The following is a 69321-nucleotide window of genomic DNA, read 5'->3' as shown; positions in this document are numbered from 1 at the left end:
TATAAAAAGTCATTTTTTAAACATCATCTTCATTAACTCTAATTCTATGATAGATATTTTATATATCAATCTTTGAGAACATCTTTGCTTCAGATAATCAATTAATTATCTTGTTAATTAATGATAATAAATAGTAATTCTTAATCATCATCTTATTGAGATCTCTGTAGTCTATACATAGATATAGTCTATTATTCTTCTTAGATATAAAGAGTATGAGTATCTCTGCTGAACTCTTTGATGAGTGTATTTAGTTCTTTAATTACACTTTCTCAAGATATTTACACAGAACATTCAATTTCTTTACAGACAAGTTGTAAAGAGATCTGTACAGTGTTATTACATCATCTTCAAGATGAATCTTATATTATATCTTGATATCAGAAAACTTCACTGCTTCTCTTTCTAAAAAGATATTCTTATAATCTATAAAGAGACATTATATATATCTGTCTTTAATAACAGATACTGCTGCTAATCTTGTAGTGAGAGTGATGACTTCTTCACCTGTTCTCAAGTCTCAGTCATCTACTATATAGTATATCAACTCTATCTTTTTCTCAAGATTCTTTTAATAAAACTCTTCAGATTTCTCTATCACTGTCTCTTCATTAGTGAGACAGTACTGTCATATCTGAATAACTCAGTTAATAAGAGAATTGTTTTCTCTCAATTATAGAAGATCTAGAATGATGTTCTCATCTATAATATTAACTGTGTGAAGAAGCAGACTGCTCTTCTTAAAGATTTCTTCTAAGTCTGTGATCATATACTTTGCTTGAATTATGCTAAAATAGTGATACTTTATTTCATCAGTAAAATTTATATGATCTGACAGATCTATCTTCTTTCAATTCTTTATCAAAGAAAAGAAATAGAATATGAAGTTGATATTCACTCTGAAGTTGAGTAGACATCTCACTGATATCTTCTCATTCAGAGTATTTATTGTGATTATAATATGAACTCAAAGATATGAGAATTATTAATTCTTTATTTCTTTCTCTTCTTTATCTTTCATGAATACATTTGTCAAAAGAGAAGTTAACTTTGAGAAGATATCTTCTCAGTTTCTTTTCTTCTTCAGCTTCTTATAATTACTAGTATAGTAATCATCAGCTTTACAGTTAAAATAGAGATCTTTGTCAAATCTTTTTTAATATTTCTTTACAGTGAGTGAAGAATCAGAATACTTGAAATTCTTCTTTACTTTCTTCATACTAGAGCTATCACAGTGCTATTTAGATTCTATTATTAATTACTTAGAAGAGATCTTATTAATCTTTTTCTCAGAGTATTAATTATTCAAATAGATCTGAAAAGTTAAGTTAACAAGCTCAGTGTAATTGATTGATAAACTCTGATACTGTGATATCATTATTCACATCTTGTGAGTTAGCTTTATGAGGTAAAGCTGTATCATTAATTGATTTAAATTATCAGTTAATTTCTCTTAATATTCTTCAAATCTTACATTGAAATCAGAAGAATTCTTATTATCTTATTAATATAATAAGTTGAACTACTATACTGCTGTGAAGCTGTAGTTGTAAGAATCTTCAATTTAATTCAGTAGAAAGTTCTTGAATTCTTTTCAAGTCATAATAGTATTAGTACACTTAAGCTCTCTCTTCTTAATGACTCAAGTAGTTGCAGAGATGTCTTCAAGAAGATTGACAGTATATATTACTTATATCTCATGAGTATTAAACTGGCTCAGATTAAGGTGGAATTTTCATTTAAGAGTACAGATAAAGCTGTGAAATTCAGATAATATATTTTTCTTATTCTTTAAAGAATCTTCAATCTTAATCTCTCTATCTTTATAATAGATATAGATGTGTAGAGGCTGCAGCAGTGATAGAACAGTTGAAGAACATATATTAAAGTATACAGTAAGTTCAGAAATCTCAGATTTCTGCTAAGATAGAGATATATACACTTTAGAGAATGATGTGAAGTTTCTCTCAGAGAGTGAGATCAGATTAGTCTCAGTATAAATACATGAGATCATATCAGTCTGTTAGAGCTTGACTGATTTAAACTTATAATCAGATTGAGTAATTTGAATTGTAATATAATAGAACTGGATTGATGACTAGTCAGTGATATTATATAGAGATAGTTATTTAAGAAGCTATATAAGTAAGCTTGACTATCTTGCTTAAATAGTGAGCTTATAGACTACAGAGTTATCATGAGAATATTACAGATACAGTACTTAGTATACTAAGAAGATTGTATGAGAAACACAGTAACTCTTATATATATTTCAGTATAAGAAAAATGAATTGCTGACTTCTTTGATGAGGAGTCAGTATCTAGCTATTTTATATAGATAATGAGTGCATACTCTTCTCTTATTTCATGAGTGAGAATAGCTGAAGTGATATCTCAGTGACATCTCATTATTAAGAAAGAGTAATCTGCTGACCTTGTATAGAAGTGAGGTTCTTATATTTATCAATCAGATCTTTCTATAATATATCTAAATGATGTCATAGAGTGGTTGAAAACCGGTTTGAACAGGATGAAATCATTCTCATAGAAGTGATGAGCCGTGTGGAACTGCAATGAGGCCTTGACGCGGCCGAGAGTGTGATAATAAGAATGAAATTATCTGCTTTAGAGCTTGTGAAGTGATTAGAGAATTTCTACAATAACAAGATATTTATTATAATAAGTTATATACAGCAATGATATCTGAATCTACATTACAGAGCTTATTTACTATATCAACAGTAAGAAATTGAAAAGTTGGATTGATTGACTATGTATCTGTGTTTTTAAATGAGGTATTGTTTCAGAACAAGATAATATTTATGTAACTACTCACAGAGATCAAGTACAGTTGTGATGAATTAGTAGAGCTTGTACATCAGAGCTTATACAGAATGAAACAGATAGTAAGAATATGATATTTTCTTATAACAGAACACTTGATAAATCTAGAATTCAAGATCTCATCTTACAACAGTGAATTTCTTTATCATTTAATTCACAAGTTATTCTTGACACTATATATCAATGACTGTCAAATCACAGGGTCTGAAGAGAGTGAAATTGAGTGAATTTTAATAGAAATCAGGAAAAGATTTAAGATAAAAGAAGTTAAACAGAATAAATCTTATCTGAGAATGAAGATTAAATACTGAGATGGAAATCTAGTGATTACACAGAGTCATTATATTGAAGAAATATTGAAAGATTTTGAAATGAATAAGGTCAACCCTGCGGGGATCTCAATGATAACAGGCATATAACTGAAATTTTCACCTGATGAGAATAATGAATTGAATAATGACTTTATAATTATGTGACGGGCTGCGCCCGATCATCATATAGACTATTCCCTTACACTTCATAGATTCCGCTGAAAGCTCCGATTCTCAGTCATTCTCAATCACTGATTCTCAGCTGAAAAACTTATGAAATTTCTATTTTTCTACTCTGAAGCTTCACCGCGTACACACTGCATACATGTATAAATATTCACTTCAATCACTGATTCTCACACTTTCTCTTTCTTTTCCTTCTTTAACATTTTTCACTTTGTTATATAAGACCTATATATTATACTGATCTATTCAGTGTAGGTCTCTTACACTTGAAAAATATTCTTTGTCTTCTTATTAGAAATGATTATTCACATATTATCTTCTTATTAGAAATGATTATTCATCAAGAAGATACCTGAACATGTAATAACATATAAGAAAGAGAAACACAGTTAAGCAGACACTGAGTTCTTAAATAGAAGCTTGCTCACCAGTCACTCTGACCCTGTAATAAGATCTTATAAAGAGAATGTCAGTAAAAGATCTGAGAGTTCTGACACTCAGATATATAAGATATTCATACAATTACACTTCTTCAGATATCACACATTCAATGATTGATATAATCATGTCTAATGATAGTATGAAAGAACTCTTAAATATAAGCATAAACACAGTGCTACAGTGACTCTGAGTAATGTTGAAATTACATCAACAATAAATAGCTGATATGCATGCAACTTAACAATGTCAATATGAAGAAATTCAATGATTATCTCAACAAGAAACCTCTATACAGACAATTTCAATACTGACAGAATCAAATACAAAAGCACTGAAAGAACACTTAGATACTCTTATATATTTCAATATCTTCAATCTCACTCTCTACTCATCATGAAGGATGAAAATGCTCATGAAACTGAGTGTGAATGAAGATGTTATCAGTTCACTAATTAATCAAGATTAGTATATTAATGAATGATTGAAGAATCGCATGAAACAGAAGTTTCATTCATAGATAAAAGCATGTAAACCAGTATTACAAACATCTGATAATATTATTAAACATCTTGATATTCTGTTCTAAGACACTGTCATATAATAGAAAGTGTTAGATTGATTACAGAGTATCTGATAGAGAAATACTTCTCTTACAACATTCATTTCTGACTTCAACATCAAGATTCTAGAAGCAGGTGATCAATCTTAAGAGAATTGAATAAAGATTAGTATACTCAAGAAGGCATTAACTTTCAAACTCTTATAGATTCTTGTAAGTGTAGATGAAGATCAGACTTATGAAGATTTCTGTGTATAACTTCAGATATTGAATGACTGTCTTATCAAGCTCAAGAGTATACAGAACAGTGATAGAAGATGTTATACTTATACATCTATGCTGAGAAATAACTCAGTCACTCATACACCTGTGCTGAAGAATAACAATGATATAGATGTCATGAATTGAGTAGACATAAATATCTATACATAAGCAAGAGTCTCTGCTGTCTGAACAGACTTCTGAGTTCCTGAAATCACTTCTGAAGAAGTTGTCAATCAATGTTAATAAGAAGTGTGCATTAACTGTAACTGATCAAAACATATTACTTTCAACTGCTGATTAATCTATATGCCTTCTCACTCAAAGAATAAATCAGTGTCTGTTTGTGTCAACCACATTACAGTGGAGAAAGATTTGAAAGATAATTATAAAAATGTCTTGATAAAACAGAGAAAAGATTAGCTTCTATTCAAATTCACAAACAGAAGCTTGAAGAGGTCAGATGACAATAATTTGAAGAGAAAATAACAATGAATGTAATTCTTGTATCTACTGTGATCAATAACATGTATAATATGAAAGTCATGATAGACAGCAGTCTATGTCATTATACAATGATTAAATCTTCAGTCATAAGATGTTACAATCTTCAGTGTATTCTCTTATCAAACCCTGACTTCTTGCGGAATTTGATAACTCAAAAGATATTTGTACCTGTTATATGATGAAGTTGATTATAGATGTGAGAGAACATCAATGTGAAGATATCTATATATATGAAGTTGATAATCTTGATTATAATCTTATGTTAGAACTTATCTGACTATCTGAATAAGACATCTTATTAAATGCTTGAAATAGAAGCTTGATATTCTCTAATAATGATAGAATTCATAAAGATGATATTCATAAGATTACAAACCTGACACAGATCTCTGTCAATATGTATGAAATACTCTGAAAAAGAAGTTGCTGATAGCAGAATTATGTAACAATCTATTTCATCAGTCTGACTGATATCAAAAAGACTCTAGAAAAGTTATCTCATATTACAATAACAGATTCTTATATGAAACTCTCTCAATAATATCATGAATATCTAGATGTCTTTCAATAAGATAATATTATAAACATACCTCTCTTACAAGGTTCTGAAGTAAATCACAGTATCAAGTTAGAGAAGAAGAATGATAAGAACTTCAAATCATTATAAGACTCTCTTTACAACATGTCTCAAGATGAACTTCTTCTTCTTCAAAAGACACTCAATGATCTATTGAATAAAGAATTCATATGCATTAGCAATTCTTTCATCACCGCCTCTATTCTCTTTGCAAAGAAATCAGATGAAGAACTCTGATTCTGTGTGAACTATTGAGAACTGAATAGAATAACAAAGAAAGATCACTATTCACTATCTCTTATCAATGAAACTCTAGCTCACATTGAACAAGCTCAATGATTTATAAAACTAGATGTCATCATCACATTTCATAAGATTTGCATCACTGAAGAAGATGAGTGACTTACAGCATTCTGAACATGGTATGATCTCTTTGAATGAGTAGTTACTCTCTTCAGACTAGCTAACACTCTCAGTATATTTCAGAAGTATATCAACTGACCACTTTGAGATTTTCTTGATAAATTCACATCTGTATATCTTAATGACATTCTCATCTTCACTGATGAGTTCAGGAAAGAATATCAAGAACATGTACAGAAGATATTACAATGACTATAAGAAGCAGAACTACTGATAGATATTAACAAGTGTGATTTTGAAGTCAAGAGTATTAAATATCTGAGTTTTATTATAGAAGCTGATAAGAGAATTTAAATGAATTCTGAGAAAGTCTCTGTCATTCCTGAATGAGAAGCTTTATATACTATGAAAGATGTATGAAGCTTCATTGAATTTGCTAACTTCTATCAGTGATTTATATGAAACTTCTCAGATATCATAAGACCACTTACAGAACTTATCAAGAGAGACTTAGTATTTCAGTGATCAGTGAATGCTGAAGCTGCATTCACACAGATGAAGAAGATGTTCATGAATATCTTTCTACTAATGATATTTAACTCTGATTGTGAAACAGTTGTTGAAGCAGATTTCTCTGACTATGTGATAGAAGAAGTGATATTATAATATAATGATGAAGATGTTCTATGATCATGTATCTTCATGTCTAAAAAACTAAGTTCTAGACTGACCGTGTGACTGTGTCTGAGACCAGGACCAGATTTTTTGATAGTCTCATTATCAATTCAACTGATCCCATTACACGGTTTTAGCATTAGATAGTAGTCTTATACTGTCTCAGTGAGACTTACTGTCTACTCTTGTCACATTTTTCAAATGAGATCATGATTTCTACTTCTCAATTTAAATTATTTTTATTGCTTTAAATGACTTTAAATCTTCTTTAAGTATTATCAAAAAGCATTACTTTTTAAAAAATTAAGAATAGTCTAAAAAAAACCTTAAAATGTATAAAAATAGTAACTTTATGTCAAGAATGGGACTAAATGGGACCAAATGAAACCACTTTCTCATTTTTTTCAAGTCATGGTTTCATTTTAAGATCTCATATATAGTCACTTTACATGTTTTTTTAATGAATAGTCCCAGTGGGATTCACATCAAGAAATGTATAAGACCAGATCAAATGAAATCAAATGTGAAATTCATGATCTCAGCGGCCAGTCTACTGAGTCCTGCTGAATGCAATTATGAGATCTATGATAAGAAACTTCTTATGATTATACACTATCTAGAAGAATAAGACTTCAAACTCTGAAGCATCTCTGAATTTGAGATAATCACAGATTATAAGAATCTCAAGTCCTTTATAATCATCTGTAAACTCACTGAATGATAAATATGATAATCTGAATTTCTAAGCTGCTTTCATTTTACAATACACTATCATCTCAGCAGTCAGAACTCAATGACAGACACTCTCTTATAATAAGAATAAGATATACTGTTCAATGTGACAGATACATACTGAATGAACTGAGAGCATCAGCTCTTAGATCTGAAGATATTGATTAATCAAGATAGAATAACTTATGATACTATATATACTTCTCTGATTAGAACATTCTCTCTTTAAACTGACACTGACATTGATATCTTCACTTTTTCTACACTGAATGAACTGTGGTATATAACAGCTCAGGCTGATGAACTTCTTCAGACTCTCACTGAAGTAGTATATCAAGAAGCACTCTGATTTCCTTCAGAACTATGTATATGAACTGATATCTCAGAATATTTAATTGATGATAATAATACTCTATAATTTCATGAATAATGCTGAGTCTCTCACTCTGAACTCTTATACACTCAGATAATGCAAGAGATGCATAATTTATATATAACTGATTATTCAGGCTGTGAATAACTGTATAGAATGATCTCTCAAGAGTTTTACTGATCTTAGATATTAAACAGTATCAGATACTTCATCTAAAACTGCAATCACTATTCTTTTATTATCTTACAAAAGAACTGTAGAAAAAATCTATTGAAATCACTTGATATCTCTGATAGAATCTGATGAGATGTAGTGATTGACTTCACTGTTAATTTATTTAAGAGTAAGAGTTATAGAAACATTCTGATTATTATGAATTAATTAAGTAAAGATATAATATTGAATCTTGTAATAAGATGAATGCTGAACAAGTCACTGAAACTTTTCTACAGAGTCTGTTTTATTAGATGCATAAATTACTGAGATCTATAGTATTGAATCAGAGTCATCAATTCATGAGTACTCTCTGAACAAGAATCTGTCAAGTTCTCAAGATTATATATCATCTATCAACTGTCTATCACTCTGAGACTGATAATATGTTAGAATAGATAATTCAGACTGTGAAGAATTATCTTTGTAAGTTCTGTAACTACTTATAAGATAATTGACATGATCTTCTTCTATATGCAGAGGTTGCTATCAATGATTAAGATGTTATTTTAACAGATATAAGCTCATTCTTTCTTACATATGAATATCATATGAAAGTGTTGAATTTTCTAGAGATTATACAGTTCATACTAAACTCTCACAGTCTAATTCAGATCACTGATAATATAGTAATAAAGCTCTGAGATATTTATAACTGAGCAGAGATCTTTATAACAACTATGAAACAAGATCAAGAGAACTAAACTAATATTTAATAAGATTTCACTGAGTAATATAAAATAAAAGACTTAATGTGATTGAATCTTAAGTAGACTGGCCGCCGGAACCATGAATTTCACATTTAATCTCATTTAATCTGGTCTCATACATTTCTTGATGTGAATCCCGCTGAGACTAGTCATTAAAAAAACATGCAAAGTGACTATATATCAGATCTTAAAATGAAACCATGACTTGAAAAAAATGAGAAAGTGATCTCATTTGATTTCATTTAGTCTCATTCTTAGCATAAAGTTACTATTTTTAGACATTTTAAGGTTTTTTTTAGACTATTTTTAATTTTTTAAAAAGTAATGCTTTTTGATAATACTTAAAGAAGATTTAAAGTTATTTAAAGCAATAAAAATAATTTAAATTGAGAAGTAGAAATCATGATCTCATTTGAAAAATGTGACAAGAGTAGACAGTAAGTCTCACTGAGACAGTATGAGACTACTATCTAATGTTAAAACTGTGTAATGGGATCCGTCGAATTGGTAATAAAACTATCAAAAAATCTGATCCTGGTCTCAGACACAGTCACACGGTCAGTCTAATCTCAAGAATATACAGATTATATATTCATTTTATACACTGAATTACTGTCATATTAAGTATAAAGTGATAGAAGTTCTAGATAGTTATAACTACTGTCTTAACATATTATCAGAGATTCACAATGTCTTTCATCTCACCGCTGGCACCTGTCAATTCTTACCCATGAAAGCTCTCATGTAATAGAGGCTGAGCCTAATTAGTAAGGCTTGGTGCGGGGTAGAACTTCCTACTGCAAGCCAAGTCACTAGTTAAGTGAGATCCTGCGAACACTCATCAGGGTCAGCATGATATGTCAATATCTCACTATTCTACTATGCATTCATCAAGGTTCTAATGATATAGAGCCAAGTCTAATGTAGTGATTATACACTACTTAAGCAAGTCTCTAACTAGAGCTGTCATCAGAGCCTAGCTTTCTCTCAAATACAGAGAATGATTTTGAAAATCACCTGACTAGCAGGCCTAGACGCGTATCTAGGCCCTAGGCAGGGCACTCTGATAGGCTAGAGCCTGCAAGCTCCCTGCCAAGCCCTAATACTGGCAGAGAGAACTGCAGTCATCAAGTCTATGATTAGTCTCTAACACAGAATGAGGTCACAACAGCTGATTGATAAGCCTATAAACATCTAATAGAGCCGAGATCAGCAACTGGAAGCTTGGTGTGTACATCATCAAGTGAGTGATAACAGTCACTAACTAACATCTCTGAAAATTAGTGACTGGTCTGAGAGAATGAATACAGTGATCAGTTAATTATAGAGAATTAAATGTAATTAGCTTAAGATGCATTCTGCAGATGACTAGCATCTGTAGATCAATTTTCTTCTTTAAATATTAAAAAAGTTAATTATGAGAAGTTATCTCTCTGAAGAGAAAAGCTTGAATCTCTTATAAACTTATAAATAAATGAACTATCTAAAGAGAAACAATATAAACAGCATTTAAAGAGAATTTCTACAATCAATATAAAAGACTCTATTCTGATTTATTCAGATGACTTAAAAAATGAGAATTTGAATAGATTAGACACAGACATTGCTTATACTGAAGATAATATTAATTTTATCTCAGATTTCTGAAATTTAGACTGTGAATCTGAAGTCTTTGATACTGAACTATTTATAATAGTGAAAGCTTTCAAACTCATTGAAATAAAATCTTATAAAAGAGAAAATAGTTTGAAAGAGATATAAGTATTCTCTGATAGTCAAGCTGCTTTAAAAAGACTTAGAAATAGTCAGATTTATAATGATCAAATAAATCTTGAACTGATCTTAAACTCTGTTTTAAAAATTCAAAAGAGAAGAATATTAAAGCTGATAATTCATCTATACTAAGTTTCTACTTATATGAATATTCATGATAATGAATTGACTGATTCAGCTGTAAAAAAGAGTGTAGAATTAAGTAAATCTATTTAAAAAATTATATTCTGATCTTTTATAAAGAGAAAAATAAGAGAATCTTATTTAGATAAGTAAAATGAAAACTGATAGAAATAAAAGAAGAGTATACATTATTCAAAATTTGAAATAAAATTCAAGTGAAAATCTTGTTTAATTAAATATAAAAAGAAAATATTCTCATCTATAATACAGCTGAAACTAGAATATGATTATTTCAAATCTTATATATAAAGATTTAATGATAGATTTAACTTAATAGAATGCTTATTCTGTAATATAAATAAGAATCCTGAGTATATTATAATATACTGTACATTATACAATAGTCTCAGAGCTGGATTGAAAGAGAAGTATAATTTAAATCAATTAAATATGAGATTCTTATTCTCAACTGAGACAGGAATTAAATACTTAATAGACTTTCTATCAGAAACTCAAGCAGCTATAAGAAAATGACTAAATTCAGAAATATCTGAATATGAAGAGGAGAAAATTAATCAGATATAGTCTGTTAAAACAGCTATATACTATCTCTTAATAATTTGTTTTATTACAGTCTCTCTTTACTTTATCTTTTTCTTTCAATTTCTTTCTATCTATCTATTTAATATGTCTATCTTTAAGACTGTGTTCTCTTTTCCTTTGTCATGATATTGTCAAATGATTTCAAAGTATCAGAAGATGTTAAAACACTGCAATTTGTAAACAGTTTTTATATTCTGAGCTGAAATTTTCTGATTTTGCATATCTGAAATTGATGAATGTATAATAGTTAACTTTACAGATATAGGAAAAACCCTGAGAACTAAAAGTTCTCAGATAGATGTCATAGTCTCTGACTGTATACATCTATAATTGAAGAATAATAATAATAATAATAATACAATGTCTTTTATACAAGCTTGCTTTATTACACTGTTACTGATTCATTCTCTTCTTAACTGATTTCTGACTGACAGCTGCCAGAGATCATAGAAGAAGATAATGAACTTGAATAAGAGATTGAAGATATTCTTGATAAGAGACTCTGCAGCTGTGACTGATAATATTTTATAAAATGAGTTAACTATAATTATCTGATCTGAACTCTGAGTTTTATACTATCTAAGATCATGACTCTTGACTGATGAGAACTATGTATAATCAGAGAAGAGAGAGACTAATGTAACAGACTGTATCTGATTATTATATAGACTATTCTCTTACACTTCATAGATTTCACTGAAAGCTCTAATTCTCAGTCATTCTCAATCGCTGATTCTCAGCTGAAAAACTCATGAAATTTCTATTCTTTCACACTGAAGCTTCACTGTGTATACACTGTGTATATGTATAAATATTCACTCTGATTACTGATTCTCACACTTTTTCTTTCTTTTCCTTCTTTAATGTTTTTCACTTTATTATATAAGATCTATATATTATACTGATCTATTTAGTGTAGACCTCTTACAAGTTATAAGATATTGTCAAGAATTGAAATTATTACAGTATTTAATCTCAAGTAGTCAGTCAGATCTGACATTCACAGTTAACTATCTCTTATGTTTTAACTTATGTTCATACAAAGTATGTTAAGCAGTGTTGAAGCATGTTCTATATTATGTCAAGAAGATGAAAAATCATAACATATTATACAGAAAGAAGATTAGTGATAAGAGTCTGAGTTCTGTAATATACTGTAATTCAGACTGAGCAGAGATAGATTCTTAATACAAATTCACTACTGACTATATTATATTAATTAATGAGTCACTGATCGTATAATAATCACAGAGACAGACATCTATTATTAAATCAATTATAGAAGCTGAATATATTACAGCTAGTAAGATAGCTTGTAAGATAATCTAATTAAATGATATATTATATAATACTGAGTTGATGAATAATAAAAAAGTGAAAATATGCTTGCATCTATAAGTTGATAATAAAAGAGCAATCAATCTAGTAAGGAGAGAATTCTTAATATAAAGATTATATTATATTAAGATCAGATATCATATTCTTCATAATTTGATTAAAAAAGAGAAAATCATGATAAAACATGTTGATTCTACAGCAAACATAGCTGACAGGCTCACTAAGTCACTGGTGAAGCCTGTGTTTGAAGATTTTATCAAAAGAATTGATTTGAAAGAGATCAGAAAGAAATAATTGAATGATAATAATAATACAGTGAATTAATGAATTTTGCATGTATTTCTTGATTTTTACAGTTATTATCATACAGACACCTTTCCTAATGAGGAAATCAGAGTCTGATTGATGTAATTAATTATTATTGCATTTTTGAAAGATTTGAGAATGAGAGAGGCCCCGGGTGGCGGCTTATTATAGGCCACGGTGTAGCAAGGAGGGGTGTTGATGATTACTACACCTACTGTTGAAGCTACTACACAAGCCCTAACCCATGTGACCCACACACATATATTTAGCTTTCACTAGCTACTAGTTAGACAACAACAACCAATCATGTTCAATCTCTCTCACAGGTTATGAAGCCCTTGCACTTCTATGAAGCATTATAATTATGCAATAATCATACAATAAGCTTTTCAAATAGCTGCTTCTTTCATTCAAATACCTCATATCAAATGCCTGTCAATACAAGATCAATCAATTGTGAAGAAATCTCAGAGAATTAAACTACTGCATCTGAATTCTTTTCAATCTCAATAACTGCGAGAAAATCACCACACAATAACAATAATCAAGATAATGATAATATGGCTGATGAAGCTGCTGCCTTGAGGTGATGTATTACTCAGATGAATGAAGAACTACATCAGATGAGAGCTTCTAGCAATTCTACTGCTACAGCTACTGTCAATGATAACAATAATCTAAGCTCTGATCTTGCTGCTTATCTTCAAAATCAAGATGACACCCCTGCACTGAGCAGAGTTCTTCAAGAATTTCATGAATGCATCAAATACCTTCAAAAACCAGGTCTTCTCAAATCAACATCTGATTATCTCATTTGAAAGGAAGAGATTCTGCTTGTTATCAAGCAATCTCACACAGAAGATCTCCTGAATGCAACTACAAAACCCTTGAAGAATGTCTCTAAGAATATGAAATGATTCTGAGAGGAACACAACTCCTGGCTATACAATTTTGTATGATCTTCTGTTTCTATTGAAGTCAAATCTCTTTTTACTATACCTCAAGATTCCCTAAGTTCTGCTGCTCTATGAAACATCATAGCAGCATTCTTTTCAGAACAGGTGAAAATCCACAGAGCTCACCTGTTCAAGGAATTCAATGATATCAGTGCAACTGCCACCTATGATGACTTCAACCACTTGTTCATAGAACATCTGCTTGCAATCCGTGTTGAGTATATTCACCTTGAATATGCTAATATTCCCAACTTCATATTCTTTGACAAGCTCCTCAACAGCCTCATCAAGAAGTGGTCAACCTTTATCAGAGATCACATGGACTATGCAGCAAAGGATGATAATGTCACATCACTAGAAGATGGTTTCCTTGATCTCTGCAGGGATATACTACTCCACCTGCTGTTGAATGACAAAAATGCCAGAGATGACACAAAGAATGCCAAAGACACCATCAAGAAGGATAAGGATAATAAGAAGAACAACAAGAAGTGCACCCACTGCAAGCAGGATGGCCATGAAGAGCCTTACTGCTGGTTCACACATCCTGAAAAGCATCCTGTCAATTGGAAGGATAGAACAAAGAATAATAATGAAAGCTCAGCGCCTACATATACCACTGTTGAGCATGTCTACTAAAATGATAACCATGATACTGATAACCATGATACCCGGGCTGTTGAATGCCCATATGATAACCCAGGATAAAGATGATACCCCATGATAACCATGATAACCCACGATAACCAGGCCACCGAGTGTGCCTATATGATAACCATGATAACCCACGATAACCAGGCCACCGAGTGCCTATATGATAACCATGATAACTCACGATAACCAGGCCACCGAGTGTGCCTATATGATAACCATGATAACCCACGATAACCAGGCCACCGAGTGTGCCTATATGATAACCACAATAACCCACGATAACCAGGCCACCGAGTGTGCCTATATGATAACCACGATAACAATAACAATAAAATGACAAAAATATGAGAAATGAGACCCTGCAGTGTTCAGATGACTGGGGGGATAATACAGATACAGAAAGGACAGATTTGAGTGTTTTTTCTTGCATATTCGCGTGTATTTGCATGTATGAAGCTAGTCCTTATGAGAAAACTAGACTCTACTTTGTGTAATTAATTATTATTGCAGATTTGAATGATTTGGGCGCTTTTGGCTGCGTGGGTTAACTGGCCTGCGTAGCATGGGGGGGTGTTGGAGCTACTACACAAGCCCTAACCCACGTGACCCACACACATATATTTAGCTTTCACTAGCTACTAGTTAGACAACAACAACCAACCACGTTCAACCTCTCTCACACCTACCCTAGTCACGTGCCACCCCAACCTATTTAGTGTAACTCACAACAACATTATCCTTAGGGTCAGGGTCCCCTGCAGATTCAGATTATTAATATCTTATTAATATCTTATTAATCACCACCACGAAGCGTTTGCTGGCTAAGGGCAGAGGCTGGAAAATGAGTCCCCACCGAACCGAACTGAACGCAACATCGAGCCGGCTGAATGGCAACTATGGGCTAGCTATCTTTCAACGAAGAAGGGTTCTTTTTGCCTCTGGTTATGGGTAGGTAACCTGGTATGATTTGACAAGCTCTTAGCCAGGGGGCTCAGGGGCAAATATATAAAGAGAGCAGCTCATAGCATAGTCTGTGAAAGGCTAAACTATATATAAACTATAACTATATAAGAACATACTAACTACATTAGGAGTAGTGCAATTGGTGCGTGCCTATATAATGGGTAACTATTGTGTGGAATTAAGCTTTTACACTCAAAAAAGCCTTTTGAAACCAAATGCTGCCAACGTTCAAATGTCCCCAGTTTCTGTATTTTTGTTTGCAGTCAGAACAACCGCAAAACTCGATCGCTTCTCTATTTCATTTTCCTTTTTACGTCTACTCGATGACCAGTTCCTGCATTTCTACGTATATCTATTGCATAGGAGAAGGGCACACTTCATATCGCTTGGCATACGAGCATGCTACAAATATATTGAGATACTGCGGTATCCATGTTTTTGCGCTTTCATCGTGGTGGCTATTTCGCTCCATTTCATGTATCATCATAGACTGGACAATTTCAACTTCGCATTTACCTTCTTCGTGTTATGCTTCTCTGACACCATGCCATACCCCTTCTATCCGGATGAATTGGCAAATAATCTAATTCTTCTCGACAGGCAACAGCCATTGGCCTCCTTACTCTCTCATCTATATCATACTCATTGGTGTCGCGCACATTTTTGTTGCTGTTCCCCCAACGCAACGGTCCCGTTGGCTTTCAGCATCATCATCTTTCTGGTTCTCTGGACTGTATCGCTGGGCGTGCTGAGCTGGAGGCTCTCCCGCACCATACTATACTGCTCAGCTGCAGCGCGAAACATTGGGGAAAACCAAGCGGAATTTCCTTCTGCCATCTATCTAAAACGCTCTTCTCCTTCACAGCCATCGACGTGGTTACCCCATGCTGCCTCCGTATTCCTCGACCACGCACGCATCATTCCCGGTACACGGAATTGTCATATGATGGGAATAACGAGGGTGCGGGGTGAGGAGGGGCGTTATTAAACCCGTGTAATATATACATGTATATATAGCGGTCGTTGTGCATGGGGACATGCTGATACTCTAGTATTTTGTTGTTCTTTTGGATGGATATACCTCCATTCTTAAGTGACATGGATTTCCTTCATGCATGTGCTTGCTTGTCTATGTATAAGTGCTAAGTGCCGAATGAACATTGATAAAATAGAAGAGATAAAGGGGTATATATAAAAGGGAAAATAAAATTACTCGTAACAAAACAACCTCCCGCTAACAGCTAACAAAATCCTGTAAAGGGAAAAAAAAAAAGAACCTGAATCCCTGGCTGCCACCAGTCAATCAATCTGCCGTGGATCACACTGTAATAGCCCTGGTCCCCTTGACAACTTGACAACCAACCACCCAGCCAAAAGCGCATGCAGCCACCTCCCAACCACCACACTCTCCAACATAACCAGTTTCCCTCCTTCCCCGCGGCGATAGGTAGGATGCCGAGGAGGAGGAGAGCGGAGGTACGCGTGCTTGGGATCGGGGAGTCGCACGGTGGAAGGAGAGGGGATGGGGAGGCGGTTAAGAGTAGAGAGCATCTTGACTCTCTGTTACCTTATGAAAGATGATATAGTAACTAGTTCTGCGCCTTCGGGTACGTTATGATTTGAAGTTGAGAAAGGATTTGTTGAACGGATAGTCATCAAAAACAATACAATGTAGCTTTTTCTTCGGCTTCCACTTCACACTGTTTACTGTTTATCAATGGCCATTTATATATACCCAAGCCTGTGAGACTGGCTGGGTGTTGTTGGGAGGTTTTATATACTTTACCTCAAATCGTTGGTCTGGAAGCCATATGATCCTCCTCCCGCATCATACTTTCTTGGAGGAGTCCGTTGGAGCATGAAGAATCGGCTAATTGACAGCGAATACGAATGGAAGCTCCGGGATGCCGATGCGCTAGGGAAGCCAATGCATAAATATCAGAATAATTATGCGCGACCAGGGACGTATGTTTACAGCGGACTTCAGATGATGAGTTTAAAATAAATAAATAAATTATAGCACTGATTAAGCAGAACAAAACAAAAAGAGGCATTTTCTCGCACATTTTCACGTTTGGACTGGAAAATATTTATCTAAAATGGGAGGGAGTATATGGAGGGCCATAACAAAAAGGGGGGCATAGATACAGCATAAGACACTGAATGGATGGGTTAGATCGCTTTACATGATGACTTCATTGGCGACGTCCTAAACATCGAGAAATAATTCGTTAGTTTCCTGTCTACTTTCAAAACAAATAGGGCAGTTTATGAGGCCTGGAATATCATATCATACCCTCTTTAACTCCTTGTACGGCAGGCAGACGCAATTCTGCACCCGCACCTCATCACCAACACCACACTCCTTGCCCAAAATCGTAATACTCTGCACCTTCACACCGTTCTTAACGATCGTTGTCGAATGGCTCCCGACAGGCGTTGGCGTGCCTTCTACTCGGGCCCATGCCCCCACCCGACTGCTCCATCCGATTATCGAGTACAGGACACACGCATCATGTTTAATCTCTACATCTTCGAGGACGATAGATTCTTTGATGCGAACACCAGCGCCAATGACAGCGCGGGCCCCAATGGAGACATTAGGTCCCAGTTTGGCGGTTGGATCCACGGTGGCGGTTGGGTGGATGTAGACGGGTGGTACAATGTTCGCCGAGGGCGTGGCGATTTCTTCGGATTGTGACTGGAACGCCTTTTGGAGGTATAGAGCGTTGGCAGGCACAGCGGAACCGGCGGTTTTGATCTGGCGCCAGAAGTCTTTGGTCTCGTGTACGAAGAAGCGGTTGCTATCTGCGAGGTCAGAGAGAATATCTTGTTCGAGTCGGAGGACTTCCGGTTTCTCGCCCTCTTCATCTTGGTTGACGACGTGGTAGGTTTCGAGGTTGTCGGAAGATGGGTAAGAGAGGAGGCGGGGCCGCGCGGTGCGTCGCTTGATTGCGCTGCGGATGGAGGGGAATATGCACTCTGTGGCGAAGAGGTAGACACCGCAGTTGATTAGGTTGGAGATATGGGATTCAGGCTTTTCGACGTAGTGTAGTACGCGTTTGGAATGGCTATCGGACACGATGCAGCCAAAGTTGGTGGCGGCATCATTGCTCACTCGAGTTCCTAATATAACCGCCTCTGCATCCTTCTCTTCGAACAGCTTGAGCATCTCCCCAAGCGGGAACGAGCAGCAGACATCTGCATTGAGGACAAAAAAGCGCTCTGGGCGGCCCTTCAAAATGGCATCTCGGAAGTGGTAGAGGCCTCCCGCGGTGCCCAAGGCCTGATATTCTCGAAGATATTGGATGCGGAATTGAGGGAATTCCTTGGTGGAATCCTTGATGAAATCCCGGAAAACAGTTTCGTCGTAGTAGCCTACAAGGATGACTTCTCGAATGCCAGGGACTTTGGCAACAGCTCTTAAGCAGTGCCAGATGATGGGGTGGCCAGCGACTTCAAATAACGGCTAGAAAGCATATCAAAATGGGGCCCCGTCAGTAAAATCTTCCTCGAATAAGTCTCACGTACGTATGTATATGAACTGGTGGTAGTGCGGATTTTGCTTCACCAGGGAGGGGTGGTGGTGGTGGTGAGGGGTATGGAGATGGTCTGACCTTCGGAACATCAAGGGACAAAGGCCTAAATCTGGTGCCTCTCGAAGGCCCGCCCACCTAAGAGACCATTTGTCAGCTTAAATTCCCGTATTGCATATATCGGACCATTGCATTGCGTACAAGGATGACGGCCTTTGTGGAAGCCATATCGGATTCCCTGATGGGGATTTGGAGCATGGATGGTAAGTTCTCGAGGCCGTAAATGGATTCTCGAGGGCGGGGGGGGGGGGGGGGGGGGGCTTTGTATGAAGATGTGCAAGGCTTTGGTTAGTCGGGGTTAAATAAGGCGCGATGGCGACAAGAGAAGCAGTTGAAGATAAAGTCCAGAGGAAGCTACACACACATACGGTGGAGGACACTTTGGAGGCGGGGGTTCGGAGTACACAACAAGAAGAATTCAGGCACAAGTTGTATAAACCAGAGGAAATCGCTAATAATGGTATTAAATATTGTATTTGAAGAGCTGGCACTGCTAGCTGTAATTCTCGTTTTCTTTGTACTGGTAAATAAATAGTTACACGAATCGATATTGGGCGGTGAGGTTTGAGAGTTGCCCATCTTTGGGATTTGTTGTTGTCTCCCCCGCTAGTTAAATAGTTAACTAAGTCAACTAGTTATTTAAGTTAACTATTTAACTCACTCGACTCCATAAATAACCAGAAAGAAATCCCGTGATCCAAACAGTCGCAGTTTGGCAACCTTTGGACCCTCAACCTCAACTTCCCCCTTTCTGATGTGTATACAATTGGGAGCTACATATCACAGATATTTCCAGCTCTTTTGATGCTTCGTTGTAGAGGAAGAAACCCACTCTATATACATGATCTGTAATTATGTCAAATATATTCTGGGATCTACTCTTCCCCAGGTACGGCTTGTTTGTGCCTGTAAAGGAGTCAGTCCCCTGCATAACAATGAGCTGTGAAGACATCCGCAAAGTGAGCCGCTCAACACAACACTTTGGGCTACCACTGTATTGTATTTCTTTACAGCTTTATTCAACAATAACACTGACCAATGGCGGTTGGCATCACTCTCTGTTACTGTCCTGTGAAGTGTTGCTATAAAGGAAAACCTTCTCCCTAACTTCCCCTCTCTTCTACTCATATCCTTTTCATCTCAAAGGAACCTTCTCTATCTCCTATTGACTATCTTATAGATTGGAGATAGGACAAGTAGAATCGCAGTATCAGAACCGTTCGTTCTTTTCCCTACTTTTACTTTGTCTCTTCTAGTTTGTCTTTCTACTTCGTTTCCTCGAAAATTCCTCCAAAACAAGCCAACCCAAGAGCTTCCCCGAACTAGCTTCGTGGCCTCGAGGTTCCCATTTCAAATCATTTTGTCTTGCGTGCTGGATATCTGCCGTTTCCTTCTCTTTTATTTACAACTCTGTGCACTACGCCAGCATGGTTCAGCACCGTATTTCTCTTGGGAGCCACCCTGTTTCGGATTCTCCTGGTACCCTCTTCCATATCTTCCTGTGTTGTATATATGATATTCTAACGACCTACATACGTATAGAGACAGTTGCTGAGAGTACTCCGCTGATCGTGGAGGAAAATGACTCCATTGATATGATTTCAAGGACGATGAAAGCTTTAGTCAAGAAAATCCAGGACTTGCGCCACTTGGGAATCGAAAATCATAAGCTACCCCTTCCAAAAATCTGTGTTGTGGGAGATCAGAGCACGGGTAAAAGTTCACTCATTGAAGGAATGAGTGAGATCAAGGTTCCCAGGAGTGCTGGCTGTTGTACTCGTTGTCCCCTAGAGATCAACCTCTCAGACTGTGAACCGGATGCACCATGGACTTGCAAAATCTTCCTAATGAAGAAGTACATCTATAGCACTCAGTTGGCTAACCGTGGTGGGAGAGGTAAAGGTTTAGGGCCCTGGGTTGACCAGGACCCCGAGATGATTCCCTTCGTGACAATAACGGACAAAGCTGGTGTGCAAGATGCCCTGAAATGGGCGCAATGCGCTACCCTTAATCCGTCAGCGTCTCATGAGGACTACATCCCAGGCAATAATTTGGGAACAGATGAAACCACTCAAGTCAAATTCTCCCCGAATGTTGTGCGTCTGGATATTTCTGCACCCCGCTTCCCTAACCTCTCTTTCTATGACTTACCAGGAGTCATCAATGTTGCAGAAATCGATACAGAGAAATACTTGGTGACCCTTGTTGAAAATCTTGTGAAGCAATATATCTCGACAAGTAGCTGCATTGTGCTCCTGACCCTCCCTATGACCGATGATGCCACCAATTCCAGCGCTGCAAGGATCATCAGAGAGGTTGGAGCAACATCTAGGACATTGGGTGTTCTTACAAAGCCAGATCGCATAGGCTATGGGGAAGGGTATGACCAATGGAAGGAGATCCTCCGTGGTGAAAAGTTCACCGTCGGTCATAGCTACTATGTTGTTCGCAACAACCCAAACCCGCAAGTCGAACACAGCCAAGCTCGTGAGGAGGAAGAAGAGTTTTTCAGCTCTGGACCGTGGAGAAATGAGCTGGTTGAGTATAGCGATAGATTCGGCACGCGGAACTTGCAAATGGCACTCTCAAAGCTTCTGAAACAGCAGATTGAGCTCAGTTTACCTGGGATTATGCAACAACTCCAAGCTCGAGCGCAAGAAGTCAAAAAGGAGCTGACGACTCTTCCTGATCCCCCTTCTGCCAATATTCAATTTATTTTGTCTGATAAATTGAACGAATTGAATAATGCCATGCATGCACATATGAATGGCACGTCGCTAGGCTCGGATTACTCCCTCCAGAAACAGTGGATGAAGATTGCTGCCGACTTCCAACATAGCTTGTTGGTCACTAGGCCGACAATGAGAACGTTTGCTGTGGTAGAAAACTTCACTACTAAGCAGCCAACCTCGAATCCAGTAGGCAGGGCGGCATGTGACGACGACGAGGGAGATTGTGAGATTACTGAAAGTCGTCCGTCTCCTAACAAACGTAAGGTAGGCACGGTGGAGCCTGATGGGGGTGTCAAGAGACAGATGAAATCGCCAATAACGCATAACACCCCAAGGCCAGTCAAAATCTGTATTCCACTGAACACTTCGGTAGATTTAAAGGTTAGCATTTATCTATGAAACCAACTTTAATAATTTTCATCTGTTAATCATACCATTGCTGATCTGAAATCATAGGCCCTGTGAAAGTATTCACCCTGGAAGAGATTCGGGAAATTAGCAGCGAGACCTATGCCTCTGGCGTTCCTGGGCTTGCCAATCCCTATGCTGTTGAAGAGATGAACAAGCTCAGCGTGATGCATTGGGAGCAGCCCATGAAAGAGTTCCTCACAGCGACCTATGAGTTGATGGAAGCCTTTCTCATGGGTAAACTGGACGTTGTGTTTTCCTCTTACCAGCGCACGGCACTCTATGGAAAGTTGAGGAAGATAATTCCAAATTTCCTGGAGTCTTTGAAAAACCCTCACCTCCGCGCCGCCAATGAATTTTATCAAGTTGAGCAGATGAAGCCTTTCACGATGGCCACTGCCGCCTTCCAAAGCGCCCAGAGGGAAGCGCTTGATATCCTCAAAACGAAACGGCAGGCGTCTCGTGTGATGCGTTTCTTGGAGAGTGGAGATACTTTGGATGGTGGAAGACGAGTCGGCCCGAGCGGAATCTCCGATGCCCAAATGGGGGAGGACGAGTATGCTAAGGAGATTGAAATCATGGCGGTATAACTGTCATCACTTATATGTGTAATCGTTCTGAACTAACGCCTTTTTACCTCTATGTAGGTATCCAGAGCCTACTACGAAATTGCTAGCTCCCGCTTTGTGGACACGCTCTGCCAGAGCGTCCACACGAAATTGTTCTTCAAATGCGATCGGGAACTTCATTCAGTGATCATAAAGGAACTTGGAATATTGGATAATAACGGTACGGTAAACTGACGTATATATCTAGATATCCAACCTATTACAGCTCCACTAGGAATGATAGGGCGATACGATACATCCTCTATGTCAACTAAGTTGCTAACCACTATACACATCTCTTACCTAGCTTCCGAACGCTGCATGGAGCTAATGGTCGAAGACCCCGAACGCCAAAAGCGCCGTCGCGATTTGAAGAAGGAGGAGGAAAAGCTTAGAAAGGCAATGGGTTCATTGAGTACTATTGAGGAGGATGCTGGCAGCGCTGATGCAGCTGGTCCAGCCGATTTTGATCTGTTGCATGCTGGGCAAGCATGAATGGCCACTGCTAGTGAGAATTACTGATGTCGGAGATTTGATGTTTTTAGGCACATGTTTGTAGCTGGAATGAAGTGGGGGTTTCTTGCTTTGGGTTTCGATTAGTTCATGTTGGGTTGAGTCATGTTGGAAAAAAAAAAAAAAAGCACTGAATGATATTTGATACTTGAGGAAGTCACTTTGCGACTGAGAGTTTCGTAGTAGATTTGTAATTTGTAATGACTGAACGGGGAGGGGTGTCTACTGTGCTCATACATTCCAATAATAATAGCAAAAAAGAAAAAAAAAATTAGAAGTCAATGACCGGAAATTTTCTTGACTCACCCCATGCAAATCATCCCCTCCAACAATCCGGAAACCCCACCAACACACTGTCACAAAAAAGTATTTCTCCAAACACCGCAATCAATTGAGTTCATAAACTTTGACCACATTCTAGGGTGTGTCGCAAATACCTACGTCCGGCTAAATATCGTGGACATATCTTGCAAAACAATAAACCATTTGTGATTCCCCGCTTCTTGCCCCTCCTTCGCCCCCCACGCATACACGATCCGATCACAACAACAATAAACAGCAATGGCTGGACCAGACCAAGGGCCGGACGCTGATGCCGCCGCCGACAACCTCGCCAACCTGCACCTTGACGAAGTCACCGGCGAGCGTGTGTCTAAGTCGGAATTGAAGAAGAGACAGAAGCATCGGGCTAAGGAGGCGGAAAAGGAGAAGAAGGCCGCTGCCGCACCGCCCAAGCCAGAGAAGAAGGCTAGTGCTGAGGAGGAGGAGAGCAATCTGACGCCCAACGTGAGTTTTCTATAGGAATCATGAATTTGTGTCAAGGAGTAGAATTAATTCATTAAGTACTAACCATTTCTTTTATATGTATTATATAGCAATACTTCGAGATCCGAAGTGGACGAGTGAATAAACTCCGACAGACGAAGAGCCCCAACCCATACCCACACAAGTTCCAGGTCACGGATGATGTACGAGAGGTCATTAAGCAGTACGAGTCACTGCAGAAGGGTGAGCAAGTCAAGGACAAAGAACTGCGCATCGCAGGACGGATCTATACCAAGCGGGCGGCAGGTGCCAAATTGATTTTCTACGACGTTCGTGCTGAAGGGGTCAAGATCCAAGTCGCATGCCAAGCGCAGAACGTGACGGGTGACGTATCCTTCGAGCACCAACATGAGCATCTGAGAAGAGGAGACATTATTGGCGTTGTTGGATTTCCAGGCCGCACTGCTCCGAAGAACCGCGCGGATGGGGAATTGTCGATATTCGCCACGGAGGTCGTGCTGCTCGCACCCTGTCTACATCAGATCCCCTCGGAGCATTACGGACTTCGAGATCAGGAACAGCGCTATAGACAACGGTATCTGGACTTGATTATGAACGACAAGTCGCGGAATGTCTTCATCACCCGATCTAAGATGATCACGTACATCCGCCGCTTTTTCGATGAGCGCGACTTCATCGAAGTGGAGACTCCCATGATGAACACTATTGCTGGCGGTGCCACCGCTAAGCCGTTTGTCACGCACCACAACGACCTCAACATGGACATGTTCATGCGTATCGCGCCGGAACTTTATCTCAAGATGTTGATTGTTGGTGGATTGGAGCGCGTTTATGAGCTGGGTCGCCAATTTCGGAACGAAGGCATTGATCTCACTCATAACCCAGAATTTACCACTTGTGAGTTTTACTGGGCATACGCGGATGTCTACGATATCATGAACGTGACCGAGGAGCTAGTTTCTGGGCTCGTGAAGCACATCACCGGTGGCTACGAGACTACCTTCCATACCCAGACGGGTGAGGAGTACAAGATCAACTGGAAAGCTCCCTGGAAGAGAATTGAAATGATCCCCGCCCTTGAAGAAGCCACGGGTGAGAAGTTCCCACCCGGAGATCAGCTGCATACCATGGAGACAAACGCGTTCCTCAAGAAGGTCCTGAAGAAGGTCAATGTCGAATGCACGCCGCCTGAAACAAACGCGCGCATGCTCGACAAGCTTGTCGGCGAGTTCATCGAAGAGACCTGCATCAACCCGACCTTCATCACGGGCCATCCGCAGATGATGTCCCCACTCGCGAAGTACCATCGCGACCACGTCGGGCTGTGCGAGCGCTTTGAAGCCTTCGTGTGCAAGAAGGAAATCGTCAATGCGTACACGGAGTTGAACGACCCCTTTGACCAGCGTCTGCGGTTTGAAGAACAAGCCTCCCAGAAGGCCCAGGGCGACGACGAGGCGCAGATGATCGATGAGAACTTCTGCACGAGTTTGGAATACGGCCTCCCGCCCACTGGCGGCTGGGGAATGGGTATTGATCGACTTGTCATGTTCCTGACTGATAATTATAGTATCAAGGAGGTGCTGGCGTTCCCGTTCATGAAGGAGGAGAAGCATACAGGTGCAAAGGGGGAGAAGTTGGCGGCTGAGGTTGCTGGTATTGAACCATTGCCAGTGGAGGGAATTCGTAAGTCCAAGCAGAGTCCCCTTTTCCCTGCACTTTAAATATTTCATGAATACTGACTTTGGTTTACATCAGCACACAAATAAATGTTTAGTAAAGCATTGTGTCAATTTCATGAGTGATGACTATCTGGATATGGGAGTGGTTACGAAACGATGTTAAAAACTAGAAGTCAGTCATTCAATAGTTTCCCTTGTCGTGGGCCTGGGATATCATTTATTTCTATTGCTGAAATTCTAAGGAATGCTAAGGAGTATCTTACTCAATATTTACGTGCCATGTTTCCCCCCTTTGAGTCCAGTTCCTATATTACGTGACAGGCATACATATATCAAAAATGAGGCGATGAGTATTTATTTATTTATTTTTTGTTTTCTATTTTCCTTTCCTTCAATGAAAGAATCTGCCGTCCCCAACCCGCTTTCTTCCACATGGAACTCGCCGTTGTTCTATTGCATCCGTGACCAAAAACAAAAGGAATCAACCCCAAGGCAAACGGAAATCAAAGGGAATAAATAAGGGAGCTCTTTTCTCTTATACTTCTTCTATTCTGTCGCCTTTTTTATTTTATTTTATTTTATTTTTATTTTATTTATTTTAATTTTTAATTTTCCCCTTCTTTTTTCCCTTTGCCTCTCGGTTTCCGTTTGTCCCTCAACATGGCCACAAGATCAATGAAAACAGCCCAATCCCCACCAGTCAGTGAGTGAACAATCTATAACTCTCTCTAATATGGCCGCCCCTAGTCCCACCCCTCATATAGTCACCGTATATTTCGTCATCTTTACATTTCCTATGTCTTTCTTGACACGGGGAATATATATATGACTACTGAGACTGCCATTTTCACTCCCACAGGACAAAATTTATTTCACCAGATGGCCACAGCAAATTAACAGCCTGGAAACTTCCCCACTGCGGTCAAGATGGCATAGAACAATATGCGTGAATATGACCTTTGCGCTCTATTTAAGCTGCTCTTCTCTTGCCAGTGGGGCTGCTTCCTCTCTCATACGTGCATTAATATCGCGATTCTTTATGTATTCTATCACCCCTTACCTATCCTTACCTCTGTTGACCCTGTTTCATCCACATAGGCCCATCCAACCGCTCCTCTAAGATACCTCCTCAGTTGGCGACGTCAAGAATCATTTCTGCGTTTTCGCCTTGATTAACTGGGAGCGTGAGATAATATTTTTTAGGCCCTTTCTCCATTTGTCTCTGTCGTTGTCTTTATCGTCTACACTTGAATCCTATACTAAGGAAGGCTCTTCTCGTGGAGAGAGTGTGTGTCTGTTTTCGCTGCTACATTTACCCCAGGCATCTTTGGACATTCAGCAGCATTAAAAAGATTGCGGGATAGTATTTGAACTACTAAACATTTCGATATCCTTGAGTTATTCTTTTACCAACTCACAATCTACCCACTTGTCTTACCGTATACCCTCATTCTTGATTCCCTCCTTCAATCAAAGAGATCCTTCGCGTCTCTCCTTTCTCTTGCTCCATTCTACATCCTCAAAGAACATACCACATCATTGTTCACGACAGGACAGCAGTGAAGTATCGTCAAGCAGCTGTTCTGCTTTTCCCAAACTGTTTTTAATATTTGGATATCTTGTCAACTCAGGGGCCTTTTGACCTCTGCCAGTTTGAAACCTATTCATCTACAAACTGTCTCCTCACAACACACCACGCCCTCATTTCCTATCATCTTGCATATGACTCTGTCTCATTTAACATCCAGCAAACTTTAACGACTCCCTCTATTGCCTTCCACTATTGTCTCCCATCATCACTCTCCACTGCCAGAACAGGAATCCAGTCGAAATATTCACATTAAGTTCTCACCTATAGTCCACCCACTCGGATATATCACACCATGGAAGCAAAGAACTACTCATCCATCTTGAGAAAATTTTCATCGAAGCCCCCTCCATCCCGCTCCCGTCGCGAATTATCCTTTCAGCAAGTTGATTCGAGCTCACGAACCCATGCATCCAGCCGCCGTGCATCCAGGCGCACATCCCTCAAACTATCCCCACCACCGTCCAGCCCCGAGGACTCTAGCTTAAGTAAGACGCCTGACAGAGATGTCTCCCCTCTGTCCCTCCCTTCACAGTTAGAAGTAGTTAAAAAGCCAGCCTCAACGCCAACAGTGTTAAACAATACTGCTCCGCCCCCGCTTCTTATCCACATACAGCTGCTCCGCATACCAACTTCAAGCAGATTCTCATCCACACAGCGAAGTGTGACAAATGCAATAACCATAACAAGGCGATATTGCGACGATGTACGACCTGCGGGTTCCAGATATGCACGCCATGTTGGGTTAATAGGGGCGGTGGGCAGCACACGGCCACGAGGGTGTTTAGGGGGCCGGTGTTTAATCCCAATGCTGCAAATGATGAGGAAGTGGATCAAGGGGATGAAGGAGGTGATAACGAAGAGGATGAAGTCGGGGATGGTAGTATATCGGCGTCTGACGATAGCGACGATGTGGGGGATGCCATAGTCGTCTCCGATAATGAGAAGGAAGGTGGGGTCCTTTCGATACATTCGGTTGACGAGCCTGAGCCCCCTCCACGCCCTCCAAACCTTCGACATAACGATTTGGATATTCCGTACCACGATCCACAGACAGGGGAAGTCTCGCGACCCATGTACGCCTACAGTAGCGACCCACAAGCTACTAACTCTGAAGACACCAATGGTGCGAATGAACTGCCGGTAAATAAACGCACTCGCGCACGCTCTATCACCCGTCGATACACCCGTGGCACCCCTTCCAACCAGGCACGGAAGGACACCAGCGATGACGAGAGCCTTGTCGAAATCACCTGTGAGCCCGCGAGAGGCAAGATCAAAGACAGGGGCGGTCTCTATTACAGCGATTTGACACCTGAATCCCGCGAACGGATCGACATCCTCATCAGCACCGCCATAAACCTATTCCAAGGTGCCAGCTTCAACTCCTCCCAGAGCCAAGCCACCCACCCTCCCACCTCCAACAATTACCCCCTCCGAACCAACTCTCCCCCAATCAACTCACGCTCCCCCCTTTTCGTCCCCATGGAACCCAACGATCACCCCGCAACGGCGTACAACGCGCGTCTCTCACATGCCGGCACCCCCCGTGGAAGTCCTAGGACTAGTCATAGGCGCCCGTTCCACATGCCGCATGGGAAGGGGATGGGGGACAAAAGGCAGACGACCCGCCAGTCGCGGCCGCCTGCCCCCAACCCCCCTGCCCGGAAACGAAAAAGGGATTCAGGCGATGTTGAGAGGCGAGAGCGTATTTGGAGGGGCCCGTTTCTTGATGAGAGCTCTGATGAGGAGAAGGGGACGCGAGGACTCTAGGATGGAGAGGAACAGGGGTAAGATAGGGCATGTTGAGATGGTGAGGGTGCGTGCGGAGGTGGTTGAGCAACAACAATATAGTGAATAATGGTGGTTTGGAGTTAGGAATTTGCTTTTGTTATAAATACCAGGAGGGCTTGTGTGTGCAGTTTATGTCTTGGGATTTTTGGGATTTGGTTTAATGATGTGATGTCTGATGATTGGATGGATGATATTGTTGTTTGCACTGTTCAAATTTGTTCTGAGAATCTATTTTCATATCATGTCTCATCTTTTTGAAAAGAAGATGCAGAGGGATTGAAACATGAGATTTGATGAAATCTTCACTCCTTTTTCTTTCTTGTTTGCTGATGCATCTTTATATTTCCTGTAACTCTTGTTTGATCAGTTATATCGTGCTGGCCATATTCTGCAAGCTTCCTGCTACATGACAGCTGAATTTATAATCCTTGTTTGGCTCTGATTTTGGACCCTTTTATTTATCATTTACAGGAAATGAGCTAGCAAATACCCAACTCTGTTTCATGTTTCTCTTCTGCATTCAGGCGTTCTCTTTTTTGGTCGGCGCTGAGTCTCTCCTTTCGCCTCAGCAACAACAGCAATCCATTTTTTATCCTGTCTGTTTTTCTACTGCAGTATCTGACTTTGTCTTAATTGAAAAACTCCTTAACATCTCAAGATGTGTTATACCATTCCCTCTGTTCTCTGCTCTTATCTTCTTACGTTGCCATTCTTCGGCTTGTACTGTATCTTTATAACAGAGCCATGATATTACTTCCTTGTCCATCCACATAAGTATGCAGAACAGTGGGGAAAATAAGGAAATGTCATTTCTTTGATCTCTAGTTCGGTGGTTCGCGTCTTTCTTACCGTGTACGGAGTACCGCTTTCATTTTATTTGCTGTCTGCTTAACTCCCTATTCTTTGATGCTGCTGTGTAACTCGCCGTTTCAATATTGCTGTGTAGGAATATATAATACCTGCCACCATATGGAAGCAACATGGAGACAAAAATTAAGGTATGATATTTGTTTGTGATTTTTCCTTTTTTTTTTCCCCCCGAGTTTTTCTATGGTAATTTTTGAGTCTTGCAGGGAGTCAAGCTTGGATGTTTGATGCCAGGATGTGAATATCTTGAAGGGTGTGAGGAGCCGGCGTAGATTAGGTAGACATGTTTTACAACTGATATTGTGATATTAAGATAATCATGCTAGAAGTGACTATGAACATGTAGATCGTTGGCTATCGGTGGATGAAGTATATACAATAGATGTGAGCGGGAGAAGAGAGGGGTGCAAAAGCAGAGATATGTGCGTGTTAAAAAGGAAATAGAGGGATAGATAAAATACATAGTATAAGAACACAAGAGAATATGAATGGAACCTTGCTCATCTGCAAAGCTCCACTAAATTTACGACACGCACGCGAGATACCATCCGGCCCCTATTGACCAGCAACAGGCTTTGGCACAGGTCCCTTATTCATCTTCGCTGCCATCTGTAGCAGCCGCGCCGTGCGCGACGGATGCCAGACTCTGCTCCCAAGCACAAGAACCCATGTTAAGAGCAACAAGCTACCAGTCTGATGTGCCGAGGCGAGATGCATGGGAACCAGATATACGAGCGTGGAGATACCAAGGGAGACCTGTAGGAACGTGAAGCCGACAACGCCGTGCATCCCTTTCTTCGCGACCTTGGGTAGTAATTGCTTAACAGCAGGGGAGAAGTGCGTATAGGCCCACAAGCTCATGACAGAGGAGAACGTCGTTAAGGCTAGGATGCGATGGTTGAGCTGGACCAGGGAGGGGTTTTCGAGCATGTTGCGCCACCATAGGTCCGTCCTATCGGCCAGGCGCGAATATTGAGCGGAGAAGAGTTCTGAGGTGGGAGGGGCTAAGCCTTCGCCCATCCAGGGGAATTCGTTGTAGATAAGGCCTGCATCCAGACCCGCGACGAGCCCACCGGACATGACAGTGGTGAAGACGAGGAGGGCGAGGCCGGCAACGGATTTGCGGAAGACGCTGAGTTTGGGGTGGCGGAGGGCATTGAGGATTTCCATGCCGTTGGCGGGATCTTTGAGGAGGAGGTGGGAGCGGAGGATCGCGAGGCCGTTCCAGAGCATAGCCGTGTAGCAGACGAAGGCTGTGCCCAGGTGCGCGGTTAACCTGTACTGGCTCACTCTGGGATGGCTGCCGGGCGCGAAGAGGTCTTCCACTAGTCCTGACTTAACCATCCACCAGCCGATGAAGCCTTGGAATCCGATCAGGCCAGATATACCTAATAACCGTAGAGCCATTGGTTTGGTAACCCTCTTGGTTGCGAAGAAGTAGGCTGCTGGGAGGACGAAGGATAGGCCCACAAAGCGGCCCCATTGCCTATGTATCCACTCCATGTAGTAGATCGATTTGAATTCGGAGAGCGTCATATTCGGGTTCAGGACCTGGTATTCCGGTGAAGATCTGTATTTGGAGAATTCTGATTCCCAGTCATCTGCGTTGAATGGGGGTAAAGATCCTGTCACGGGTCTCCATTCTGTGATACTCAGTCTGGGAGGCATATATATGTTAGTTATGTCCTGGGTCTTCATTAAAGATTATCAACCCAGTGAGAGGTAGATGGGAGTGAAGTGAAAAACAAACCCGGATTCAGTCAGCCTCGTCAACCCCCCGAATACGATTAGCCCAAAAACAGATGCAGCACTCCCCAGCAACCAATATGCGACAATTTTACTGCTCACATCGGGATATTTGGATTTGCCGGCTGGGGTGGCATTAGTAGCAGCCTTCGCGGTGGAAGCGGAAGCGGAAGCAAAGGGCGCAGATCTCAGTATCGAGGAGCTTTGTATCCGTGCAGCAGCGGACGTAAAGGGCGTGAACCTAGGACCTGGAGCTGTGCGGAAAGGGAGCATGCCCACCCATCTTCGCGACGAACTGTTGAATTGAGGTTCCTTCCGCAGGCATTGCCGGCAGGTGAAGAACTGCTTTGGAAAGCGGGGAGCCAGGCTCCTAAACATAGGAACGGCAGAGGCCATTGTGGCAGTTGGCAGCCCGCAATGCAATTCCCGGTAGCATGCAATGCGTCGATATTTATCTGTCTATCCAAATGCGAAATTTCTACTATTAAGAGGTTGAGGTCAAACTTTCCGCTGCCTGATTGGGAGCGGGACGAATATGCACGTGATTGCCAAGCCCGTACTCCGCGGCAATATTTATCCGAACCACCATTGGAACTAGTTTAGTCAGCAGGGTTTCGTCGAGTCACCGCCTTTGCTCTTTGGGCTTGACTGCGTTGGTTTGACGACGACGACGACGTTACTTGACTCGACTACGTTGACGCTTCTGTATGGCCGCTTTGGCTGCGATGTGTCCACCTGGCGGCGTGGATGGGCTCCAAATGCACCCGTTGACAAGTAGGAATAGCTGGTTGCACGGGATGTATACCCGCTGAGGGGGACCCAAGGCTGCCCTGCCCCGTGATATCATGCTATTCTTTTTCTGAAGGTTGCTTCACTGTTGTTGCTGTTGGTAGGTGTGCCTTACCACATCATATCAACCCAATATGAGGAACAACTCCACTTCTCATATACTTCGTGATTGGAGAACCAGAGGACCCTTTCTCCGATGTTCATGCAGCCGCCGGCTGAGTTTAAAATATGTGAGGTTATCGGAACGAGCGCTTGAGAGATGGAGCTCGGTATAAGATATCCCTCTCATCTGCTCTGTTGTGATTGCACCAAGTACCAGTATAAGCATTGAATTCTTGTATATTTGATTTCATGCTATTTCTTTATTTTTTAGGTCAAAGAGTGACTTTCTGTTAAGACAATGCACAGAGATCGACAGAGATACAGTGCTGAGTGGCAGAAAATGATGCCCAATTCAGTCACTACCAGCAATTATCATCATCACAATACTTCACAGTTTGACAATGATGGCCATCAATCTTATCAATCTTTCCAGAACCACCTAGAGAAAAAAGTGTTGTTGTCGCCTTTTTCATCGAAACAGGAAGACAGCCCTTTGCAAAATGTGAAAGCTCCAATGAACAACTGCTGTTCATCCTCATCCATTTCCTGCAAAAGCCCCTTAATCCACCCGAGTCATTACTGTCCTGTACAGGTTATCAGTGCTCTGATATCCTCATTGTCGAAAGACATAGGCAGAACGCGAAGCTGTAAGCGCGCCCCACCTACGGCTGCCTCTGCCACCCTCCCATTGCCATCGAGTGTTGTTCGGCCTCAGAAGTCCAGACGGGCGCGCAACAAGTCCGCCTCCAGCAGTTTAGAGTCGCCTTCATCGGAGTGGCTAAACTTGATAAGTTCATGGCCAAGGAAAGCACAGGTTTCCCGAGAAACCGCAAATCCACGCTCCTATGCCGCGTTAACCGCGGAAGCTAGCCTCAACGCTGATTTTTTGGATTGCGACTACACCATGGCAGATCCCGCCTCTGTAATAGGTAAAATGCCCTTTCCCCCCCCTGTCCCCCTCCTCTTATAGAATGACTGATTGTGATTTCTTTGTTTAGCTGGAGCGTATCTTCCCATTGGCTCAATATCTACAGTGACGGTTATGCCTGGCGGTGCTGTAGAATGTAAAGCCGATGTCACCGTTAACGCCTTTGAGTCAACTTACAGTTTGCATCGCTGTATCCTCGAGAGAGTCCCTTACTTTGCTGCCATGCTTTCCGGCCAATGGAATGAAACTGGCAACCACGTACTTTCAATCTTTCCCGATGAAATGGACCCAAACATCACGAGAGTGGGATTTGAAGTTGCTCTTGAGTATATGTACGGTCGGAAAGTTATGGACTTGATCGAATTGGATCCTATCGGGGTATTCGCCGCCTGCCAATGGTTAGATCTCTCTGAGCTGTTGAAATGGGCAGTTCAAAATATCATGCACCACTTGGATATCTCGAACATCCATTTGATTTTGTCTATATTCACTGAATATCACTATGGGAAGGAAGGAAGAGTGGTACTAGATGCTGCGAAGTCTTTACTGCGCCTACGTGGCTGTGAAATGCCACTCGCTGTTTGGGATCACATCCCCGCGGAGATCGTCAGAGACATAGTTGGTGGCGATGCGTTTTACATGCCCTCCGAGCTCAAGCGGTGGGAGTACGCAGTGTCCCTTCTAGACCGAGTTCTGGAGTCTAAAGCCTCGAAAATGCGAATCCCCTTCTTGAACGACAACGCCTCAGCTCCTGCCCATGTTAAACGTCAATTGGAAGGCATCCTTCCCGATGACCCTCCGGAAGCCGACACGGACACGGAGCTGGATTTTGAAACGGATCGCCAATTCTCGGAAGATATGCACAATCAGTGGCTCAATCTCTACACGCACCCGGACATCCTTCCTATCCGACAAATGATTATGGAAGACATTGCATACATGCACATCCCGCTTGAGCATTTTCGAAGAGTTCAGTCTCATCGTGACATCTTCGGGGTGCGTCCTGTTCAGCCGGCTGTGATCCATTCTGCGTTTGTACAGGCATTAAAGCTTGCGCACCTGGTCGATACTGCTGATGAGTTCAGCCTGAAATTGGATATCGGACATGCTACGTTCATGAGCGAGTTTCCCGCACGCCAGCGCTCGCAAATACACCGTTTCCACATAGATTCCGGCTTTTACCCATGCTCCATGCCTGGTGGGGATGTGATCCGCCGCGAATATCCTGTTACGAAGGAAGATACAACAACGTCGAACCTTACAGTTACGCGTAAGGCAAGAGGGTTTATTCATCAGGACTGCAACAAGCACGCAGGGCAACAAGGATTCCGTACCAGTCATCTCGTTATGGGCTGGGAACGTCGCGATTTCATAAAACCACTGCCAATCACTTCCACTGTCACGCATCCTGACCACAGCCCCTTTCCGCCATTTAGATTCTCAACAACCTTTCCCCACCCGGCCACACTGGAAAATAGGCAACGATTATTCTCGTCTCCTTTCTGGTACGCAGGTGCAACATGGGTCCTCTATCTCTGCCACAACACCATCCCCAAAGCGAGCAGCGTAGGACTCTACCTCCGACGCATCTACGACACTCGCCCCGCGGAACCTTCTCTGGAAAGCTGGAGCTCCCGCATCAACCCACCAGGCATGGCCCACTACGAACCGCTCGTCGCTTGCCACTCCAGACCCAGCAACCCCCACCTAGACGAGCCGTCCAACTATTACAACGAAGCTTACCCAAGACTCGATCTCGTCGGAGACAGGTTCGGGTCCCGAAACGGCGTGGGACATTCTCTTGGGCGCGAGAGGGATACCCCTGCCATGCTCCCCTACGTCGACATTCGCTCCTCTGTCACCGCGCACTTCAAGCTATACTCCAACTTCGTGTGTGCGGGACAGCCCGCGTGCTTTCAGAGCAAGCCGGAGCAGTTTCAGATCGATAGGTGCTGGGGGTGGGATGTGCGCGTGCCTGATGGGCAGGAGCCGTTGTTGGACCTATGTGGTAATCCATTGAATGAGAGGCAGTTGAAGATTTGTTTGGTTATTGGTAGGTGATGTTCTTAACTTTTCTTGATTTCCCCATGCTTTCTTTCATCTTGGTTCATTGTTTGAGTTGTTGGTATCTGTGTGTACTCATTGACTGACTCTCTTACCTTTTTGTTGTTTTTAGGCATCCTGTGAGGTGTGGTAGTTAATGGCTAAGAAAAATAATCATATAGTAAATATGACTGCCTGTTCAGTTGTGTCTAATGATCATCTTCTTCACTATTTCTTGTCTTTTTTCAACATCTCTTATTTTCTGTTTCAAGTTCTTCTAATCTTCAACTTCACTTGTTTCTTGTTTCTATGTCAAACTTCTTTATATGTGCCTCTCTTTTCTTCTCTTTTCTTCTCTTTCTTTTCTTTTTCTTTCTTTCTTCTTTCTTCTTCTTCCTTTTTTTTTTTTTTTTTTTTTTTTTTTTTTTTTTTTTTTTTTTTTTTTTTCTGTTTCATCTCCACATCTCACTCTTTTATTTTTCAATTTAGCTTTCACTTCAGATGAGCTCTCAATGAATCATGAAATTTCATCTGTTATTTTAACTACTTTGTGTCAATCATCACATTAATTTTTTAGTTTGTTTATCTTTCTTATGCTTTGCTTATTCAATTGAAATTTCTTATTTAATATCTAAGCTCTCAGTATATTCTTTTTGTGTCAATGTAAATATTCATAATTGATTTTTTGTCTTCTGCTCTTCTATGTTCTGCTATTTCAGCTTTTATAATCACATGTCTTACTCATTCTTTGACTCAATTGTTTAGGAGTTTCAGAGCTCTTTTTTGTTTCTTTTCCTCTTTTCTTTTCTCTTTTCTTTTCCTCCCCCTTCTTTACTTTAGTGAAGCAAGGTTTGCTTTCAACCTGTATTCTCCTGTTGGCTGAATTTCATTCTCACTTTGTTCATTTGTTCTATTCTTAAAATTCCCGCGCCCATTCTTCCTTATTTCTGTTGTCATTATCTTCTTGCGTAATTTAGGATGCCTCTTTAGAACAAGTGCGCGTTAAGGAAAGCTTTTGCTGAAGGGTGGCGTTTTCATTTAATCTTCTTGTTGACTTTCCCATTCATTTTCCTACAGCGCTCAATCAGTCCTTTTCTGCGAGATAGTTCATGGTTTATATTCTAACTAATTTGTTTCCTATCCATGTTTCACTAAGGACTGATAACATATCTAAGCAAAGTAAAATAAAATAAAGAATTAGAACAAGTTGTTCTTGACAGTTCATTTCGCCAAGTGAGCACCATCTGACATAACTTATTCGACGTTGCGATGGGGAACCCGCTGAACCGACCCAAAAATCTGACGCGTTGGTCCGAACGTTGAACGAGGATCTATCGGTCTCGTTCAGCCCCAGCGAATCAGAGGGTACAAGTCCATCGTGAGAAAATATCAGCTCATCATTGGCAAACGCGAAACCTGGGGCAGACTGGGTCTGTTGGTCCGGCCATGGTCCCATAGCTATCTAGGTAGAGTCAAGCCCCTGGTAGCACACCGCTTGCATTGTGGGGCGCGCAAATCGGAGTGGCGCTTGGCCTTGATACACGAAGAGCAGACTTTTCTGCGGGAGCCAGCCATTTTTGCTAACAGCTGCGGAGGAATCCTGCATCGCAAACGAGCGATATTTGCTCCGTGTTTCTTTTTTGGATGAAGGGAGGGCTGGCTGACTAAGGAAGCGCAAAGTAAGTAGGGCGCTAAGTAGGGCGCTAAGCAGGGCTCTTGTCCAGAACAGGAAAAGTCGGCGGAAATCCACCAACTCCGCAACCTCACTCGATCTCCGCCAGCAATTGTTGCTTGATATTAGCGGAGCTCCGCTTGCGCACGGTTTAGGATAATCCAGCACCTGAACAAAAGAGAAGCCCTTGAATAGCTATAAAAATGTTGCGGACCTCCGCAGCATCTTCGGGTGCAATGGTCAGCCAGAATGACCGTAACGAGTCATCACCTTGTGAAGACATGAGGAGGAAACTGCGAGGACTAAATATAAATAGTCGGAATGTATACCCCTCCGGTGCTTTTTTATGAAAGCATTGGAGTACACAATTAAACCCATGGATATTCCCTGCCGCCCCGCGACCGGCCTCCTTCAAATTCCATCTCCTGAATTCTCCTTATCCCAGCATGGCGCACTTCGCGACGAAGACCGTTCATAAAACACCATATCCCGTTCACTCTCAAGCCGACCAGACCGTGGGAATCACTGGCGGCGGCGGCAGTATCGGGTTAGCGATCGCCACATGCTTCGCGCGTGCTAGATCGTCGCTCCGAAATCCTCCTCAATGCAGTCAAACAACTTAAAGAGGAAGTCCCTAGATATGATGGTGACCTACAGGCCGTGCCATGCGACATCACTTACACATCAAGGGTCGCGCGCTTCTGGGACCAACTCAAGGAAGAACACGCTGGAGTTGATGTGCTCATGTTAAACTCCGGAGTCATAGATCCCTGAGCGATATCGTGAAAGCTAATAACAGCGATGCGTCCGCGGCGTTTGATACGAATGCCCGTGCAAATTTGGATATGACGCAACTTTTTTTTGTGAGAACATCGATGTGACTCCAAATAGGAAGAAGGAAGTGGGAGTTTGTTTCATTACCCAGTGTCGCTGACTTACCCTTTTAGTGATACTTCTTTGTTACCATTTGGCCTTAACTGATATTTTTTTTGTTCTTGTCTGTAACGTACAGAGCCTCATTCAAGTATCCTTAGTGGTAGTTGGCGATTTCCATCACAACCCTATGGCAGGTATCTACGCCTCCAGCAAAGCTGCGTTTTTAGCGCTCTTACATCGCATTGCCACTCAAGAACCTGTTGAGAAGGCTCAGATGGTTAGCTTCGATCCAGGTACGATTTTCAGCCGAGGGGTAATGGCAGCTGGGTTTGCCCCTGATAGCTATGATTGATTGGGATGCTGGTAAATACCTCCCCACCCCCTCTTTCTACTCCCATTCCTTGATATCGTGATTATCTATATCGCAGTATTGCAATCCATGAAATGTGAATAGGCAACTAACAAAAAATTTGCAAGAAAGTTTACTCTGGCCAATTTGCTGTATGGGCGACATCCTATGCTGTGGCTATGCTCCACGGACGCTTCATTCATTCCCAGTGGGATGTCGATGAGTTACAGGCACCCGATGTCAAAGCAAAGATAGAGAATGACGAAGTATTCTTAAAGATGGGAGCGGTAGGTTATTAAATCAAAATGCCAGTTTTTGAACGGAGCTTGCATTCGCATTCTAGATCGTTTTACGTGTTACATATGGGCGGATTTGCCATTTGCGAATCGTGAACTCTACATGTATGTATAACATCTTTTAAAACCACATCCTCTTCTCGAGAAAACAAACCTCTACCGCGCGACATGTAACTATTTCAGTATGCGAGCAAGGAGATTCCGGCCGGGTTGGAAATTATAGAAAGAGCGACAAGCCTCCCTCACCTTTATCCCTAAAAATTCGGATGTTTTGGGGGCCTTTTTATTCATCGGATCTACATATCAATTAAGACAAGCAGTTAAGGATAGGCGAAAACTGCTCTGCTACATGCTACAGAAGGGATCGCCAACACGATATCACTGCAATGTCATTGCAGACGAAGGTAGGTCAAAACAACCGGCTTAAGAACCGGCAGTGGACTGGGCGCACAAGCAATTGCCATTATTTCAGAGTGGAGAGGCGGGTTTACGTCCGCGATCGCAGTCGTGGAATCAGTTCGACGAAAAAATTTGTGTGTATAATCCACAGGCCCCTTCCACTTTTACTTAGAAGATGTCTTCTCCGGATATAACAAGTTCCTCCGAGCTAGCTAACTCGTCGACTCTCGGGCTTAGTGAGAGTCGAATATGCCGTAATCCGCTACGGCCGAAGAGCACGCATGGTTGAGAAATGGGTTTTGACCGCGGTAGTTCGGGAAATACATAACACAACCTCACCGCTACAACCCGGAAGGGCGGTAGAACGAACGTAGCCCCTTAAGCGTGACACCACTGGATCCATCATCAGGTTGCAGTACTACTCGGCCTACTTACGCCTCGGAAATAGAACGGGGAGGAAGCACGCTCCAGCGGCAAGTGATGACAAGAATGCCAGACCTGGCTGTGATAAAAAATTTGATAATGGTGACTATGTTGTTTTACTGTAGTACACTGATTAAGGCAAGAACTCAACATCCTCGGCCCGGTACCAACTGCTTCTAGTAGTCATTCGGTCCTTACCGTTTCCTCTCTCAACAACAGCAGTTCTTTCTGGCAATCCACCCATTATATATACATCTACCGCCTGATATATCCAAACGAAGAGCTGGCTGGACGATCAAAAACCATACGTCATATGCCGCCACAAAATTGTCGAAAATAAAGAAAGAAAGAACAAATCATTCAGCAGAATTCGCATGATATACAGCACAAATGATGCGATTATAAAGAAAAACCAACCAAAAATGCGCAGAGAATAACAAAATTGACGTCATCTATAGTGTCGTGTCGCGTGTTTTTGCTTCTCTAAATCAGATTACCACGCAGCGCCTGCTCGCGCTCGATGGCCTCGAAGAGGGATTTGAAATTCCCCGCGCCAAAGCCAGAGAAGTTGTGGCGTTGGATGATTTCAATGAAGACGGTGGGACGGTCCATGAGGTGCTGAATATCGCCGTTAGCATGATTCCAACTAGCAGCCCCCATAGGCAGGACCTGACGGGATGAAGGATTCTAGGAGCGAGAGAGGGGATCCTACCTTGGTGAACAGCTGCAACAAATACCCGCCCTCATCAAAATCAATGAGAATATCCAAACTCTTCAAAGCCTCAAAGTCCTCCTTCAACTTCATCCCGCCCCGCTCCAACCGCACCTTCATATCCTGATAGTATGTCTCGGGAACTTTAATGAACTCGACACCGCGCGCTTTCAGGTTTGTGATGTCGCGGATGATATCGTCCGATCGGAGCGCGATGTGTTGGACGCCAGCACCGTTGTAGAAGTTGATGTATTCTTCGATCTGGGATTGTTTCTTGCCCCTTGCGGGCTCGTTTATGGGCATTTTTACACGCTCGTTGGGCGAGGCCATGACGACAGATTTTAAGGCGGAGAATTCGCTGGGGAAGGATTTTTTCTTATTAATTGGATATGTTTAACTAATACGGAAGAGAACAACACATACGTGCAGATATCCTTATCATCGACGGACCAGAATCGGTGGAAGCCTAGGGCTTTCTCATAACTGAAATAGGGGGGTTAGCAGGTTCCTCCCTTACACGCCGTATCAGAAATGAAGGGGGAAATATTACTATTCGCAAACTCTGTCCATCTCATCCCAATCCTGGTTGCCAACGCAATGATCAACATGCAGCAGCGGGACTGGCGGTAGATGTCTTGAAAGGGGATCCTTGGCCGTCTCCTCTCGATAACCGGGCAAGAAAACGCCGGAATATCCCGCCCGTTCGACCAAAGTATGCGTCGTCTCGCCGTATGTCTGTATGGTAGCCACTTTGACCACCCCCTGTTTATCCTCCAGCATCTTAATGCCCGACACAACCGTGGCCCCATTCCGCACCGCGGCGTTGAAAACAGCCTGAACATCATCGACCTCGAACGCAACGTCCTTCACGCCATCGCCGTGCTTTTCCAGATGCGTATGGATCTCCTTTAGCAGCGCCTGCTCCTCGTCGTTGAACTGAGAGAGGTGGTCTAGTGATCGCAGGGGCGAGGTCAGGACGAAGGTAATATCGCCGTTGCCGACGACGTGCGAGGCGACGACCCTGGATCCGGTCTCCAGGCCTCGGTATGCGATTTTCTCGAAGCCCATGCGGGCTGTGTAGTAGGCGGCGGCCTGTTTTGCATTGCCCACGTACCAGTGGACATGGTCGTAGCCCTTGTAGCTGGACAGATCACGTTGGTTTGTCGGCGTGGACTGCCGGGTGGGGAAATAGCAGCGGGAGCCATGTCTACGTAAATATATATATGTATAAATCCCGTTCTGGAGTGTTTTTTAAGTGTGTGCTATGTGTTTCACTGTGACACCGTGACACAGTGTCAACTCGTGCTGTGTTTTTTTTAAAAAGGAATTTCGATCTGTGATGGAGACGAGAACAAGCTAGCTATCCCCAGCGATATATATACACATCCATCTAGCCTGTTCTGATATCCACGCTGGGCAAACGGTCTGCCGGCAGTGGCAGCCGCGGGTCCCCGGCGAAATATGCCATGTAACTAGCCGATAAGATAAGGGCCATGCCCCGTGGTTCCGGGGTGCTTTGCTGTGTTTCCAGGGTTGCTGGTGCCCATAGCATTACCCATCACCGCTGCTGAGGCACTTTTGGCTACTTTCGGCGAGCGTGGCAATCGCCCGGCTACTGTCGGGGCGGAGGACTGCGCACCAATCACAGCCGGCGCCAATACCGAACCTATCCTGGGCGCTCCGGCAGTGCGGTTGCCATACAAAAAGTAGGTAGTTAGCCGTCGCCCAGCTTGGAGTCTGGGGGCGACTGCTGGATGTATGGCAGATCGGTTATATGCAACCTCTATATATTAAAATATATAGAGAGACATATTATTTGCTCCCCAACTAAACACCCTCCAGCATCAACTATGAAATAGTTGTCAAATGTCAAATTAACTATAACCAATACCACAAATTAATATAATCTAGAATACTACCGCTAAAAATGGCAACCGCAACGACAGCAGTAACCGCCTCAGCCCCCCATCTCTCCGCCAACGACTCCGCCGTCCTCCAAGCCCTCTTCGACGCCGAATCTTCCCTTTCAAACGCTTCTACCGGAATCCACCTCGACTCTTCCCTTCCTCAGCAGCTCCCCGGCATATCCCCCGCCGAACTCTCAAAACTACAAGCGCTGGAACGCGCCGCGATACTCCCCTTGCAGGCAGAGACAACAGGCAGAGACACAATCAGAGATGCCAACAAGATAAGAGCGGCCGTGGCGAAGCTGACAGCCATCATTGAGGAGAACAAGGGGTATGCGTCTGCGTATGTGAATCGGGCACAGGCGGCGAGGATGCTGGTAGAGAGTGGGATGGATGGGAACGAGAAGGATGAGGAGGAGCAAAGGGAATTGGCAAACATGATCTTCGCCGACCTCTCGACGGTCATTTCACTACTTAGCCCATCTCCTTCCTCTTCCTCGTACTCTCCCTCCCTCTCTTCCGCATCACAGCATCCATCCCCCCTCAGCCCCCTCCACGCCCGCATCCTCGCAAACGCCCACACCCACCGCGCCTACATCGTCTACCGCGCCGCGCGGGCCCTCGACTCCAAACCATCTCCTCCCTCTAAGAAGAAGAATAATAATAATAGTAATAATAATAATAATGATAATACTACCCCTGGCACTGCCACACTAACAACTCTACCCGTGCACCTCCGCGACAAATCCGCCCAGCACCTGGAGGAGATGGCCAGTATGGATTTCCAGTTGGGCGGGCGGTATGGGAACGAGATTGCGCGCCAGATGGCGGTTAAGACGAACCCGTATGCGAAGATGTGTGGGGCGATTGTTAAGGAGGCGATGAGGAAGGAGATGATGGTTCACCGGGGGGAGGGGGAGGGGGAGGGGGAGGGGGAGGGTTTTGTGGTGTAGATATATGTCGGGGGTATGGTGGTGGTAGTGGTGCATTTGTTTGTTTGGTTGAGTCGTTGCCTTTTTTATGTATTGTTTATTCTGGGGGAGGTACACACAGTATATATGTAACTTAATAATGTATTAGATTAGATTGCAGTGATTGATTGGCATTGGGTGTGGTGGTGGTATCTGGCTAAGATGCACAGTTCGGAAGAAGTTGAATATCATAAATCAAATCGTCCACTTTAACTATTCCTTGCTATTGAAGTAAAATACGTAACAACGTGAGTGATATATCGAAATTGTCGAAAATAGCTACTAACCCACTCATGATGAGCGTAAACGTTATAACCTACAATCAAATCAACTAACTACCAGCCCCTTCTTCTTCGGATTCTGGAAATTACGCTTCAACGGCATCCAGCTCTCAGCGTTATAATCCTCCCGCACCTTCTGACACGTCTTCAGCCCCCACTCTGACACCCCAACCATCAAGCAACTACATTCAACAATAAACACGTTAGCAAAAGCAATTCACACATATAGAAAGAGGGGAATAGAAGTAAGTAAATGGTAAAGAGAAACGCTACAAACCTCTCAAACATAAACGCCAAACTCCCCTGCCCAACCTTCTTCGGCGACAACTCCGCCTGACTCGCCGCCTGATGCGTCTGCGCATCCGGCCCATGCGCGCTCATCACATTATGCAAACTGGCCCCCGCAGGTCGGAACCCCCCGCCAATCTTCGCATCATAATCACCGGAAATCAGGCCCATGAACTCTGACATCGTGTTGCGGTGGTACCAGGGCGGGCGGAAGGTGTGTTCGGCCACCAGCCAGCGCGGGGGGAAGATCACAAAGTCCGCAATGGCCGTGCCGACGTGGTCTGAGGGACCCGTGAGGACGGTGAAGATGGATGGATCCGGGTGGTCGAAGGAGATGGAGCCGATGGTGTTGAAGCGGCCTAGATCGTATTTGTAGGGGTAGTAGTTGCCGTGCCAGGCGACGACGTCAAAGGGGGTGTGCGATTGGCGGGCGGTGAAGAGGGTATTGTTGAATTTGCTGTGGAGGCGCCATTCGGGTCGTGTAGCGCCTTTGGCGACGGCTTCATCGTCTTCGTCGTCGATGAAGCAGGCGGTTGGGGCTTGGAAGTCGCGGGCGTTGGCGAGTCCGTTGGAGCCGATAGGGCCCAGTTCGGGGAGTTGGTAGTGGCCCTGGTAGAGTTCACAGATGTAGCCGCGGGCAGGGCCGGTGGGGAGAGCGACGCGGTATCTGCTTGGTATATTAGCGGTTATTTCACAAATGTGGAAGAGATACCTTCATTTTATATATTTTAAATTGGGTAGGATATAAAAACTAACCTAACACCGCGGGGAATGACACAAATCTCATTCGGACGCACGAGGAGTTTCCCCAGCTCAGTCTGGATATCCAAAACACCATGCTGCGGCACGATCAGAAAGTCCCCGTCCGCCGAATAAAACGCTTCATTGCCCATGTCCTTGCCTACAGCAAAGATGAGGATTCCCAAGCCAGTCTTCATTGCAGGTTCTCCTGCGCCAGCAACCAGATGCAGCCCATTCACCCAGTCAACGTCCTCGTTGAAATCGAAGGGGTTCCACCGCAGCTGGTTAGGGATCTGTTTGAGAGAGCTGGCATCCTTGGACAGGCTGGTGTGGTAGGTGGAGGAGTCTACTTCGACGAAGGGTTGGTGGGCGGCTGAGGGTAAGATCCGGTAGAGCCATGTTTGCTGGTTCTCATGGCGAGGAGCGGTAAAGGCTGTGCCGGAGAGCTTCTCTGCGTAGAGGCCATAGGAGGGCATCTGTGGCGAGTTCTGCCCGATTGGCAAGGCGCCTTCAATGGCTTCCGACCTGGATGCGGGTGGATGTCAGTTTCGCGGGGGATTGGCAGAATGGACTCGGAAGGTACCCATCTGGAGCTTACTCGTGATAGGAGCCGAAGCCATTGAGGTAGGTGTATTTCTCCGGCGTGGAGAAGTCTGAGACGGGCATGATGGCGCTGTATGTATATATATCTATATATATATATATTGTGAGTGTGTGAGTGTGTGACTGTTAAGTGTTGGCTATGTATGGGTGAAATTACCGAATCTAGCTCACTGAGCCCAGTGTGTGAGGAGAAGGAAATGGTTTATGTAGGACAGAATTTGAGAAGATGGTGACAATATCTAGCACAGCAGCTGTAAGTAGTATCTTAACAACAACCTCTAGCATCTATCGCTTGCAAGTCCGAACGAACCCTCGATGTTGCATCTTCAGGCGCATCATGCTGACGTCATCCGGAATTGTTGCCGTTGTTGCGCTTTCGGCTGCAGCAGCTAGCGCGCTCTTCTGCAGTCGGTTTAACCGAGGATAAGCGCGCGGAACCAATTCCGGAAATGCGGGGCGGGTAGAATTGTCAACAAGGGGAAGTCTTAGCCGCCGCTCATGGCTTCTGGCCCAACGTGTCGAACGGAATCGCCAGAAATGTATACAATCTCCCCCATCCCGACAATCCTGACCCATCATCTCATCGCAGACCAACTTCGCTCCGGAGAACGCATGTTTTGGCATGGCATCCATTCCCGCATTTAGCAATTTATTCTGCGAAAGAGGCGCGCTTTTTGAACGTCTGAAGTGAAGCCAGCCGCTTCTCTGAGCAAGCAGCTCCAAATCTCTCTCTAGTTCGATTATGGAAAACAAAAACAAGGGAAGAAACCAGTGCACCAGCAGAGGTCAATGCTTCCGATGGGATCCCCATTTATGATAAAAAGTTATAGCAAATGCTCCTCTGTCTCAAATCAGGCATGTCTCAAGAGTGTTAGCTGGCTCAGGCCATTTCATCATTCAATAGCGCTTCCCATGCTTACCTATCAGTAATCCCTATGCCACATCCCCCACGTGTCCTTAAACTCGCCCTTGCCGAAAAAGCACAGGAAAACATCTCCAGTTTGGATTGGAGTCTCAGCTCCTCCTGCACTTGTCACCTGTGGAACAGCAATCCACACGCTCGCCATACGCGCAACCAGCCGACACCATGATGTGGCGGGAACTGGTCATTTTACAGCTGAGGCTGAGATCATCCCACAACCTGGGAACTCTCCTCCGCAATATACCCAGATTGGGGCAAAAACTCAGCGACTGTATAACGGTCGCATATGCTGCAGCTTTCATCCGAGGAGATCAGGGAAATGATTGGCCGTGTATCAATGATGGTTCTATATTCCATTCATCAATCGCCATTTCGACTCTCCGGATTGATTGGCTGGATGTTGTAATGGGATATTTCAAAGCCCAATTTGTGTAACTTGCGCATCATTTCTTCTCACGGTGGAAAGCCAAGAAGGCATAGCCGTACGGAATACAATGATATATGGAATACATGTACATGGATGTATGTACTAAACGTTTCGTGTACCTAATCGATCTGTGCCAGGGCACAGCTAATTTTTGGACATGAGATCCACAATCTGATATCACCATCACCATACCATACCTGTCTTCAGCTCACATGATTGACTTTGGATGTCGCATCAGGCAAAAAGCCGGTTTGAATGCATCAAAATATTTTTACTGCTTTTTAGGAGGAGTGTCGCCGGTAAATATTTTAAATGTTTGATATTTTGGAAATTTTTACCTATTTTGCTTGGACCTGTCAGACGCACCCTGCAGATGCAGGTTGACTTAAGGATCACAGCCTGATACAGGGATATCAGGTTGCATGCCTACTACGCAGACGGGACTAACAACGGATCCCACATCTGAATATTCAGATCGAAAATGACATTTTCCTTCCTTCACTTCATTTCACTTTTTATACCGTTCTTCTTGATGACTAATTCATTCCTTTGTCACTCTGTCTCATCATATCTTATTTTCTTCAAAGGAATTTCCTGCGTTTTTAATAGCTTAGAAGAATCCCATACCGGACATCATGCCGAAGCACCTGGTGAGATGACGTCTATACATGTACGGACCTTCTGAGCAGAGGGGATCGGATCCGAAGGCGACAGAAAATAAAATTACCGGCAGAGAGAATGTCGAGTAAAGCCGTGTTTATATCGAATAATCTTGCCAGCGAGCAATTGGTAGCTTGTCTTGCTCGTCCATCCCTGGCAAACGGGGTTGAGGCTCCGCCAAGTATTGAAGTTGATTGGGATGGAGAGGAGGGGAGTTGAGGTAGCTGGATCATTATTTTCGGCAAAATCACTTTGACCAGAGCATCAAGGTCCTAGCGTTTCAAGTTTGTTAAGACTCTACTAGCTAGCAAATGGTGAGTCCGGCATCTACTTATCTCTACTATTGAATCATAGTGTTGTAACAGCGGGATCACCGACAAGGATTAAGGTGTGACTTTTGCCAAAAAAAAATACGTGGAAAATACGTGGGGCTTCTCCGTCGATGAATTAGTTTGGAAAACCAGCCCTCCCACGTTTCATTTATCGACGGATACGAGTAAAGAGATGCAGTCTGCGCAGAACCGGGAAATGATACCCTGCCGGATCAGGATCTTGGGAACCTAGCAGAACTAGGGCTATTGGCTCGCCAGCATCCGTCCACGAGGCCAAAATGAATATCCGGGACGAATTGAATGATTTCAAAAACATCCCTGCTGGAGGATCTGCTTTCGCGGAGCTACCGGGCAAGAATGACTATCTTTGCATTTGGACATGGGTGCGACGTGGCGCATAGGGTGACAGATATGGAATCCTGGGACGGACGAGCTGAGGGTGGGCATGGGCCCATTCCAAAACGCTGGGTAGGGTGGATGTAACGTGGTTTTCTTTATATTCTATATATACTGGCACCCATTCCAAAAAGGGGCGGGCCGCAATACTCGAGATATTGTCCCTGTCGACCAGCATAACTTTGGTGGTCGGTATCACGACTATTTTCTACTCTTTATACCCTTCCAAGTTGAATTAGTCTCTGGGGTTAGATGACGGAATGGAGATCCTCCAAGCCCGGCGGCCTCTAAGGGTGGTTGTTGTTGGGTAAGGAATTTTTGAAATCATATTGCTTATATATACTTGATTGTCGCTGTTGTCTGTTGTTGCCCTTGCGCTTACGATATGAGATAGAGCAGGTATGCAAACTCGCAATCGGTAGACGATGGGGAGGGATCATAGGAAAACGATATTAACTTGTGGCCCGTCCCTTTTGAAGGCATTGGAGGCCTCGCGACCGCGATTTCTTTGGCAATCCGGGGACACAGGATTCTCATACTCGAATCTGCCCCCCAGGTATGGGTTGATAAGCCACCAGTTAAAGGCATCGCCAGGCTGAAATAATCATGGATTATTTGTGTAGATTCGGGAGCTAGGCGCGGGAATTCAGATTTCCCCGAACATGCGAAGCGTCCTTCGGCGTAAGTGATCTGACATGATTGACATTGGCGGATCCACTTGTCAACATTTCCTATTTTAGGTTTGGGAGTTGAGCCGGCGATCAAAAAGACCAGCGTTGTCCTTGAGCGCATCCAAGTCGTCCGATGGCAGGATGGACGAGTCCTGAACGAAACTGCCGTTAACCATCAGTACGGCGAAGCTGCCGCCATTCACCGTGGAGACCTCCAAAAAGCCCTCCTTGACAGAATTTTGGAGCTAGATAATATTCAAATACGAGCGGGTGCCACCGTTACTGATATCGACTTCGATCTTACAGCAGTTCACCTACAATGCGGGAAGGCAGTATATGGTGATGTAGTTATTGCAGCTGATGGTATCAAATCCACTGTCAGAAGGAAGATGTTTCCAGGTATCGGTCATAGAGTACAGCCTAGTGGGGACGTAGCTTTCCGGATCCTCATACCACGTGAGAAAATGCTGGAGGATGAAGAGACTGCGAAGTTAATAAACAAACCACAGGCAGTGCGATGGGTTGGTCCGCACCGGCATGTCATCGGCTACCCGATACGGAACCACCAGCTGTATAACTCTGTCTTCGTCCATCCTGACAACGGGCCAACTGGCGAGTCCTGGACTATCCCCGGGACAAGAGAGGAGATTATGGAGGCGTTTGGTGGGTGGGATCCCCGACTTTCAAAGCTAGTTGCGTCGTCCACGAGTGTGTTAAAGTCAAGACTCTGTTTGCATCCGCGATTGCAAACGTGGGTAAAAGGCTCCTGCGCCCTGGTTGGGGATGCATGTCATCCTATGCTGTAAGTTGCACGAACAATCGAAATTTGTAGGCTTGATGAAAGTAAGGGGTATATATAGGCCAACGCTTACTGGTCGTCATAGACCTTACATAGCACAAGGTGCCGCTCAAGCCCTTGAGGATGCAGCCGCTCTTGGGGTGGTATTATCCCAAATAGAGACGGCGAAAGACGTCCCATTTGCACTGTACGTTTATGAGAAGTGTCGAAAAGCCCGCGCAGAACGAATCCAGCAATCTGGCACCGATATTCGAATCGAACTGCATCTTCCTGACGGGCCAGAGCAAGTCAAGAGGGATGAGCGGTTTGCAGCTGCAATGAAGGGCGCCAAGAATCCCGATACGTGGAACGACAGGGAGACACAGAGAGCAATCTGGGGCTATGATGCGGAAGAGGCAGCGAGGAAGTGTTGGTCTTCCTCACGGGGTATAAAAGGGGCCATCTAAGAAGGACACTGTCCAAGCCCATTTCCAATACTGTGTAGCATTGCTAACTCGGCTGAACTGATGATAGAATTCACAAGAAGAAAGGGGTGGGGTGGATAGCGTAGTTGGTGAAAGCGCTGTCCATGGAGGGCTCATGGGAAGTAGGAACTGACTATAGGGGATGATCCTTCTTAGACATCAGGGTTGCAAGGTTCAAATCCTGTCTCTATCACAAAATGATTTTATCATAATCTATTGATTACATTCACAATCTGAGATCAGTTCTTGACTATAGAGAGTTAATCAATAGATTAGAAGAAAATGATTTTCACTATATAAATAATTTGCGGAGCGAAGCGAAGCAAATATATGATGAAAACCCTGGTCATTAAAAGTGGAGAATTTCCTTTTTGAGGTTCTTGGCGCGAATACAGCTCACTGATTGATGTAGAATTAAGTGAAGCACAATCCTGTGACATTTCACTATGGCTGCATCTCTGCATGCTCATAACATGTTCATCTTTCATCTCATCAATCATCTACTCTGTACAGATTCTTGAATAATAGATCACATATCTTATCAACTATCTACTTCATACAGATTCTTGAATAATAGATCACATATCTTATTAACTATCTACTCTGTACAGATTCTTGAATAGATAATACATCTGATCAATTATTTTTCATAGATTCTCAAGAATGAATAACATATTAAAAGTCTGTGTTCACTGCTTATGAAATCAGTCTCTTGATTAATTTATTTCTTTATAGCATTCTACTACTTCTACAGCTATCTGTCTTCAATATCACACTCAGAGAACTCAGATATTGTAATCTTCTTTTATTACATCTTTTCTATCACTGATTATCTCTTTACACTGTGTAGAATTGTAAATAAATATGTACAGTGAAATCAGATTCTTCTATAGTCACAGATTCTATAATAAATAAGTCTGAACTTCTCTTATTATCTCAGATATATTAATACTTTATATAATTAATAGCAGTCTCTCAGATCTGTAAACAGTTTATTAAAATAGATATATTATCTGAGATTAAGTTTTATTACTATAAGATTCATAGTTCTGATATATCTTTATTAACAGTAGTCTGTAAAAAGAAAACTATTATTCAAAGAGCTTATTATATTATCAGATATTATAAAGAGTATTTCTCATTAACTTTATTCTTAACTTAATTAAGAAAACAGCTGTGATTATTATCTTTGATAATTAATTCATCTTTTAATTCTGCAGATCTCTCTTCAGTCTTTTATTAATTATCTATATTATTGTTCAACTCATCTCTAAGTTAATCTTATTTCACTTTTATAGATATACTTTTACTGTAGACAGCTTTTACACTGTTTTTCTTATTCTTAACTTTTTAAAACTCTGTTTCTCAGAGTTCTGCAGATTTATTCATTAATTAACTTAATAAAAGAGTTAATAGTCTCTTAATATTCTAATACTTTATATAGTCTGAAAGCTTAATTAATATATTAAATATAGAAGTTCTCATAATTCTTCAGAAATATAATCAGTTATAGACTGTAATTATCTCAGATTCTTTAATAAATTCTCAGAGTTCTACTTATCTTACAGATTCAGCTATTAATTCTGATAATTAACAGTGTATAGAGAAATTTTATAACATATTTGAAGATTTACAGATAAAGATCTGTAGCTGTTATCAAATTCACTAATTCAGAATAAATCTTCATAATAATATTTATACTTATTATTATACTATTAATTTGAGATAGCTATCTGATAAGCTGTTTTTATTCTCTTAAGAGAATAATCTTAATTTCAGTAATTTTAATTCAGATCTTTCTATTCTTAGTCAGATTGAAGAGATATTAATTTCATATATATATATCTTTATTAAGATCTGTTAAGTCAGAGAATATCAGTATAAGTATAAAGATTATATTATTAACTTTCTTAGAGATACTGATTATATTTATAACACTCTCTCACTTCTTTCTAAGAATCTTGATATTATTATATTAAAGTCTTTAAATTTAAATACAGATTCTTACTTACAATATCAGTTTCACTGAGATTTTATAGTTTATAAAGAAGCTATTATTCAATGATTAATCTATCTCTATAAAAACTATCTCAGTTATCAGAACATTGTGATTGATAAAAAGACTTGAAATTAGTTATCTGAAAATAAAGATATCTCTGATCAGATTTCTTTTCACAAGCTTAATAAGTAAGAATTAATAGCTATTAAGAATAAGAATTATTTAAATCTTAATAACTTAAATATCTTATCTGAATACTTTAATATTTCAGATCTTTTAATCTCACAGTCTGAAGTTAAATAACTTTATTATGAACTTAAAATATTATAGTAAGAATAAATTGATCATCTCACTCTGTCTTCAGTTTATAATATATTACTTAGTGAGTTTAACAACACTCATTCACTCTTTTCTTAAGTCTTTTCAATACTTTTCTTATGAGATGAAGCTGAATTCATTCTTTCTAGATAAAGAATAATTAGTCTTACAGATTATATATAGTTTCTTCTTAAATATTATAACAGTCACTTTGTCTGTTATAGCTATTTTTAATATATTCTTTTCAATTCTCTATTCTATAGATAGAGTAATAATTGAGACTGCTTTTTCTATAATTCAACTAACTCTCTTATTAAGAACCTCACTTTACAGAAGCTGCAGACTGCTTTTACTACTAATACTTTATAATCTATCATAATTTTAAATTTACTTACACAGTTTGCAGAGAGTCTTTGTAAAACTTATTCTTTTTAAGATATAAAATATTATCAGCTATAAGTCTATATTTAAAATATCAGATCTCTGTATCTATTTCTTACTCTCTTAGCTGTAGATTATCACTGAAATAATCTGATATATCACTTTTCTGACTATATTATTTAAAAGCATGACACTGATCTTGAGAGATTAAAGTTTGTAAGAGATAGTATTTATAACTATCTCACTATAGTTGTATATTACTTTCATCTATAACTTACAATTTTCAAGAAAAAGATTCTAGATCTGAAATTTAAAATTCTAAGTTACTGAACTTATTACAAGTGACAAGATTGTGAATCAGTGCACTTATATAGTATATTTTAATATAAGAATGCACTGAATTCTGAACTTGATATGAATGAAGACTCTCATTAAGTCTTTACTAACTACTGAGATCTTATTATTACAGCTGAGAATTCTGAGTCTAATCACACTCAGTCTGAAGATACACAGTTATCACTTTCTCTCAGTTATTCTAATCAGATGAATATCATTGAATATTTATCTACAGTTCTCAACTGTGTTTAATATCATCACTGTAGTAAAAAGTACTGTATTTATAAACACTGAGTCACTGATAATCTATATTACTGATTTTACTTTCTGTATAAATATCAGACTGACTATGCTATTCTCAAATCTTTGAGTAGTAGATATTACTGACTGTATCTTTATTATAATAACTCAATTCTTAATAACTATAACAGATTGATTACAGTTAACTGACTAGTAAATACTGATATTACTCTCTACACTAACAGTTATACTGTTCTTGATTATCTGTCTAAGTACATTGTTAACACTGAAATAGACACAGAATTCTATTATCAGATTATTTAATAAGTGATTTCAAGAGTTAGTTCAAGTTACTCACTACTCTCTACAGTTGTTAAACTTATAAATTGATTTATTGATAAGTGTGATTGATCTGCTTAGAAGGTTTATTATCTTCTTTTAAATCTTTCTTTATAAATAAGTTCTTATAAGTTAATTATAGTTGATTATTAGTCTGAATCTTAATATTATTATAGCTATATTCTTAAATCTGATGAATTATAATATAATTCATTCTTTTTGAAAAAATATAAGCAGTAGTCAACTGAATTTGAAAATCTTTTATTTTTTAAATTTCTTTAAATCTTTTCTCACAGTCATTAAATTAAGAGATATTCTTATATAAAATCTCAAGTATTGATCTACTTTTCTGTTTATCAGTTCAAAACTAATTCAGAGAACTATACTTATATCAAACTTCTTCTTTATTATTCTTTTCATTAAATTAAAGATCTCAAGATTATTGATCTTCTCACTTCTTAACTCTCTTTTACAGAGGTCTTTAATTATTGCTGTCTTTCTTATAATCACTCAGTTGATGTCTATAATGAAGATATACTGCAATCAGAACCTGAGTTTGAAGATAATCAGAATAATAAAGAAGAGCTTGATCTCTCTTAAGTATTACTTATCTATCAAAATTCACAGTATGATAATAATAATCTTATTGATATCTGAAACTGTGAACAGCTTAATCATTGATTCTTAGATTTCAACTATGATTGAAGCTCTCATGTTAACACTTATATCAATCTTGACATAGAATTTTAAAATAATATAAAGACTGACTTCTCTGCAGACACTACTCTTTATGAATATAACTCACTCAAGACTCTAGATTCTGATTAATACCTTCTTCATAACACTATTCTCTATTATTATACTGAGATTCTTAACAGTGAGTTCTCAGATTCTTTGCTAATTAATCTAGATAATAAAGATAACACTGATAAAACTTATCTGATTATAATTTTATCTACAACTCTTCAAAATCTTGCAGAGACTCAAGATCTCTTAATCTCAATTATTCAAGCTGTATTGACTGATATAGCTGCTTACTTCATTAATACTCAAACCTTATATGTGTTATTTCACCTTCTCATATACAAGAATATGTCATATGAACTGTTTAATTCTTAAAATCTTCAATCTTTACAGGCTCTTTTTAAGGGTGTTCACTATCTATTAATTGATGAAAAGTCAATAATTGATTTACAGTAACTTTTATGAATTAATCAGATCTATTATTACATATTATCTTATAAGAATGCTTATTTTGATAATCTCAGTGTCATTCTCAGTGAAGATTTCTATCAGCTCTTATCTGTTTTTCAAACCCTGCTTTATCATAATGAGTGTATTGATTATAAAGAAGATATTCAGAGTCATTAAATCTACTTAACTTTTAGTAAAATTATTCAACTTACTGTGATTTGATAATAAGTGAGTGAAGATGTCATCAGCTGTCAGTTCTGTAAGATTCTGAAAAATCTTCAGCTTGATCAGTTAACTCTGAATGATTGAGAGTTTCTTTCAAAGTATATGCAGACTCTTATCTCTCATGAAATCTCAGTCTTTGAGAATGTAATTCACATTTATACAAAGAAGTATCATGTTCATATCTATAATAATAATACTATTCAAAGCTGTAAACAACCTGTTATTAATATTCAGGTTATAAATATTAATATAGACACTTCTCAGTTAGATTCTGATAAGACTAATAATCTTCATCAGAATCTTTCTCTCTTTATCAGCTGCTGAATCATACTTTTACAGAATATTTAAACAGACTGCAGCCTTGTTAACAGTGCTCTTAAGATTCTTCATAATATTGTATGAAGTTCAGATATGAAGAATCTCTGTCAAGATTCTTTATTTACACTGCTAATCAATTTTGATAAATATGACAGCTCTGCTTATTTAAAATGAAAGAATCTTAAACTTATGTCTATCTTTCACAGCTGTTATGACTTTTCTCATATTAATCAAGTCTGTAGCTGTATGCAGTTCTCTATTACAGTTGCATATGCTATTACTGTTTATAAATTCCAAGAATTATCACTTGATCACACTGTTCTTGATATTTTCAAGACTGAATTTCAGACTGATCTCACATATGTTATGATTTCACTGATTAAAATATATTAAGATCTTCTATTTAAGCAATTCTTTGATTATTTCAGATTTCATCAGTCTGGTGATGAAGTGAGCAGAAGCATGCAGATACATGAGATTAATTATATAAGATATTAAAATTAATAAATAACTAAGTTATATTTCTTTTCTTTTTATAGGTCTCTGCTAATCTATATTCTATATAGCTTTATTCATTCTTTATTTCATCTTTTTCACAGTTTATATTTAATCTGTTCATTCACTCATTCTTCATTACTGTAAGTTCTTCACTCTCTATTCTATCATTCTCTTCACCTGTTCTACTTACAGATTCATTAAATTCAAACATTGAATTTAATCAATCTATTACAGTCAATTCTATTATAATTACTGAATCTGAAAATAAGTAGTTAGCAGTCTATAAAACATATTGAAACAATTCAGATATTAATCTATATAACTCAGATTTAATATAATAATATCTTTAATCTGAGAGATTAAGAATCTTCTGAGACCTGTATTATTAAGATCTGTGTTGTATTATATGATAAGAAATATTGAATTCTTACAGCTGTTAACACATGTATGTAGACTGGCCGGTGAGACTATGAATTTCACATTTGATCTCATTTGATCTGATCTCATACATTTCTTGACATGAGTTTCACCAGGATCAAGCCTCAAAAAAATCTGAAAATAAATCATTTCTGAGAGAAATGATGTGAAAAATGACTAGATTTAATTCAAGAACAGTGAAATGAGAGTAATTTCTCAGAATAAACTGTGAAAGATAATCATTCTTTCAAAATCAGAATGAGACTAAGACTGAAGATTAAAATCAGTCTCATTCAGTTCATTCAGTGATTGCTTATATAATCAGAATTTGATAACAATTATTAATAATATTCATGAAACAACTAAATACATTCTTGTGCAAGTTTATTCTTCACTTTCTTATAAAAACTACACTTCTCTGATATACTGTGATCAGAGGTATTAAACTGTCTGATAATTTCATGTTTTATAATCATGAGTTTCTTGATTGTTTCTTCTTATAATTGTCTCTGATGATAGTGATAAATATCTTGACTTGAGTTAAACTTTCACTTCATTCTCACCTCTGTCAATGAAATTGTCAGAATATCACACATCATCAGTGTCACAGTTGAATATGTACTCTCAACAATTTTTCATAACTCTAGAATTGATTTGATGTATAAATTCATTGAATTATCTTAAAGATAGCAGTTAAATTCAGTTTTACAAGTATGTAGTTTTGCCTGATTTTCAGTTACAATCAATGTATATAAGTTCTGTTTCAAAGTTAGTATTATAGTTCTATATAATATGAAGTGTTATCAAAGATTGTTACTTACTAGGGAATTATATTTCACTGTCTTCACATCTTGAATATCTGCTTGTTCAAATCTCTGATAGTTAACATTGTAGTAGTCTTGAGTTAATTTAACATATAAGTCTCATTTCTTCTCTGTTCAATCTTGAGAAGTGTAGATATTAACTTAATAAGAGAGATCTAGTAGAGCTGCTACAGCATAGTACTCTATAAAAGATTGTTCAGTTTTGCTGTAGTAATATACTAGTTTATTTCTTACAGTAATAATAGTCTGCACTATAGCATTATCTCAGACTGAATTTCTTTTTAAGTGATTCAACTGCTTCTCAAGATAAGTAAATAAACTGTTATACACTTATCAGACTGACTGCAGCATTGATGTATGAGTGATTAAGACTGTCTTTATTATCTTATAAAACTGAAACAGTAAATCAATCACATATTTCAACTGAGTTCACTTTATATTAGAAAGTTTTAATATCTGAATCTTTTTCTGATCAGAGTGTTACACTCAATGATTAATTATCTGATATAATTAAAGAGTCTGAACAGTTATCTTATATATTAAACTTCACTGTGTTCTAACATTCTGTATCATATTCAGTGATGTGACTGATTTGTTTATTTATTAAATATTATGAAATTATTATTATTATTTAAAGAAGATATAAATTGTATTAGTAATGTTTTAAATCTGTGATATTTAAATTATTAGTCAATCTATTCAAAATTAACAGTAGTATTATCAAAAAGTGTTATTAAAAAGCAATATTAAAAAGTGTTATTAAAAAACATTATCTTTTATAAAGTGAATGTAAAAGTTACTTGAGTAATCACTTTTATCTTATTCACATCTCAAGAATTAGTTATCTTATTATTCTTTATCTTGATATTAAGATTCTTTATCAGTGTTTATATTATAAGTTGAACCATATAAGTAATACAGAGAATATGACCTTGTTTACTATTTCAGAAATACAAAGTCAATTTTTGCTTCAAGCTCTTCATTATAGTGTAGTTATTCATAGTATTATCAGTTCTAATTGTAAGAAGACTGAGACTAATATTTCAATAGTCATTTTTAATCACAGTCATTAATATCTCTATTATATAATTCTCAGTATAACTACTAATCAATGATTCAAATTCAATTAATATCTCTTGATAAGTTCAGTTCTTATCAATGTAATAACATGTAACTCTTATAAATGCAAGATTATTTATACTAGTTCATACATTTACTATAAGAGACACTCTTTGATAATTCTTCAACTCTGATTCTAAATATTGTATATTGACTTTGTAGTGTATCTTGAGATTGAACTGAAGATAGAATTGATATGAAATATGAAGATTTGAATTAAGCATTTGAAAAAGTGTTCAGAATTCAGAGTTTTCAATTGATTGAAGAGAAAGATTCAGAGATATATATATATAAAGTAATTATTTATAAAAGTTATCAGATGAGAGTGATGAAATCAGAGTACTAATATATGATTATTTTCACATGATTTTCTTCAAATTAAAAAGTTAGTATTATTAAAAATTGTTATCTGATAGAGTAACTTATCAGCTCAGTAGTAATTTTCTAATTATTTTTCTTTTATTATCTGCATTCTGATGACTTCAGATATCAGGAAATTTCTTCAGAACTATGATCAGTTTATAATGAATGTTTCTGAATGAAGTTACAGTGATTGTAGTAGAGAGATAACTCTTCAGTAATCTGTAATACAATCTATTAATAATTATTCTATAGTTCATCTCAGTGTTTGTATTGAGTTTTTCATAAATTTTATAACCTGAAATCAGATGTGAAGAATGAAGTGATTATTTATTATAATTGAAAGAGAGTATTCTGTGTTGAATTGTAAATAATATAGACTTTGTAATTCACAGTGATTTCTTGAAGAGTTTATAAATCTTCAATAGAAGTAAAAGAAGTGAAAGAAGTGAATTCAGAAGATATGATAATAATTTAAGAAAGATAATAATTTATTTTCAATAACTGATCACTAATGTATATAAGAAGAATTAATATAAGAGAAAATAATCTTATTTCTTAGCTTAGTTATAATTTTAGTACTAACTCAGATTGACTATTATTAATGTATAAAAGTAAATAAACAATCTTAATTAATCTCTGTCATATTTCTTGAAATATATTAATATTGTGAAAGAGAGTGTTACTAAATTATATTATCAGATGATATCATTAAAAATATATTAATATTGTGAATATCAATATTGAAAAAATGTTGATACTTATATATTATAGTGATTTGTGAATCATGATAGTTAAATATATATATATATATATATATTATTCCTGACTTGATTACAACTTGTACAATAATTTTCAAAAACTCAAAATTAATTTCAATTATTAATAATTATAAACTTATAACTAACTAATATAAAAAGAAAAAAACTTTTTTTACTTATTATCTTTCTACTCTTTCTCATTCTTCTTATTATTCTTTATAATTTACTTCTCATTCTTCTTCTTCTTCTTCTTCTTCTCATCTGAGATGATAATTATCTTAAAATCTCTATTCACTGTCTTCTCAGAGAAGGGTTCTCACTGCTCTCTCTCAGTCAGATTAATCTGTGTCTCAAAATCCTGCATTTTCTGGTCTGCTGTCTCAGGTTTCATCTCAGTAATAAGCAGATTAACATGCTCAGAGAGTAGAGCTGTCTTCTCAATATTCTGAATCATGCAGTGTATTTAAGATCTGAACAAGACCTCAATTCCCTTCTTCTCTGTCAGCTTCTGCTAATCAATTAGAGAATAGAAGTATTATCAAAAATTGTTATCTCTTAATAAATAAAAAACTTATTAGTTTTAACTTCTTTATCTTCTGCTTTAACACTCTCTCAATCTTCTTCTATCACTGCTTATTTATAGTAACACTCTTCTTCTCTCTTTCTCTCTTCATCTTGATCTTAAATCATTCTTGAGACTTCTTCTAATCTTACTGCTGCTGTATAAGACTCTTCACTGTCTTCTTCTTCAATCTCTCACAGACAGTGCTATCTGCATTATTTCTATACTTAGTTCAGTCTAAATCTATCAGAAGTGTTACTTAAAATTGTTATTATTCTACTCTCTTACAGAGTCTCTTCAAGGCATTATAATATATCTTACAATCTGTCTTCTCTTGCTTAAATGCCTTCTTCTTCTCTCTCTTCAATCTGTGATAGTGCTCACACATCTTGATGATCTGCAGAACTGCAGAATATTTGAAGAGAGATAACATGATTAATTTTAATAAGTGTTGAAGAGAGGTGAAGACAGAAGAGATAGTCAGAAATAATATAATAATAATAATAATAATGATGATAATAATGATATTAATGGTAATAATAGTGATGATAATAATGATAATAATGATAATAATAATGATGATAAAAGAGAGAGTGTATTGAAATATATTACTGACTTATCAAATATAAAGAGACTTAAAGAAAATATTAACAGCTTTCAGCAATGTATAGAAACAGCTACAGTGTTATATAGTAACATCATCTTCATTTAATACATGCACTGTTGATATTCTTTGTATACAGTTATCATATAATCTGTATCAGAGATACATGCAGAAAACAGATCTTTATTACTAGAGTAAATAGTTACAGTAATTCTCTGTTTTTATATTATAAAGATAAGTTATTCTTATTTCTTTCTCCTCTCTTTTCTCTTCTTCAATCAATTACTAATTTCAAGCTGATATGAAAACTATTAAAACACTCTCAGAAACTCTCAAATTGAAGAGTATAGACTAATTAAATTTCAAATATAGAAGAAATTAAATTATCTTCTACAGATTCAATTACTCATCTCTTCTTAAATAAAACAGCAGTCACATTCTCTTCTCTTCTCAATCAAATGAAACATGACCTGTGAAAAGTGAGTATCACATTAGATTATAATGATCAACACAGTCTCAGCACAGAGAGCTGCATATATGCAGTGTGTGCTGAACTGAGAGACGGTGTGAGTTGTAAACTGACAGCAGCATCTCAGAAAGAGCTGTGCAGCATGAAAAAGCTGCAACTCTCAGTTATATATGCAGAGAATAAATCACTGCAGTAAGTGCATGTGTATTAAAGTAATGCTTTTTAATAATACTCAGTCTCTGATATGATGAAAATAGAGTCTCTCTATGAGATCTGTTTTTATCAGAAGTCAGAGAATCTTATATTTCTCAAGATCATCTTCACATATCTTGTCTGTGAAATTGATGAGAGAAATCATTGATTTCAGCATTCTATTCTTGATATTATTCAAGTAGCAGCAGAGTTCACTCTGATCACACTTTTAAGTGTATGTTTTCTAATTATTCACATTTATATAGATATATACTGATTATTTATTAGATAATGTTAAGACAATGACTCATTACAGCTGTGTTACTCTTACTGTAAGAAATACATAATTAATAATAAACATTGTAAAGACTCTGATAAGTGAGTATTTTAGAGATGCTGCAGCTCTGTAATCTTGATTTTTTTTTATTTTTATTTTTTATTTTTTTCTTTTTCTTTTATTTTTTTTTTCTTTCTCTTTCTTTCTCTTTTTTTCTTTCTCTTTCTTTCTCTTTTTTTCTTTCTCTTCTTTTTTTCTTTCTCTTTTTTTTTTTGTTGTGATTTTTTCTTGTTGTTTTGTTTTTTGTTTTTTTGTTATTTTTTGTATTTTATATTTTTTTTTAATTAAAATAATATCAATTATGATCTGTGTTCAGAAAAGTAATAATATTTGATAACACTCTCTGTTGAATTTTCAACAAATGAGTACTATGTTATAATATTATGTAAGTAAGAAATGATTTCATGATCTCATTTAATGTCATTTTCAATAATGAGATCAGAATAAAAATGTGACTAAGAATTCAAACATATTCTTTATCTGAAACTAGATTTTTATTTGAAAAGTGAATTTGAGACCTTTAATATTTGAAATAATGTGATTTGAAATCAATGTGATGAACACAAATCATGACCAGAAGTAATGCTTTTAGACAATGTGACAACTGTAAAGTTTGATTCTGGTTTCAGACACGGTCACACGGTCAGTCTACATATATGAGAGAAAGTGAATAAATCTTAAAGTATTCTCTTTCTCTTTGAAGAATTTATCTTATCTCTCATCTCTCATCTCTGTTAGCTGTTTTTTTTTTTTTTCAGAAATCATGTCATTTATCTCTATTAATTCATCAGAAGTTCAAAAAATCATTAATACTGTTATTATAAATGAAAATAACATCTTAAAACACATTCATTGTAAGTGAGATTCTTAAAATAATGAAAATTACAATTCTGACAGTCAGTACAGTTCTCAACAATCTTGTTCAGTCTGTTAAGCTATCAGCTATTAATCTTATTCTCAGCTCTGTATCTGTATCTGTATCTATCTCTGCTGTGTCTGCTGATTCTAGATTATCAAATCAATCATTGACTCATTTAGCTGAAAGAATGCCTGAGAAGCTGTCAAAGAAGCTACAGACTCTCATCAAAATATTCTATACTTATGAGTCAGTCTTACAGAAGAGTTGTCAGATTAATATAAAAATTAATACAAATTATAAAACTCTTCTTCTATAATTTCATAATGCTATTTTTGCAGTCCTCTGCACTTACTGTATTAGAAAAGAAGACTCTTTTACTATCTGTATCAGCACTCTGAATCAGTGTCATGAAGCTTGTATCAGTTATTATTATAATAGCACTGAAAGTCACTGCTCTTATCATAGAAGTGAGTCACTTTTCAATATGAAATATACCAATTTCATTATAATTATCTAATAGTTATATATAGTTAATATCAGTAAGAAGAATAATAAAGTGAAAGAAAAGAAGTAGAAGAATGAAAAGAGAAAGAAAGTTAAGAAAAAGAGTTTATTCAAGAAGCACTCTGCAGCTGAGAATACAGAGACTAGAGTCTTAAAAAAATAGATAGTAAGTATTGAGTCAGTTAACAGTTGTGATATTGAGATTTTAACTCTTTATATTGAAAATGAGGCTCTGTATAAGAAGAATGCAGCTCTGAAGATTAAATTCAGAACTATTACAAGTCTTCTTCAGATTACTCAAACTGTTCTTGAGAATGATATATAAGTCAGCAAGACAGAGCAGAGTGTTTTTTAATTTTTTTTCTTCTGTTTTGTACTCAGCTCTGCAATGTCTTTGCACACAGAGGCTCGTGTGCATTAAGATATTTTCAATAGATAGAATGATATTATGATTTGTTCTGAACAGTCTAGTTTAGAAATATCAAAGAATTTGAATCACACTAGATTTCAAATTGTAGGCTACTGGGGCAAAAGAGCTCAGTCATTATCAGCGCACTGCTGGTAGAAGGGCTGATCAACCCGGAACTCTTAACACAAATTGAGAATGATGACAAATTTTCTCCCATCAATGACATACATATAAAAATTATATAACTAGTAAAAGACTGCTTCAAATCTACATACATCTCAGTGAGAGTAGTCAGATAAGTGATTGAAAATAAATTCTGCTCTCAGACTAAGATGCTGAACAGGTGTCCTGCATAGTCTCTGACTGAAATAGAAGAATAAAACGAATAATAACAAGAAGAAAGGAAACCTCATGTCAGTCGTGATAGCTCATGACACACTCATCACTCGTGCCGGCGTATGACTCTGTTGAGTAGTTAGTTACTACTAGACTGGCCGCCGGGACCATGAATTTCACATTTGATCTCATTTAATCTGATCTCATACATTTCTTGATGTGAATTCTGCTGGGACTAGTCATTAAAAAACATGCAAAGTAACTATATATCAGATGTTAAAATGAAACCATGACTTGAAAAGAATGAGAAAGTGATTTCATTTGATTTCATTTAATCTTATTCTTAACATAAAGTTACTATTTTTAGACATTTTAAGGTTTTTTTAAACTATTTTTAATTTTTTAAAAAGTAACACTTTTTGATAATACTTAAATAAGATTTAAAGTCATTTAAAGCAATAAAAATAATTTAAATTGAGAAGTGAAAATCATGATCTTATTTAGAAAATGTGATAAGAGTAAACAGTAAGTCTCACTGAGACAGTATAAGACTACTACCTAATGTTAAAATCATGTAATGAGATCAGTTGAATTGATAATGAAACTATCAAAAAATCTAGTTCTGATCTCAGACACGGTCACACAGTCAGTCTAGTTACTATATTATCTTATAAAAAGTATACACAGTAGACTTTATAATAAGATATGCATGTACAGACTCTGTACTATACTAGTATCTAATTTTCTTATAGAGACTAGATATAATAGTCTATAGTAACAAATATATTAAATAAGGTTTTTTATATTTATTCTTTGTAATTACTTAATTTCACTTATAGACATCTAGTTATCTATTAATAGAAATTTATATTAAAAGCTTATTTATAGCAGAAACATCTTCTTTCATTCTAATTAACTTAAAAAAAATAAAAAATAAATAAAAAATAAAAAATACTAAGATTTATAAATATGTAAAAAAAGTAAAAAAGTAGAAAATAAAATATAAATTAAAATAAAAAGAGAGAAATAATAGTGAATTAATTATTAACTGAAGATATTTTCATATTTTAATATATAATTATTTATTATAATTTTCTACAGACTCTGTAATAATTTCACATTCTTCTTCTGAATAATAATATATTTAATATAAATAATGTATAAATTAATTACTAATATCTCATTAATTAGTATAATAATTAGTGAATGAATTTATAAAATTTAGTTATTTTCTTATTTATAAATTTATCTATTAAAACTGCATTTATATTCTTCTACAAAGTCAGAATTACTGACATTTGAAATGAAAGATTATTATATATATCTACTGTAATTTTATAAACAAGATATAGAAATAAGAGTTTATGAAAAGAAAATAAAAATCACACTGATAATATCAGATTTAGACTGACTAACAGAACTATGAATTTCACATTTAATCTCATTTAATCTAGTTTTATACATTTCTTAGTGTGAGTCTCATCAGAACTAAGTATTAAAAAGACCTGAAAATGAATCATTTCTTTCAGAAATGATGTAAAAAATAACTAGATTTAATTCAAGAACAGTGAAATAAGAGTAATTTCTCAGAATAAACAGTGAAAGATAATTATTCTTTTAAAATCAGAATAAAACTGAGACTGAAGATTAAATTCAGTCTTATTCAGTTTATTCAGTGATCACTTATATAATCAGAATTTGATAATGATTATTGATAATACTTATGAAATAATTAAATATATTCTTATACAAGTTTATTCTTTACTTTCTTATAAAAACTACACTTCTCTGATATACTGTGATTCTTTTCAATGAATCTATCGCCGGGTTCTTATTCGAAAAATTGAGCGAGTTTATAATGAAGCGATTGAGTGATCAGATTTTTTTGAGTAAAGAATTCAAGTGAAATAGTATTACTATGTCTATGAATATCTGTTTCAATCTTGTAAAGATTATATAAGCTTCTAAGATAAGAAAGTTCTCACAGCTCTCTCTTCTTCATAATCTTTTCATTCTTTATTTATAGAATGACTTCTTCTTATTTTCACTCTTCAGTATATCTGTAAGAGTTAAGAAAATTCTTGTAAATACAAAGATAAATTATCTATAAAAATTCATAAAACTCAGAAAGATCTGAATTTCATGAATACTAGTTAACTTTAGTTATGATAAAATAATCTTGACTTATAAAGATTTTATCTGAATATCATCTGTAATAATTATATATTTTAGAAAATTAATTCAGAGAGTACTGAAGTTGTACTTTACAAGCGTAATATAGAGTTCTGTCTTATTCAAGATCTTTAATATAGTTTATATATACTTAGTGTGTTCTTTCTTCTTTATAAAGTATATGATCACATTATTCAGATATATTATTATAAAGACATTCAGATATATATGAAGTATTTTATTAATAAAAAACTGAAATGTCACAGAGATATTAATCAATTCAAAAGACACTACTAGATATTTAAATAATCTCAGTACAGTTTTAAAGACAGTCTTATATTCATTCTCAGACTATATTCACAGCTGTATATATATATTAATTATATTTAGTTATATGAATATGACAGCTTCTGTAAGACAGTTGATTACATTCTCAATTAGAGACAGAGAGTAGTAACTCTTTGTAATCTTGAAGTTCAGATTGTAGTAGTTTATATACAATCTGAAATCTTTATTTATCTTTCTTATAAATATCACAGAGACTCTCACAGAGATCTGTGAAGATTAAATAAAGTTATTCTTCAGATTCTTCTTTATATAAGCCTGTAAGACTTCTATCTTATAGTGAGAGAGCTTATAGATTGATTCTCAGAAGAGTTTCTACTCTTCTATTAAATCTATTATCAAATTCTTCTTATAGTGAGATAAAAAGCTCAGCTATCTTAGCTGAACTGAATATCTCTATAAAACCTCAGTATTTCTCTGATATCTGAAGCTCAGTTTTCATGATTATAAAGTTCTTAGATATTTATAAAGTCATTATATAGATGAGCTTGTCTTCTCTAATTAACTTTACAGTATTAACTGATTCTATCTTTATAGTAAGTCTATTAATACTGATCAAAAGTATAAACCTGACTTATAGACAGTTATATACAGATTATATCTTTGAAGTTATATAAGTTCTAAGTATATATTATCTGTGATATCTATGATAATCACAGTTTCTGTAAATCTTCTTTAAGTTTCAAAGAGATCTTATAATTCAAAGATAACTCTTATAAGTTTCTCAGCTCTCAGATCTGAGTTCTTAGACTCTGCTTATTATAAGAGCAGATTCTCAGTTTTTATTACTCAGCTTATTCACTTTACAAGCTTTAGAGACACTACAGTGATCTGAGATTCTGAGTTTATTAATACTTTTAATACTTATAAGATAGTAGTACTGCAGTGTAATCTCTTCTCATAAGCATGTATTATCATTAAAAGAGTAATAGATTTAGACATCAGCTTCAAGACTCTTAAGAAGACAGTTATTAACTCTGTTTATAACTTCTCAAATTTCTATTTTAGTGTAACGTGGCGGAACCGAAGCGGTGGCTAGTCAGCAGTGTCATGTAGAGGTAGTTGTTTAAGAAGCTGTATGAGTGAGCTTGACTATCTTGCTTAAGTAGTGAGCTCATAGACTACAGGGTTATTGCAAGAATATCACAGATATGATACTTAGTATACTAAGAAGATTATATAAGAAACACAGTAACTCTTATATATATTTCAGTAGAAGAAAAATGAATCACTGACTTCTTTGATGAGAAGTCAGTATCTAGCTATTCTATATAGATAATAAGTGAATACTCTTCTCTCATTTCATGAGTGAGAATAGCTGAAGTAATATCTCAGTGATGTCTCACTATTATGAAAGAGTAATCTGCTGATCTTATACAGAAGTGAGATTCTTATATTTATCAATTGAATCTTTCTATAATATATCTGAATAATGTTATAGAGTGATTGAAAACTGATTTGAACAGTTTGTGAGATGAATGAAATCATCTGTATGAAAGTGATAATCTGTGTGAAACTGCAACAGAGTCTTGATATAACTGAAAGTGTAATAATACTCTTCTCTTTAAGAGTATAGTTCTGATACTCTCAAGATTATCAGATTAGAAGTTATCTTTATTGTATATCAATAATTGTCAACTGATTGACAGTACATATGCTGTGTATAATATAAAGAAATAGATGAGTTTTTCTGCTGACTGTGTAGATCTTCTTTTCTCATCTCTGTTCAAATCAACTATGTAATAAGTAAGTTTCTTATATATCAATTTGAAATGTGGAAAATGTAATTAATAAGTGACTTGCAGATCTTCTATCATATTTCATTCTATGTATAAAATTCTCTGCAAAAGTAATGTATTTTAGAGACAAAGCTAACAGTAGTGATAGAATTTTTTGAAAAGATCTTTCTCTCTCTGTGACATAATTTTTCCTCCTCTCTCAATTTACAATAGTGAGTATATAAGAGTATTATTCTTGAAAGATAATAAGAGGCTTATTCTGACACTTTCTAGTAATTAAACATCTTCATAGTGCGGCTGCAGCCTCTGTGACTGCTAAGAAAGCTCAGTTAAAGACAGAGATAGTGATGTTAACAGACTGCAGAAGTACTGCTCTTATAATCATATCTTCTTCTTCTTCTTCTACTTCTCTTGTAACTGTGACAGTAGTCACTGTGTCTTGCAGTAAGATGTTATTTCTTCTACTGATCAGCTCATCTGCATTCAGTTAATTCTCTACCTCTCTTATCACTGTTGCAATACTGCCTCTTCTCTCAGTCAATATAATAGTATATGACCCTGTGTGATCATTTGAAGAGAATTTCAGAGAGAGCTTGATTCTGAGAATAGTGACTCTGAGAAGCTCAATCTATAGTTTCTCTTTTATGACATATCTGAGCTCTGCTTGAAATACTACTAAGTTGAGTCTGCAGAGACCTGCAGTTTCTTTATCTTCTCTCTGTGAGAAGACTTTAGTACAGTCTCTGACTGATACTGTCATATGTTTATACTGTGCTAAGCAGCTGAAGAAAGAAGAAATCTTATACATCTGCTTCTTCTTTCACTTCTGTTGTTTCTACTGTGCTTATAACAATAACTTCTATCTCTCTGTAAGTATTACTTCACAGAAAGACATTGTATCAGCTCTGATAAGAAGCTCAGATACTTAAGCAGTACAGAGTGAGAATCTCAGAACTTCAAGTATTAACAGATTCTGTCAAGACTGAGAAGGTCTCTCTTACTTATATGTAAAAGAAGGTGAAGATGTGAGTCTTCAAGATAAAAAAATATCTCAAAATAACTGATCTCAAGAAGAAATCAGCTGATGTTACTATTGAAAGTGTTACAGAGACTAATCACTGATTGAAGAGAATCTTACTTCAATTGAAGCAGATAACTGAGATACTTTGTAAATTAATAAGTTAATACTTTAAGCATCTCTTATACTCTTCTGCAGCATGCTTCTCTGTGATGCTGCAGTGCTAACTTCTCAGCAGACAAAGATGCTAATACTGAAGACTTTAACAGTAAAGAATGAGTTTAATAAGAGTGTGATTATTAATGAGTAGACTCTGAGATTCTCTCTTTTTACTTTTTCTGCAGGCTGTGACTCTATTAGAATAGCAGTAGTCTGTGAGTTAATAATATTAATCTTTTATTGATTTCAAATATCTCTTTTCTTTAACTACTTCAGGAATTTTACACTTGTATAGTCTCATTAAACTTCTAAATATTCTTTGAGAGAAAATAAAAGAAGAGTGCTACAGAGTTTACAAGATATCAGCTCATCACTGCAAGATTATCTTTAAAAAGCTCTTTGAAAAAAAGTAAGAAGTCTTAAGCAGCATTTCTTACTTAATATCTCTGAT

General features: G+C 38.3%; 15 protein-coding genes across 16 annotated transcripts; 8 read left to right on the top strand and 7 right to left on the bottom strand.

Annotated features, from left to right (window-relative positions):
• Positions 1-13518: 13518 nt before the first annotated feature.
• Positions 13519-14490, top strand: BDBG_16827 (uncharacterized protein; the record flags this gene model as incomplete). Its single annotated transcript, XM_031724699.1, has 2 exons — positions 13519-13678; positions 13937-14490. 2 exons carry the CDS (start codon positions 13519-13521, stop codon positions 14488-14490), a joined length of 714 nt encoding a protein of 237 aa, XP_031577748.1.
• A 1957-nt stretch (positions 14491-16447) lies between these two features.
• Positions 16448-19684, bottom strand: BDBG_03451 (mannose-1-phosphate guanylyltransferase). The gene is made up of 5 exons (XM_031721257.1): positions 19206-19684; positions 19086-19142; positions 17765-18937; positions 17255-17677; positions 16448-17168 (listed from the first exon to the last, which is right to left on the bottom strand). Exons 1-4 carry the CDS (start codon positions 19260-19262, stop codon positions 17651-17653), a joined length of 1314 nt encoding a protein of 437 aa, XP_031577747.1. The 5' UTR covers positions 19263-19684; the 3' UTR covers positions 16448-17168; positions 17255-17650.
• Positions 19685-19773: 89 nt separating this feature from the next.
• BDBG_03450 (dynamin GTPase) lies at positions 19774-23307 on the top strand (the record flags this gene model as incomplete). Its single annotated transcript, XM_031721256.1, has 5 exons — positions 19774-20543; positions 20607-22145; positions 22253-22788; positions 22852-22993; positions 23120-23307. The coding sequence occupies exons 1-5, from the start codon at positions 20492-20494 to the stop codon at positions 23305-23307; spliced, it is 2457 nt and encodes an 818-aa protein (XP_031577746.1). The 5' UTR covers positions 19774-20491.
• Positions 23308-23886: 579 nt separating this feature from the next.
• BDBG_03449 (lysyl-tRNA synthetase) lies at positions 23887-25877 on the top strand (the record flags this gene model as incomplete). Its single annotated transcript, XM_002626239.1, has 3 exons — positions 23887-24111; positions 24201-25794; positions 25867-25877. The coding sequence occupies 3 exons, from the start codon at positions 23887-23889 to the stop codon at positions 25875-25877; spliced, it is 1830 nt and encodes a 609-aa protein (XP_002626285.1).
• A 1796-nt stretch (positions 25878-27673) lies between these two features.
• Positions 27674-29151, top strand: BDBG_03448 (uncharacterized protein; the record flags this gene model as incomplete). The annotated part of the gene is made up of 2 exons (XM_031721255.1): positions 27674-27866; positions 27995-29151. The coding sequence occupies 2 exons, from the start codon at positions 27674-27676 to the stop codon at positions 29149-29151; spliced, it is 1350 nt and encodes a 449-aa protein (XP_031577745.1).
• A 597-nt stretch (positions 29152-29748) lies between these two features.
• On the bottom strand, positions 29749-32363 carry BDBG_03447 (cytochrome c oxidase assembly protein subunit 15). Its single transcript, XM_002626237.2, has 2 exons — positions 31790-32363; positions 29749-31696 (listed from the first exon to the last, which is right to left on the bottom strand). Exons 1-2 carry the CDS (start codon positions 32179-32181, stop codon positions 30595-30597), a joined length of 1494 nt encoding a protein of 497 aa, XP_002626283.1. The 5' UTR covers positions 32182-32363; the 3' UTR covers positions 29749-30594.
• Positions 32364-32371: 8 nt separating this feature from the next.
• Positions 32372-37101, top strand: BDBG_03446 (uncharacterized protein). Its single transcript, XM_002626236.2, has 3 exons — positions 32372-33605; positions 33675-35657; positions 35781-37101. Exons 1-3 carry the CDS (start codon positions 32975-32977, stop codon positions 35789-35791), a joined length of 2625 nt encoding a protein of 874 aa, XP_002626282.2. The 5' UTR covers positions 32372-32974; the 3' UTR covers positions 35792-37101.
• BDBG_16826 (uncharacterized protein) lies at positions 36762-37103 on the bottom strand (the record flags this gene model as incomplete). Its single annotated transcript, XM_031724698.1, has 1 exon — positions 36762-37103. One exon carries the CDS (start codon positions 37101-37103, stop codon positions 36762-36764), a length of 342 nt encoding a protein of 113 aa, XP_031577744.1.
• A 6-nt stretch (positions 37104-37109) lies between these two features.
• Positions 37110-37602, bottom strand: BDBG_03445 (uncharacterized protein; the record flags this gene model as incomplete). Its single annotated transcript, XM_002626235.1, has 2 exons — positions 37110-37487; positions 37534-37602. The coding sequence occupies 2 exons, from the start codon at positions 37600-37602 to the stop codon at positions 37110-37112; spliced, it is 447 nt and encodes a 148-aa protein (XP_002626281.1).
• Positions 37603-37765: 163 nt separating this feature from the next.
• BDBG_03444 (uncharacterized protein) lies at positions 37766-39613 on the top strand (the record flags this gene model as incomplete). Its single annotated transcript, XM_031721254.1, has 7 exons — positions 37766-37866; positions 38086-38182; positions 38332-38488; positions 38677-38831; positions 38888-38945; positions 39161-39244; positions 39477-39613. 7 exons carry the CDS (start codon positions 37766-37768, stop codon positions 39611-39613), a joined length of 789 nt encoding a protein of 262 aa, XP_031577743.1.
• BDBG_03443 (4-hydroxyphenylpyruvate dioxygenase 1) lies at positions 39424-42013 on the bottom strand. The gene is made up of 4 exons (XM_002626233.2): positions 40925-42013; positions 40798-40857; positions 40375-40732; positions 39424-40280 (listed from the first exon to the last, which is right to left on the bottom strand). Exons 1-4 carry the CDS (start codon positions 41440-41442, stop codon positions 40146-40148), a joined length of 1071 nt encoding a protein of 356 aa, XP_002626279.1. The 5' UTR covers positions 41443-42013; the 3' UTR covers positions 39424-40145.
• Positions 42014-42136: 123 nt separating this feature from the next.
• Positions 42137-43546, top strand: BDBG_03442 (uncharacterized protein). Its single transcript, XM_002626232.2, has one exon. It carries the CDS (start codon positions 42302-42304, stop codon positions 43232-43234), a length of 933 nt encoding a protein of 310 aa, XP_002626278.1. The 5' UTR covers positions 42137-42301; the 3' UTR covers positions 43235-43546.
• Positions 42159-45345, bottom strand: BDBG_03441 (homogentisate 1,2-dioxygenase). Its single transcript, XM_031721253.1, has 4 exons — positions 45161-45345; positions 44578-45087; positions 43811-44488; positions 42159-43715 (listed from the first exon to the last, which is right to left on the bottom strand). Exons 1-4 carry the CDS (start codon positions 45226-45228, stop codon positions 43580-43582), a joined length of 1392 nt encoding a protein of 463 aa, XP_031577742.1. The 5' UTR covers positions 45229-45345; the 3' UTR covers positions 42159-43579.
• Positions 45346-45450: 105 nt separating this feature from the next.
• On the bottom strand, positions 45451-45911 carry BDBG_03440 (uncharacterized protein; the record flags this gene model as incomplete). Its single annotated transcript, XM_002626230.2, has 1 exon — positions 45451-45911. The coding sequence occupies exon 1, from the start codon at positions 45796-45798 to the stop codon at positions 45451-45453; it is 348 nt and encodes a 115-aa protein (XP_002626276.1). The 5' UTR covers positions 45799-45911.
• On the top strand, positions 45698-50155 carry BDBG_03438. Of its 2 annotated transcripts, XM_031721251.1 has the most exons (6): positions 45698-48209; positions 48297-48301; positions 48382-48458; positions 48526-48583; positions 48643-49375; positions 49458-50155. In XM_031721251.1, the coding sequence occupies exons 1-6, from the start codon at positions 48163-48165 to the stop codon at positions 49816-49818; spliced, it is 1281 nt and encodes a 426-aa protein (XP_031577740.1). In that variant the 5' UTR covers positions 45698-48162; the 3' UTR covers positions 49819-50155. The 2 variants fall into 2 exon arrangements, with proteins under 2 accessions (XP_031577740.1, XP_031577741.1); XM_031721252.1 differs by having other exon boundaries at positions 48297-48458.
• The last annotated feature ends 19166 nt before the right edge of the window (positions 50156-69321 follow it).

The sequence above is a fragment of the Blastomyces gilchristii genome, assembly GCF_000003855.2.
Source record: "Blastomyces gilchristii SLH14081 genomic scaffold supercont1.5, whole genome shotgun sequence".
NCBI classification, from domain to species: Eukaryota; Fungi; Ascomycota; class Eurotiomycetes; order Onygenales; family Ajellomycetaceae; genus Blastomyces; species Blastomyces gilchristii.
The sequence above is the reverse complement of the archived record's forward strand: the minus strand, read 5'-3'. Positions and strand labels throughout refer to the sequence as shown.

Coding starts and splice junctions, on each gene's coding strand:
- BDBG_03446 (XM_002626236.2), top strand. CDS start 32,975: ATGCACAGAGATCGACAGAGATACAGTGCTGAGTGGCAGAAAATGATG. Junction 33,606..33,674: donor AGATCCCGCCTCTGTAATAG/GTAAAATGCCCT, acceptor TTCTTTGTTTAG/CTGGAGCGTATCTTCCCATT.
- BDBG_03442 (XM_002626232.2), top strand. CDS start 42,302: ATGGCAACCGCAACGACAGCAGTAACCGCCTCAGCCCCCCATCTCTCC.
- BDBG_03447 (XM_002626237.2), bottom strand. CDS start 32,181: ATGGCCTCTGCCGTTCCTATGTTTAGGAGCCTGGCTCCCCGCTTTCCA. Junction 31,697..31,789: donor ACGAGGCTGACTGAATCCGG/GTTTGTTTTTCA, acceptor TATGCCTCCCAG/ACTGAGTATCACAGAATGGA.
- BDBG_03451 (XM_031721257.1), bottom strand. CDS start 19,262: ATGCTCCAAATCCCCATCAGGGAATCCGATATGGCTTCCACAAAGGCC. Junction 19,143..19,205: donor CCACAAAGGCCGTCATCCTT/GTACGCAATGCA, acceptor ATGGTCTCTTAG/GTGGGCGGGCCTTCGAGAGG. Junction 17,678..17,764: donor CGTACAAGGAGTTAAAGAGG/GTATGATATGAT, acceptor CTCGATGTTTAG/GACGTCGCCAATGAAGTCAT.
- BDBG_03443 (XM_002626233.2), bottom strand. CDS start 41,442: ATGGGCTTCGAGAAAATCGCATACCGAGGCCTGGAGACCGGATCCAGG. Junction 40,733..40,797: donor GATGATAAGGATATCTGCAC/GTATGTGTTGTT, acceptor ATCCTTCCCCAG/CGAATTCTCCGCCTTAAAAT. Junction 40,281..40,374: donor TGTTGCAGCTGTTCACCAAG/GTAGGATCCCCT, acceptor GGCGATATTCAG/CACCTCATGGACCGTCCCAC.
- BDBG_03441 (XM_031721253.1), bottom strand. CDS start 45,228: ATGCCCGTCTCAGACTTCTCCACGCCGGAGAAATACACCTACCTCAAT. Junction 44,489..44,577: donor GTCATTCCCCGCGGTGTTAG/GTTAGTTTTTAT, acceptor TATACCAAGCAG/ATACCGCGTCGCTCTCCCCA. Junction 43,716..43,810: donor TTGGCGTTTATGTTTGAGAG/GTTTGTAGCGTT, acceptor TGTTGAATGTAG/TTGCTTGATGGTTGGGGTGT.
- BDBG_03438 (XM_031721251.1), top strand. CDS start 48,163: ATGGAGATCCTCCAAGCCCGGCGGCCTCTAAGGGTGGTTGTTGTTGG. Junction 48,459..48,525: donor TACTCGAATCTGCCCCCCAG/GTATGGGTTGAT, acceptor TTATTTGTGTAG/ATTCGGGAGCTAGGCGCGGG. Junction 49,376..49,457: donor GATGCATGTCATCCTATGCT/GTAAGTTGCACG, acceptor TGGTCGTCATAG/ACCTTACATAGCACAAGGTG.